This window comes from Rhamphochromis longiceps, linkage group LG11 (genome assembly GCF_057381845.1).
Source record: "Rhamphochromis longiceps isolate RC_006_pf linkage group LG11, R_longiceps_female_GT1.1, whole genome shotgun sequence".
NCBI classification, from domain to species: Eukaryota; Metazoa; Chordata; class Actinopteri; order Cichliformes; family Cichlidae; genus Rhamphochromis; species Rhamphochromis longiceps.
Genome location: NC_140567.1, coordinates 1,418,158 through 1,490,246, shown reverse-complemented (window position 1 = coordinate 1,490,246; position 72,089 = coordinate 1,418,158).

The window sequence follows — 72,089 nt, the reverse complement described above, 5'->3', positions numbered from 1 at the left end:
TAAGCAGAGTGTTTGATCGAAGCTTAAAGTGTACTTGACGTGTAGAGGAAGTATATAATAATCAGGCTGGCTGCTGCTGCTTCAGACCTGAGCTGTGTGCTCAGTCTCCATTTCCGGAAATGTAAAATAAAGATCATTTTTAGTTAGACCACTTTGAGCCTTGAGTTTTTCTTCGCCGCCAAAAGAATGCAAAGAACTGAATTTAATAAAGTCAATCACACGTCTGTGAAATCCAACTGTTCACTTAGGAAGCAACACTGATTGACAATCAGTTTCACATGCTGTTATGCAAATAGACAACAGGTGGAAATTATAGGCAATCAGCAAGACATCCCCAATAAAGGAGCAGTTCTGTGGTGGTGACCACAGACTGCTTCTCAGTACCTATGCTTTCTGGCTGATGTTTTGGTCACTTTTGAATGTTGGTGGTGATTGCACTCTAGTGTAGCATGAGACGGAGTCTACAACCCACGCAAGTGGCTCAGGGAGTGCAGCTCATCCAGGATGGCACATCAATGCGAACTTTGGCAAGAACGTTTGCTGTGTCTGTCAGTGTAGTGTCCAGAGCATGGAGGCGCTACCAAGAGAGAGGCCAGTACTTCAGGAGATGTGGAGGAGGCCGTAGGAGGGCAACAACCCAGCAGCAGGACCGCTACCTCCTCCTTTGTGCAAGAAGGAACAGGAGGAGCCAGAGCCCTGCAAAATGACCTCCAGCAGGCCACAAATGTGCATGTGTCTGCTCAAACGGTCAGAAACAGACTCCATGAGGGCTCGACATCCACAAGTGGGGGTTGTGCTTACAGCCCAACACCGTGCAGGACATTTGGCAATTGCCAGAGAACACCAAGATTGGCAACTTCACCACTGGCGCCCTGTGCTCTTCACAGATGAAAGCAGGTTCACACTGAGCACATGTGACAGACGTGACAGAGTGTGGAGACGCCGTGTAGAACGTACTGCTGCCTGCAACGTCCTCCAGCATGACCGGTTTGGCAGTGTGTCATTAATGGTGTGGGGTGGCATTTCTTTGGGGGGCTGCACAGCCCTCCATGTGCTCGCCAGAGGTATCCTGACTGCCATTGGGTACCGAGATGAAATCCTCAGACCCCTTGTGAGATGTCTGCTGGTGTGGGTGGCCCTGGGTTTCCCCTAATGCAAGACAATGCTAGACCTCATGTAGCTGGAGTGTGTCAGCAAGACGAAAGCATTGATGCAGCAGGTGTTCAGAAAAAATGTGTCTCAGCTGTTCCGATACTCCTGACATACTCCTGGTTTTCCTTTAAGCAGCAGTTGTCTTTCTCTCCTGGATTGGCTGGAGCTTTCTTTAGGTGCCTTCCCAGCATTGACAAATGTCCAGCTGGTATAACCACATTTACTCAGAGCCTTCCTGATGTGATGTTCTTCTGCTTCCCTGGCCGCTGTGTCAGTGGGGATGGTGTTCGGAGGCCATTTACGTGAAAAGGGAAAGTCAATCTCTGAATCGTGGAGGGCACCTCAGGGTACATCTGTCCCCATCTTACAATCCTGTGATTGCAGCCATTCCCCAACTCAATGTGACTCATAGACATTGATCAGTGGTCGTTGATCATTGTTCATGAGAAATTGCATATTAATGATCAAGGAACTGACCTTGGAACTGGAACTGGCAAATGTTCGACCATTCAGACTGCTTGTGGTGAGGCTAGGGGCACAATGGATGATATTACATTGTTGAGCAAAAATATCATCCATTAAACTTTGTTCTCAACCTGAATGAATTAAAGCTTGAAGAGCTCACTCATCTTGGTCAAAACAGATGGCGGCAGGCAGTAGCATACAGGACAATCAAGATAAGCGGTTACACAAGGTTATATAGCGTTTTTAGTAGATAAACGTGAATAGCTTAAACATGAATTGAGCTGCACTTTGGGGAAGCCCTCAATGGGGACTGCAGCGACTCCCGCTAATTAGAAGCGAAAGAACTGAAAAAGGGGAGGGAGGGAGGGGCACGAGAACGAACAGCTTGTAAAACTGGGGTGTCATATATAAGAAGTGGAAGGGGCATCTTTGGAGGTGTGGTCCCGCTCCTGAAATTCAGATAATTTATCTCCAAATGTTAGAAGGTTTCTTCAAGGAGCTATTTCTAGATTTCAGAGCCTGTACTTTGTTACTTTTACTTGAGGGAACGGATACCTCTTTGCCTTGTTGCAGAAAAAACAGATTTAAATTCTCATTTGTTTAACATTTGTTCAAAATTCAACGTTTGTTGACAAGACAGATTATGTATGGGACATGCAGGTTTATACTGGGAAACCGGCAGACAATGATCCTGAAGCGAACCAAGTGAAGTTCGTGGTTCTGGAGATTGAGTGGAGGTTTCAAGACACTTTGGATGATAATTTCTTCATCTGCTATGCTCTTGGTGAGGAGCTGTCAGAAGCAAGTGTCATTTTGGCATCACTTCCTCCGTACACAAATAAAACATGCCCAGTCACTTTTGACAGGTGTTACTTTATGTGACTGTATGAAAATTTTAAATGGTTAAAAAAAACAAATGTTCTTGGTAACGTTGAGCCAAGTATTCATATTGTGATAAATAATATACTATGTTTAACCAGATTATTTGTTATAGTCAAATATGAAGATGATGTTTTTAGAACTCGAATTCAAGGTGTATAAGCTTGGATCAATGAGACATACAGCCCACAAATAACAATAAGAAGTTCAGAAACTCAAGTTGATAAATAGATCTAACACAACAAGTGCTGATAATATATCAATTATTACAATTTTTATGATGACTGGGAACACAAAATCCTACTAAACATTGGATGTCGGATAGACGTGCAGATCATCTATTTTGAATGATGGCTATTTTGAGTCAGTGACCAATTCTGGACATCTATCTGGACGTCCAATGATGACCCAACTTGGACATCAATATGACATCCAACATTCGAATTACTGGACTGGGTAATTTTTTTGGAGTGGAGGTCATGGCAGACCAATCCCCAGCTACCAAGACTGGCAACTGGGGCATTGAATGTCACCTCTCTGGTGGGGAAGGAGCCTGAGTTAATGTGTGAGGTTGAGAGGTATAGTCGGGATCACCTCAACGCATGGCTTGGGCTCTGGAACCAGTCTCCTGGAGAGGGGACAGTCTCAGTCTGGAGTTGCCCCTGGTTAGAGGCGACGGGCTGGGGTGGGTATTCTAATATCCTCTCGGCTTGCTGCTGGGGATGTTGGGGTTTCTCCCAGTGGACGAGTGGGTTTGTTCCCTTCGCCTTCGGATCAGGGAACGGGTCCTGACTGTTGAGTGTTCTTATGTGCTGAGTGGCTGTGCTGGGAACGCCTAGCAGATGCCTTTGTCCGCGAGATCTTCAACTCACACCTTCGGCAGAGCTTCAACAGCATTCCGAGGGAGACTGGGGGCACTGAGTCCAAATAGACCATGTTCAGCACCTCCATTGCCGAAGCTGCTGCACTGAGCTGCAGTTGCAAGGTACCGTATTTTCACGACCATAAGGCGCACTTAAAAGTCTTAGATTTTCTTCAAAAAGTACGGCGCGCCCTATAGTGCAGTGCGCCCTGTGTGTTGTAAGGAGGACGTAGTAGAGAACACCATGAGAACGCTAAAGGGTGAAGTGTGGGGGCAACCCTGAAAATGGCAAAGAGACACGCTTATGAAGCACAGTTTAAACTGAAGGCCATCAGCTACGCGGAGGAACATGGAAATCGAGCAGCGGCGAGAGAATTTAAGATTAACGAATCGATGGTTCGCAAATGGAGGAAGCTGGAAAACAAGCTCCGGCAGGTCAAGAAAACGCAGCTGAGTTTCCGCGGACATAAGGCGAGGTGGCCCGAGTTGGAGGAAAGACTCGAGCGGTGGATCATCGAGCAAAGAACGAGCGGGAGAAGCGTTTCGACGGTCACCATTCGGCTAAAAGCAGTTTCACTTTCACTTTTTATGAAACTGTGCCATTTTTCCATCCGGACCAGGACTACGGTAGCGCAGCAACTTCCAGCGGATTATAAGGAAAAGCTGGCCATCTTCTGCTCCTACTGCAGCAAACACATCGGCGACAAAAACATCCAGCCCAGCCACATCACAAACATGGACGAGGTCCCGCTCACTTTTGACATCCCGGTGAGTCACACTGTGGAGAAGAAGGGGACCAGCACGGTAGCGATACGCACAACGGGGCACGAAAAGTCTTCTTTTACTGTTGTGCTTGGCTGCCATGCTAATGGACAGAAACTGCCGCCTATGGTGATTTTTAAGCGAAAGACTTTGCCTAAAGAGAAGTTTCCAGCAGAAATCATCATTAAGGCAAATGAGAAGGGCTGGATGGATGAGGAAATGATGAAAGACTGGCTGAGGGAGGTGTATGTAAGGAGACCAGGTGGTTTTTTCCACGCAGTTTCACTAAGAGTGGAAGGCAGCGCCGGGCGAGTTACGCCACAATTTGCCAATGGATTGTAGATGCTTGGGCTAACATGTCTGCTGGCACTGTTGTTCGAGCTTTCGCAAAAGCCGGCATCATTTCCGAGGAGCCGCACGGCACGGAAAGTGACTCTGACAGTGAAGAAAGTGAACCTGGCATGTTTGATGGAGATTTAGCGCAGCTGTTCAATTCAGACACAGAGGATGAGGACTTCGATGGGTTTGATTGATGATAAAAATGTGAGTACCAAACTTTGTTTTGCTCCTGCTTTATTTTTAAATACGCACACTTGTATGCTTGTGTGTTGTTGATGATGACGATTACCGGCAATAGAAATGTGAGTAAGGTACCGAATTCAGGTTTGCTCCCGCTTTATTTTTAAATACGCATACGGTACTTGTATGCGCCCTATGATCCAGTGCGCCTTATGTGTGTGTTAAATACAGTAATGGCACACATAACTGAGACTGCGCCTTTTAGTACAGTGCGTCTTATGGTCGTGAAAATACGGTAGTTGGTGCCTGTCAAGGTGGTAATCCCCAAACCAAATAGTGGACATCAGAGGTGAGGGGAGCCACTAAGCTGAAGGAGTCCTACCGGGCATGGTTAGCTTGTGGGACTCCCGAGGCAGCTGATAGGAAGCGACAGGCCAAGCAGAAGGCGGCGTGAGCGGTGGCTGAAGCAAAGACTAGGGTGTGGGAGGAGTTCAGAGAGGCCATGGAAAAAGACTTTCGGACTGCCTCAAAAAGATTCTGGCAAACGGTCAGGCGACTCAGGAGGGGAAAGCGTTTTACCTACACTTTGTATAGTGTGGGTGGAGTGCTACTGACTTCGACTGAGAAAATTGTCAGGCGGTGGAAGGAATACTTTGAGGACCTCCTCAATCCCACTGGCACGTCTTCCATGGCGGAAGCAGAGTCTGGGGACGAAGGAGATGACCCGCCAATCTCTAGGGGCGAGGTCACTGAGGCAGTTAAACAACTCCTTGGTGGCAGACCCCCTGGTGTGGACAGTCCTACAACATCCTGAAGGCTCTGGATGTTGTAGGACTGTCTTGGTTGACACGTCTCTACAATGTTGCGTGGAGATCAGGGGCAGTACCCCAGACCGGGAGTGGTGGTCCCCATCTTTAAGAAAGGGGACCGGAGGGTGTGTTCTAACTACAGGGAAATCACACTCCTCAGCCTCCCTGGGAAAGTCTATGCCAGGGTGCTGGAAAGGAGAGTTAGTCGAACCTCGGATACAGGAGGAACAATGCGGTTTTTGTCCTGGTCGTGGAACACTGGACCAGCTCTTTATCCTCTCAAGGATACTTGAGAGTGCATGGGAGTTTGCCCAACCAGTCTACATGTGTTTTGTGGACTTGGAGAAGGCATTCGTCTGTGTCCCTGTGGGAGGTGCTGCGGGAGTATGGGGTGTCTGGCCCATTGCTACGGGCCATTCACTCCTCATACAACCGTTGCAAGAGCTTGGTCCACATAGTCAGCAATAATTCGGACTCGTTCCTGGTGGGTGATGGTCTCCACCAGGGCTGCCCTTTGTCACCGATTCTGTTCATAATTTTTATGGGCAGAATTTCTAGGCGCAGCCAAGTGGCAGAAGGCTTCCACTTGGGTGGTCTCAGGATATCATCTCTGCTTTTTGCAGATGACGTGGTTCTGTTGGCTTCTTCAGGTGATGGCCTCAAGCTCGCCTTGGATGTCCCACCAGGAGGAGGCCCCGGAACAGACAAAGGACATGCTGGAGAGATTATGTCTCTCGGCTGGCCTGGAAACACCTTGGTGTTCCCCCCGACAAGCTGGAGGAGGTAGCTGGGGAGAGGGAGGTCTGGGCTTCTCTGCTTGGGCTGCTGCCCCTACGACCCGGCCCCGGATAAGCGGAAGAAAATGGACGAATGGATTGATGGATGGATGAATGTGTGGATGGATGGAGGGTATTCTCTTTTATTTTGAAAAGGTTTGTAAGAGGAAGTAAATGTGGTTATGAGATTTAAAAAAAACAAAAACTATGTTTTTCAACTCCACCCACATTATTTCTTTATTACTCATGGATGCTATTTTATTTTTAAATTTGTAATTATTTAAAAAATGTATCTCTCACTTGTTTCATCATTTCTTTGCTTCAATGAAGTCGACTCTTCTGGTCTCAGATTAGCCAGAATCCTCCAAACTTCTTTTCCTAATCTGGTAATATGATGCATGTGCCGCTGCTGTCAAAATTCAAATCAGTCCACCATGAACAAAACACGCTGCTCCAAGCAGCATCTGCTTCAGCAGACAGCAGCAGCATGTCTGACCAAGATTTCTCCTCCATATAAGGCTCATTATTCATTTTCAGAAACTTCCAAAAATGAAACAGTTTTAGAATGATATTGCTTTTGCTGTCCCCATCAATCAGTGCTTATCAAAATAGTTTCTCCGCCTCACACCTCAAATATTGTTTAATCACTGAAACATCACAGAGCTGAAAGATTCGGGCTGCACGGAGCTGAAGATGAAACAGGTTAGTATTTGCATTGTACTGCTTGGGGTGCAATATGATTTATGGAATATGGCCTGTGCATGGCAGTGATGCAAATGGCTCTTCTCATTTAAAAGCAAACCTCAAAAACAAACAGTATGTGATTGCCACTTACTTCCATTTGTGGGCCTGAAAACAGATTTTCATTGGGAATGGGTTTCTCATTAGCATAGAAATGAATATGATGACAGATAATGAATATATGCCTCCTGATGCTTCACTGCCATCCCAGAATAATCAAGTGTAGAGACACGAGATAAAAAAAAAAGAAAGATTGCAATTTCTTCTTTTTCTTTCTCTTTTTTTCATCATGTGTGGATATTAGACTACTGAAAAAGGAGAGAGGGAGGGTTGTTCTTTTGAAGAGTAGAGCAGTGGTAGACAAAGTCAAGGTCAGCCTTAGATAGAGACACGCTTTGCAACTCTATAGCCAATCCTAATCTTTGTGCCTTTCTCCCTCTCTCTCTCTCTCTCTCTCTCTCTCACACACACACACACACACACACACACACACACACACACACACACACACACACACACTCTTTCTGTCACACATGCCTGGCTTTGTGGCCGTGGAATGTGTTGTCACATTTGGTTGCTCAGGGTAAGATAAGCTTATTATTAGTTTACAGCGTGCAGTTAAACTGGCAGAAACAGATTCCCGAATATCCAGTTGATTCTGTAAAATCAACAGTCTACAACTATTGTTACTGTTTGACATTAATTTATGACTTTTTACAAAAATAGAATGATTCCTTTAATGAAAGGAGGAAGCTAAATTGTAAGTCGTTTACCTGGTTCAGAATTAAAGTGCACTGCCAGAGCTCAATGCTTCGTGTTTGTGATAAGGATACTGATGGGCTCGGTGAAATATCCGAACAGGGCCTTCACATTTTGTTCACTCGCCTCCTAAGATGCTTTTTTCTTTAATATTTTTAAAAGTCCAGTATTTCCATTCCTGTGTAAATGCTGCAAACTAGGGCTGGGCCATATCATACCGTTCACGGTAACACCGGTGTAATGTTGGGTAATGATAAGAAAATGAAATATTGCGATAGAATATGGGTAAAACGTGCATGCGCAGTGCCTTTGTTTATATACGCACATGGCGTTTTTGTGATTTGTTTCTGATTTCCTGTTTTACTTTGAAAGTTCTTGTCTCATGTCAGCGTGTTCAGTTTTACCGCTCCCCTGTCTCGTTAGCCTAATTTCTCCCAGCTGTGTCTCCCTCCTGTTGCCCATTCCCTGATTACTCCCCTGTGTATTTAAGTTTTCCTGTGTTCTCTGTTGTGTTGTACTTTCTCCATGCTGTGTGTTTGTCATGTTCCAGGTTTCCAGCACCTCTGTTTGTGAGTTTTGTCCTGTTTTTGTGAGTCTTATCTTGAGGAGTTTTTCCAGCAATAAAGCTGCGTTTTCTGTTTCTGACAGTCCTGCGTTATGGGTCCTTTCTCCTGCCTGCCTGCCACACAGCCCACCATGACATGTTTACTGTAATGTTTATCATTAAATGGTATTTGTTTGCCTTTTTTTTTTTTTTACGCACTGTTCCTTTAATACATGGTAATTGTGCACAGGGGGAGCGGTCGGGATCAGCTCTGTGGAGTAATGGCGGCTTTAACTAGCTGTGGAGTCAAACAGTTTTCTTACCGTGTTGGGCAGTGTACAGGGACTGTGAATTCAAGACTGTCGAAATAAATGTCTACATGTTTGTTTTCAACTACATCGGACTTTGTGGATTATTTTCAAATGCACAAGGACACGTGTACGGCCTGACTATCAGCTAACGCTTCCACTGTAGTAACCACCTCTAGTGAGGAAGGCCCCCTAGCAAGCCCATGAGTTTGAGAGATACCAGCTAGATATAACTGGGTTCATGTCACTGCATGGCTTGAGCTCTGGGACCAGTCTTCTGGAGAGACGCAGTTCTGGTCTGGAGTTGCCCTCGGGTTATTGCCAGTGGACTAGGCAGTTTCTTACCCATGCCCTATGAATGAGTCCTGACTGTTGTTTTCCCCTAGGCACTGAAGGACTGTTCAGAGTCCCTAGACATCGTGGAGTCCCTGGGTGGGGTGCTTGAAGGTGTTCCATTTGGTGACTCTGTCATCCTACTGGGAGACTTAAACACTAACCTGAGATCTGGAGGGGCTGGAATGCTGGACCAGCTCTTTATCATCTTGAAAGAATTTTGAGGGTGAATGAGAGTTTCCCCATGCAGTCTACATGTGTTGGGAGTATGGGTATCCAGCCCATTGACCTATAAAGAATGTAAACATAAAAAAGTCACATAACTAAATGGATGTGAGTCGATTTATAATTTTTATGGAATGTCTTTTTGTTTGTTTTGTATGTTTTTCTGGATTTGTGATTTATATCTGTCTCTTGCTCTCTCCATATATATAAATAGCGAGAGAGAGAGAGAGACATAGATATACCTTTATATATCTACCTTTTCTCTCCATTAAAATGAAACTACCACAATAATTAAAAGACTATTCATTTCTTTGTAAGTGAGCAAAAGTAAAAATTCAGCAGATAAATATTTTTCACACTGCATGTGATATAAAATTGATTTTGGAAAAACTTTTTACAGTCTCTATAGAAAGGAGAAAAGTAAATCATAGTGAACCAACACTGTATGCCAAAAGGTTGATTCTGTTCATCTGGACGATTTCAGTGGGGGAAACGTAATGTCTTATGAACTACTTCCAACCCTTCCGTGACGGGAACACAAGTGAAAAGAGATGTAACATCGTTCGAAACCTTTGTTTCATCTGCCTCCATAATGACACATCTCACTTTCTCAACAAAATCCAGGGTGTTCTGGATGTGGTGTTCAGAGCTGCCCACCAGCGGGTTGAGGATCGAAGCCAGAAACTTGGAGATGTTATAGGTGACCGAGTACAGACAACTGGTCTTAATCTTTGGTAAACCATACAGACTTGGTGTAGCTTCCCCTGGGTACAGCCTGTGGTATCAGGTCCGGTCAATAGCATTGTCTTGTTCTAACTGCTTCAGGCAATCTATCAGCCTCTTCCTGTAACCACTTCCTGGGTCTTGTTTCAGGGGCTCATGAGTATTTTTGTCACTGATTAGTGACAAAATTTTCTTATGATAGTCTTTCTGGTTTAGCAAAACTGTGCACCTACCCTCGTCTGCCAGAAAGACGATAATGTTGTTATTCCGAAGGATTTGAAACTTTGGTCTGTAGTTGCTCTGCTTCCACGTCTGCAATGTTCAATTTCAATTCTATTTCTATAGCGCCAAATCACAACAACAGTCTCCTCAAGGCGCTTTATATTTTAAGGTAGACTCTACGAGAAAAACCCAACAATCATATGACCCCCTATGAGCAAGCACTTTGGCGACAGTGGGAAGGAAAAACTCCCTTTTAACAGGAAGAAACCTCCGGCAGAACCAGGCTCAGGGAGGGGCGGGGCCATCTGTTGTGATTGGTTGGGGTGAGAGAAAGAAGACAGGATAAAGACATGCTGTGGAAGAGAGACAGAGGTTAATAACAGATATGATTCAATGCAGAGAGGTCTGTTAACACATAGTGAGTGAGAAAGGTGACTGAAGAAGAAATACTATCCGGTCGTTCAGTCTGACGTCACTAGCCGTGTCTGGGCCTAAACTCCGCTGCAGGTCCATATATCAAACATCACTGTGGCATTACTGAGAGTTGAAAAACTGTCTAAAGTCTTTCATCTTTAATAAAATGATCAGCGTTCTGCTCTACCAGGTGTAACAATTGAGTTTAACATCCAGGCATCCATGAAAACGGAATTTATGACATTTAACGTTAGAAGTTAGCAGGAAGTTAGCTCGCTAGCTTCTATCTAAATACAATGTAGCATGTCCTGACTGCGGGGCTTTGAAACAAATTCAAACGTACAGCTCTGTTATCACTTCCAGCATAAATGAAGACAGAAAACTAAACAGCAGTGACGCTTGTAGGGCTACTGAAGTTGGGCTAGCTGGTATATAATGATGTGCTACGTGACCGCTAGCGACACAGCTATGTTAGCAGAATATAAACAAGCTAACTTTTTTTCCACTCGATAAAAGTTAACGTGAGTGTTCTCGGTGGTCAGAAACAAATGTAATCGCATGGCAGGATGCTGTAAAAGGACCAAACTTCAGCCAGGAGAACAACTGAGATAATCCATCCACAATACGAGGTTAGTCATTCATATACTGTTGCATGGGCTGGGCTGTAGTTACATCCTAAGGTTTTAAAAACTGAGCTTAAATAAATGATTAGTGGTAATAAAAGCCGAGGGAGGTCAACAGTGATCACTGACTGTTTTAGGAGCTTTTTGAGATCAAATAGAAGAAAATACATAACATTAAACATCTTAACAACACAAAAGCCATATTAAACGCAGACTACTTTAGACCCGGAAGTAGGATTCGTCGCGTCTTCACTGAACAACCGGATTAAGTACTTAGTAGTTAATATAACACCCATGTTCTTGTATGCATGCCTGACAACATTGGGTCATGCTCCTAATGAGACGACAGCTGGTCTCTTGGGGGGATCTCCCTCCAGATCGGGGGCAAGACATCACTAAGCACCTGTACAGTCAGAGCTGCAAACTGGTGGCATCAGATAAACTGAAACATAATGTGTTCTATTGGATTTAGGTCAAGTAAGAGTGGGGGCTAGTCCAGTTGTATCAAGTCCTTCATCCTTCGGGAACTGCACTGACTTTTGTCAGTGGATCCAAAGATTTCATCCTAATACCTAATAGTCAGGATGCCATTGTCTAGCCTGTCACTGTGTTCCTCGATGGATATGTCTCTCCAGACCATGAGTGATCCAGCGCAAAACCGACCATGCTGAACATTGTTACAGGCAGCATAATGTTCTCTGCTGCTTCTTCAGACCTTTTCACATGTGTCACATGTGTACTGGGGGAATTTGCTCTCATCTCCACCAGCTGCATGTGAAAATCACATGCAGCTGGTGGTGTTTCTGCCACTTCTGTTATTCTATGGCAAATGCTACCCAGGATCCACAATGCTGGGCAGTGAGAACCTCAGGCCACCTTCATGAAGTCTATTTCTGATTGTTTGGTCAGAGACATTCATACTAGTGGCCTACTGGAGGTCATTGTGGTCCCTGGCTCAGCTCATTACTGAGGAAGGCCAGCAGCGGCCTCCATTCCAGGTTATTTTTCATCAGGATAATGCAAAAGTGCAGCTGCTTCTGGGCCTTCTTGACCAGGGCATTGGTATTGTGGGTCCAGGTGAGATCAGAGATGTGGGTTACCAGAAACCTTAAGGGCGAGACAGATTCCACCCGTTAGTTTCTGAGCAACAACAGGACAAGTTCTCTACCTCCACCCTGTAAGCTGTCTCACCACGACTAGAGATAAGCCCAACCACAGTGGTCTCCTTGGGATGGTTGGCGATGACGTTGGTTGGTTGGGTTGATGTTGTTGCATTCAGTGCATACAGTGCTAAGCTGGGAACGTAGTCCTGTGGGGATCCGGAGCTGAGTGATAGTGGGGAGGGGGGTGCGGGAGTGTGACTGATAGAGGTTGGTTTGTGAGGAAATCTTTGATCCAGTAGCAGGTGGCAGGGGGGATCTGAAGGCGCTCTAGTTTAGTGGTATTATGGTGTTGAACGCTGGGGTGTAGTCCACATAGAGCCCTATGTACCTCTTGTTGTTCTCCAGATGGCTCAGCACTCTGTGAATGGTGATAGTGATGCCATCCTCTGTGGAGCGAGGAGGGTAGACAGTCTCTGCTGAGACACTATCCGCTCAAACACTTCATGACTACAGATGTGAAAGCTATTGAACTGTAGTCATTGAGTCTGTCTATACAAGTCTTTTTGGAGATGGGAATGATACTGGAGGCCTTCAGACAGATGGGAATGGTGCCATAAGTCAGAGATAGGTTGAACAGCCTGGTGAGGATCCCTGCCAGTTGGCAGGCTTTAACCACAGCCCCTGGGATGCCGTCTGGATCGGCAGCTCTCCTGGAGTTCACTGTTCTCCGTCTCCTCCTGACTCCTGTGATTAGCTGTGTCACCCACTGCCGACCTGTCCAGGGTGTACCCTACCTGTCGACCCATGGTAGTTGAATAGGCTTCAGCCCCACCATGACCCTGATATAGATAAACGGAAGAGAATGGATGGATGGGTCATGTTTACCAAAGTGTAGCGCCCTGTCTTCTTTTGACAACAGCCGGTAAACATCCAGGAAATGAGGAGACTAGTTGCTACACTTAATCACACAAGATTGGGAAAATATTCCTCTCTTAAGGACTCAGCTGCTAAATAATCCCGGATCTTCTTTGTTGCAGTTTTTTCTTTCATGACATGCCAAATGTTTTCAGTTTGCTACAGTTGTGTAGCACAGATCAATGCTTTCATATAGATTTTTTGATTTATTCATCAAAAATAACGATAAAAATGCAAATATTTCATTATGAACTCTAATCCTATTAGCAGAATTACATGAATATAAAAATAAATTAACTAATAAATTGTGGTGTGATTTAACTGCAGTGAATTCACTTCAGCTTTTATGTACACTCTAATGACTCAACAATTATTTAGATGTGGAAATATAAATTAATGCAGAACAACTTAGCACACCTATCACACAGCAGCTACAAGCATGGTGTGTAATATAGTTACGAGAGCCTTTAGATTTGCACAGCATGATCGCAACACTGTTTATCAGATACCAGTTCAGACTAATGAGCTACTTATCAAAGAGAGCCTGTCACATCCTCCTCACCTGCCCACTCCACAGTCTGTTCAGAGAACCTGAAATATTATTTGGATGAACTATTACAGTGGAGCCTGAACCGACAGAGAGTGGAGCTCTGCAGCCAGATGTGTACAGCTGTTCACTGAGTGAAGCACACTCACTGGCAGCAACATAAACACATTTTATATTTGGTCAAATAATAAGTTCATTCAATAGACTTGAACTGATGTGTGCTTCTCAGTATGAGTTTTATTTTTTAAATCACAGAAACTATGTAATACTGTACAACAGATTAACAGGGCAGCAGTGCAGAGGCTTCAGAACCTTAATCCTCTGGTTTAAAATATTTCTTCCAGTGACAGTTGTCAGTATTTCCACTGCTGCACAGCAAACAATAACTGTTAATGATTAATTCGGCAAACTTTATTTTGAAATTGGAAACAAATACAGTTTAATACAGTCACTACCACAGTGTAACTCAGCAACGCAGTGACCTGAACGGTTCATCAAAGTCACCAATCGCATTAGGACCCCGCCCTCATTTGGGCCCCGCCTCCAAACTGTCAATAGTAAATTTGCTTGTGAGGATTTCAGAGAGCTTGCTGCGAGAGTCTAAAACTGTAGCAGATCGTGTAAAGGAGACAGTCGCGCGTGCACGAGTGCTTCTTTGTGCAGTTTTGTTAGTTTCCTCAGTTTAGGTTTCTCTTAGTTTCTCTATATGCCCTTCTCCATTCCTCCTGTATCCTGTTCACTTCACAAAACAAATCGCATCTATGTCAGTGCCTGGTTTAGGCCCTTACCTCCACACGGCCTGCGTCGCCAGCCGTGACAGCTTTTGTGTTTACGTGTAGACTAGGAAAATGGAGATTTACTCACGCAACGTCAAAGGCGTGCGCCGTTTTTGATGTCACGCTGTGCGCCACGTTATTGTTTACATGAGATGAATTTCTACAATGGCAGATACAAAATACTGTCACTTGAAATCTCACTATCTGCAGTTTTTACACGCTTACATATACACACAGTTAATGTCCCTCCATTTAGAAAGACCGAGGATCAGAGTGAACACAGATGCTCTCACAACCCTAATGATAGTTATATAAGAGCAGATGCTGCTGGTGCAGTAAGCTGTACGTTGTACGTCCAATGGATGATGATCTGATTAGTCGACTATCAAAATAATCGTTTGTGGCAGCCCTACACCAGAGTAAGACAAACACTCTAACACGTTTCACTTGTGGACAATATAGTTTAGTTCATTTCTGGATTCCTCTGCCGGTCTAACTCCCCTTTCTTCTCTCATGGATCTTGCCTGGTTTCTTGCTTTCTGCTCCCCTTTCCCAGCAAGCTCAGTCTCTCACCCAAGTTGATGTATTTCTCCTGATTGAATAGCTTTCTAACTGATTTTGTGCCTCGCTGTCCTGTCCGGATCTAGCACTTGAGTCCACTTGTTCTTAGCTCAGTAAATCATAAGTCTTCCGTTCTACTTATTCAGACATCAGGATTTTTTTCTTAAGTATTTTTATTCATCTTTTCATGCCTAAAGATGAATAAAAATACTTAATAAAAAAATCCTGACTGAGGTCACAATGTGTGTTACGGTTAAGTAGCATTTTCAGGTATCTGTACTTCAGTTATTTTGCTACTGTTCTGGTGGATACAGCATCGTCTGTGCAGAAATTAATCTAGTATACCGGACCATCAATGTTCTCTCCGTGGTCATCACAAAGCACCTCCCACGTGGTTTTTACTGCTTCTCTGTATACTAAAAGTTTATACACTGGGAGAAAGCACATCTGATCTTCCCAGGGACAGAAGGGGAGACAAGCTGTGTGCATGATGTATAAGTCCAGTGTTTCTGCCGGGGTATGTAACATACTGGGTAAGTGAGGGTAAAGTGGAGTCCACAGATGTGTGATCAAAGTCAGTTGCATTCAATTTATATCCAGTAAAATTTAAAATAGTCAGTTGGCACAAGTTATGTATTTTAATTTACTGAATATATGGGTCTGAGTGTTGCTCACTCAGAAATATCACATTATTCTCAGTAGTATGCATTCACAAGTAACAAGTTATCCTAACTCAGCTATTTTAGTAAACTGTATTTATGGTTTTTGAGGCAATGAGTACACATTTATAAGTACTGGCAAATCAATGAGATGTTTTTAGTGCACAGTAAACAGTTCCAAAGTAACACATAACTGTAATCACATTACATTCAGCAGTAACATGTTGTTGTAGTAAATTCAGTATGTTACAGTTACAGTGATGTTTCTTCCATTATCTGCACACCAGGTTGCCAGAAAGGGAAACAAAGAGGCACTTAATGAAAGTGGTTAGCTTTTCAGGAATGGCAATAAGGACGTTACTCTTCTTTTTATTGAACAAAAGAACAAGAACACAATGGTAAAGTGCACACCTGCAGTAATGACAGCATTGTGCTGTCATTACTGCATTATGCACAAACTCACATCTACGTCGGCATTTTGTTGCCTGTCCTGTTGATGGATGTAAAAACAGTACATGCAGAAGACCATCCTCTCTGAATGTATAATCTTTATAGAAATGATGAAAATTAATTTGTTGACTTTTGTTCTGACAGACATGATTGTGAGATGTATGGATGTAGAAATAAATAGATTTCTTATGTGGGCAAATTATTTTTTTAAAAACTAATTTGTGCCTTTTTTCATTGAGCACTTGAGCCCAAAATCTTTTGTAAAATTAACAAGCTTATATCAAAACTACTGCAGTAACAACAAGACATTGGTCTGGGCTAAGGATTAATGTCCTGCTAATTGGCTGTAATGAAAGAAAATCCCTTCAGCCAGCTACTAAACTGTTCTGGGGAAAAACTATTCTGTAGAATGTTTAGCAACAGCATAATGTGCATAGTTTTAGTGACGCGTTTTGCTCACGTGTTTCTTTGCATGAAAATGTTGTAATATTGTTGCAGTATGTGTCACGGACCCGGCTCTGGGGACTCGTAACAATCAGCCATTACAACTTATCCCTGCTGGGATAAGTTGTAATGGCTGCCTTTATTGTTTTCCCCTCAGGAGGAGTGTGGGACGAGAAGGAGCAGTGAGCACGGGGAGTGCAGGGACACTGGGGCAGAGAGCACCACATGGGGACTTTTGGGAAGAAGACACTACACGGGAGTCTGGGAAACTGGGGGTTTATTGTTGTTTACTTCACCACCTTGTAAATAAACACTGTTGCACTGAAGAGTCCGGCGTTTGGGTCCTATTTCCCCATCTCCCCACGGTCTGCCAGCCAGATTGTGACATTATGTTCCATATTGTTGTAGCATGTTGTGTATTTGAAGATACAAGCAGGTCTTCGGAAGCTCCCCAGCACTGTATATCTGCAGTGAGAGATAAAAACTGAAGGACTCATGGGAGCTCATTTAGAGAAGAGCAGTCTTGCCTCTCTGTCATTCAGATTGGAGAATTGGCTGCACACTCACAGTGTTACACACTACAACAGCACACACATTCTTCTCACTTCTACTTATTAGTTTGCATTTAAGTTTGTTCTTACATTAGGCTACTCGCCTGTTAGCGCAGGCAAGTCAATGAGAAGTGTCCCATTATCTGTTTATCCTCAGGCATGCCCACAGCAATTCCAACTGCTCTAGAGCCAGAGAAGCTCCGGGGAAATACATTAGCATCTATATAATGTCAAGGGTGCTGAGTGACGAGAAATAATCTTGAGGTCTGGTGAAAGAATGCATCAGTATTTAATAAGTGTAATAAGAGGAACTAGATGCCAGAAACTGTCATCAAAGCCAGTATTAATGGAAAGCAGGCCTAAACACTTACAATGATTACTCATGGTAAGTGGTAGCGGGGGAGGGGTGGAGGTGGATGTGGGTGTACACTAACGGTCAAAAGGTTTAGAACACCTCCAGTTATTTATTGCAAGTCGTTCGAGTGCAATGAACAGCTTTAAATGGTACAAAGGTAAGTGGTGAACTGCCAGAGGTTAAAAAAAAGGTAAGGTTACCTAAAAACAAATAATATACAGGTGTTCCAGCTGTTCTGGATTAATTACAACCCCCTCTGTCTGCATAAAAGCAGTGCTGGAGCACACTGTGGTACCAGACCTTCATGAGTGTGACCAAGTGGTCGGCGGGGTTATAAACAAAATAATAAACTTGACAATGCCACCTAGGGGAATTGCACCCCCAGGAAATATATTTAAGAAAAATAGATAAAAGGAATAAAAGGAGTCCGCACAGATTCAAGGATGCACACTGAGGCAGGTTGGCTTCCAATATCAAAACAGTTTTATTTATAGAAAAATAAATAAAATATTAAAAATCAAGATGTAGCGTCATTGTTGACAGCGTCCTACAGTAAAAATAAAACAATCATGGAACTTGGACTTACCAGCAGCCGTGGAACCAAAAGAAAAGCACACAAAAAGAATCACTGCAACCCACCCAGTGCTGTACAAAAGAAAGTGTGAAAACGACCCACCACCTGAGGTCCCAGGGCCACTGGCTCGTCCTCCATTCACTGAAATAAAACACAGAAAAATATGTTAAAAGGATAAAAAGGACACTGAGCGTCAGGCTCGCTACAGATCATAAAAAAAACTAAAACACACTTTAATAACTTTAATAAAAGAAATCACACACACACACGCACACACAGGAAAGGCTTATACCCCACGGGTCAAACTACCACTCGTGCTGGTAATAATTATTCTCAGGCGTAGGCTGGTCTGGCTCCCCACCGGCTGAGACCGGCAACCCAAGCGATTTGGAGTCCCAGCACGACACTTGGGCAGAGAATCACTTCAGCCCGATCACAGAAGCGTGGGTACGAGCAACAGTCCAAAATAAAATAGAACACCAGGCGAACCAAAAAAAAGGTAAGCCTACTTAATAAAAACAAGATAAGACAAGACAAGACAGCAGACTCCACCAAGGAGGAGTTCACAACAGCGGCTGAGAAGGCAGTTCACTCTTCCAATTTAGGTTGGGCGATTTGCCATGGAGAGGTGAGTACAGCAGTGAAACCCTGAAACAACAGATAAATGTAACCTTAAACTCTTATAGCTATGAATGCTAATAAAAGTAGTTCTAACGGCTTACCCCAGGACCGGAGGCACTATATTCTCATTGGTGGGGATAACACGAACACCTCTCTCCGCAATGGCAGAATAAAACAGACTGCTGCGCTACAACAGGCCGGAAAAAGTATATTAACACAAATTCCAGTATTCGGAGGGAATCGGAGGTTAAGCGAGAGCATACCTGTAGCTGTCATTTAATCGGCTCTTGCTGATCAGTCCGTCGCAGTACGCCAGCATTTACTGCTGTTTTGCGCTAAATGCACGGGAGGAAATAATCCAACAAAACATCGGCTTAGCTTTATACGGGCTAGCGCCACCCTGCAATCAATGTGCAGGTGGGTTCCCAATTAACCGAGTTGTGCGGCGAAAAGAACGAGCGCAGGAGAGAGAGAGAGTGAGAGAGAGAGAAGAAAAAAACGGAAGGCGAGTAGCCCATCTGGCTACATGAGCATCAGTTGAACATTATTGTACTGCAGAAAGTAGTGTGTTGGTACAGAAATGATGACAACAAGACAATTAACAATGGAAGAGAGACAGACCATAAACATAAATGTAGGTGTGTCCTACAGAGAAACTGCAAAGAAAGTCAAGGTGTCAGTGAGTCCAGTTTCCTTCATCATCCAAAGGCTCAGAAACAAACTGTGACAGGAGGAGGTCTGCAGACCCAAAGACACGACTGAATCAGTTACAGTGTGATGGCGGCTCACAGGACAACAGCTACAAGCAGCTTAATCGTGGTCGTAGTGAGAAGTCTCAGTTTCATCTGTGAAGAGAAGACTTCCTGCTGCAGGTTTGACAGGACGAGCTGCAGCAAGAAAGCCAGACGTCAGTATAAGACAAAGAGGCTTGGCTGGGCCATTACACTGTTGGACTACTGCAGACTGGAAGAAGGTCTTGTGGACTGATGGATCAAAAATTGATAAAACCATAAAAACGGTAAACCAGTTTAAAACAAAACAATAAAGCAGTCTAAGGGAGTCACTTTTGAACTAACTCTGACTTTGAAAATGAATTGTATGTAACACCCCCCAATAAGTGGTTATTATTAGATTATTCTGTTATTATATGTTACCTTATATATGTAATCAAAGTAGTTGAATTAGAATACTGCTGTAGATCACATTATACCCTTTAATATAGAGTGTGTGAGCTGTATGTAGTTTAGTTCTCATTATACTTTTGAGTTAACAGAACATATTCACATATTAGTTCATTAGATAAATGTGCATCACTCTGTATCCTTGATCTGCTGGGAATGTGTTACACTGTTTTCTTGACATGCTTAATTGTTGAATCATGAAGAGAAGGTTGTAAGCAGGAGACTCTGTGTCTAAAGACAGGGGAGATAGACAGACCACATTCCACACCCCCACCTTACAGAAAGCAGAGAAACAACTGCCGAGGTCATAACTTAGGCGCTGTAACAGAGAAAAAATGTGATGTTTTGGCTTTTACGACTAGCTGGGGGCCACTAGAGACTATAAAAAGCTGAGCAACCGGTCACCATTTTGAGACATGTGCCTGACCCTCTGGTAGCATCTCTCCCGTCCGGACGTTGTAATGCTCTGACTGTTGAATTGTATGGAAATAAATGATTGTTGATTGAGCATTGATACACCGAGTATTGTCCTTCCTTCAGCCCAAAGATTCAAAGAATTGGAAAAATTCAACATTATTCACTGTTGGCTAGTTGAGCTGAAATGTGAAAACCCACCTGTTAGCCATCATGTTAGGGGTTGCAGTGGATTTTGTAAATGAGGACTGTGTGAAGATGAGCTTGTTTGAGTTAGGTACACGGTGGTTCCCTGAACTCACAGGCTGGAGTCCAACATTGATTTTTTTTCCTTGTCTGGTCCACTGTACCAACCGGAGCAATCAGCTGATGTCCAAAAGATGTGCTCAGCACTAGGGATGGGTATCGAAACCCGGTTCTTGTTGAGAACCGGTTCCCACTGTTTCATTTCCTTGGAATTGTTTGCCATTTTTGCAAACGATTCCCTTATCGATTCCAGTCGCCCCGAATGATGTCACCACGTTACGGAGCGTCATTTACCTGGCAGGAAACATGGCGGCTCAAACGCTCAAAACTTTGGTTATACTTTACGAGAACGGATGACAACAGGACAACTTGCAATACTTGCAAAGTAGATATTTCATTTAAGGGAGGAAACACTACGAATATGCAAAAGCATTTGCTCACAAAACACACGATGACCTTAAATGAATGTCGTGTTTTTAATTCCGCTCCGGACTCGTGAATCTCAACCCAGCAGCAGCGGTAACGTTTGTACGTCCTCTCCCGTTAATGCGGCAGGTAAATAATCAACTAACAGTGCATATTATGTTAGCGCGATCTGCCTTATTACAAACCTGCCATTACTGTGCATTTAGTGACCATGATGAGACAGACAGAGTCTGGCTCAGATGCTGGCAGTTCTCACTGCAGTCTACCGGTAGCGTCTCCTTTCAGGCCAGGATAGACGAACGTCACCGAGCAGTGACTCAGTTTGTGGTCAAAGGCTTTCTGCCTTGTTCAAAGAGAAGATATAAAACAAAGTTCTAAGCTAATCGAACTTGTGTTCTCCTTTTTTAAAAAGAATCGATAAAGAATCGAATCGTTAAACAGAATCGAAAATGGAATCGGAATCGTGGAAATCTTATCAATACCCATCCCTACTCAGCACTATTTTATGCAATAATATGGTCTCTTTCTTCCAAGCACATTCAAACTGTTTACATGCACACCACATCACAAACATAACTAAACAGAAACAAAACAAAAAGATAAAACCTCAGAGTTCAGATATAGCACACTTTTTGGAGACTTTTTCCCCTTGCTTTATTTCAGAAATTTTTATCCCACATTATCTCGCTGAATTACTGCATATTAGGAGTTAGGAATAACGAAACCCAATAGAATGACAGAATGAAGAGAAAGACAGACAGAGAGAGAGCCCTTCCTCTTTTTAATTGAGTGGGGGTCCCCTGACCCCTCTTCATCTGTGAAGTACAACCCAAGAGTTACATAACTTTGAGATTATTCCCAGATCTCCCTTACTGTCCTTTTGTCAGGTTTATGGCTGAGGGAGACTCAGAAATACTGGCTTTTAGGCCAGTCTTAAAGTGGTGTGTAATACATTTAGTTGACAACCACATCTCACCAATTAGGGATTCTTCCAACTTTGGACAGTTTGCGCTGTCAAAAAGAGCCATAATCCATAATAATCACTAGGTGCACACCTATTGCATTTTACAAATCATGAGCCACAAAGCTGTGAAAATGGAACGTAACACTGGGACACATGGTGTGAAAAATCTGGCCAGACAGATACATTCTGTCATGGTCTGGGTGGGTACCTGCAGGTCTCCAACAGCAGCCCCTCCTCCTTAGGCGGAGTTTGGTTGCTCCTCCCTGGCTGACCACCTGTGAGCAATTATTCCGGCAGTATATCAGACCGGCGCTCTCAACCATTCATCGCCTGAGTATCTGCTATCCCCATGTTAGTCAAGTGGAGCATCATAACTCTGTCCAGAATCCGTGTGATGACTTACTTGTTCTTCTTGTTGCACCTGGAGTGGAGGTCTTGTCTCCCTCACTCCCGCCTTCCTGGACCTGGGCCGCTTGCTGCTGATACGACGTGGCCTGCCGGCCCACCACTCACTTGCCTGCCTCCCCACATCTCGACCGCTTCCGGGCCTTCCGCCCCACCTGTCCCCCCCACCTGAAACCATGTAAGGCAACTCAATTCAACTGTGGAGGATCGTTGATTGTCTGCTGGATCCCACTGACCGTGATCTCCTCTTATTCCAGTGCCCCGGCCCCTAACTAGTCCTGTTTCCACCTCCCCGCTGCCTCTGCTGTTCAGCCGTCTCCTAGAGGTGTCTAGGTCACCCTCCATTATCTTAGGTTATCCTACGCGCCACTAGTGTGGTGGCGTCGTTTTGTTTTTTTGCTTGTGTTTGCCTGTGGGCGGAAATAAATCCTTTGTTCCCTTATCGTCTCGCTTCCGGGTTGGTTTCTGCACCTGTGTCCATCTCTGTTCCCTCGTGCCGCTGGGCAGTGACACATTCAGTACGTGTTTATAAAAGATAAAAAAATATCTGTAGCAGCACCACTGTTTAACAAATAAGTGTCTAGTAGATGATTAAGTACAATGTTTAAGTCAGGAAGCCCAGCTATTTCACATCCGTCTGCACTGAAAGAGGAATGTTTTGCTGCAAGATGGCTGAAAGCTGTAATGATTGTGTCTGTGAGTGATATAGTTTTGCGTGGTGTAAGCTCTTATAGTGCACTTTATAGTCAATCCCTTTTACAGGCAGATCAGTCTATACGTTTAGTTTATATATTTAGCTTGATGATTTTATACAACAGTCACAGGTTCCTGACTCCAGTTCTGCCACTTGCTCGAATAATGCCATTATTAGATTTTACATTTTAAACAGTTTGCTTGATCTTGATATGTTGATCTAAAAAGTATTTGGATACTCACAGGTCAGAGGCTACTACTGACAGTAGCTCTCCATCATTTAGAGACCATGCAGAATGTCACTCATCATTATTTATAATGTTAACATTATAACATATGTTACGACCCGGCCTAGGGGTAACCGGGACCCAACATGCAGGTGCGACTGAATCAGCCAATCAGAGACACCCCCCTCACCCAGCCTGGAGGGAGGAGAAAATATAAACACCCACACTCACACCAGTGAAAGGAGCCACACATCAAAAAAAGCTGCATGTGATCACAAACCAGAACACTGAATCATAACAGCTAACTTTATAAATAACACCAATATACCCACACCATAAACATGTTGAAAACATCTCTAAATGAACAGTATTTATGTTTTACAAGCTTCTTGCATATAGCTGCAGTCTGCCAGAATATATGACTTCAGTTAAAGGAAAGGGAAAGGTACAGCTCAACATGATCTTTCGGATCAAAGTGGTGCCTCTAAAATTAGGTAAGCTAAAGGTTTTGCTTCCATGTCACTTGCAGAAATTCTAGGAATCACTAGTAAGCCCTGACAAAAATGAAATCATAAATTTAACAGGGAGCCAGTGAAAAGAAGCTAAGATGGGAATGCAATATCATCAAGAGTAAGGTGGTTTCCAATGAGCTGTCTCAAACTTTAAACATTTTCTGTTTGTGCTCCTGTTTAAATTGGCATCTCATCTCAGATATCAAGTAATCCAGAACTAATTACATTTTAAAATCAACCTTGCCAACACTTAGAATCTCCATAATGCACTAATCCATACTGCTGCTGGGTGTCAAAAACACAAACAAAATGTATCAATGGATTGCTGAAATTTCCAAGTTACCATGTAAGAATAGCACAAGCACACTCCCACACCTCCTAAAGGAAAGAACAGAACTCACCTGCCTGCCCTCCAGCCCTCTGCCTACCGATCCCCAAAGAGCTTTTGCCTTCCCTCCATTGCTGCACTCACCCACAAACCAAGTAAGACGTATCGCTGTTATTTTCTCACACACTCTATCAAAAAGCTCAGTTCTCCCACTAACTTTGCTGTCCTCTGTTGCTGAAGAACTTCCTGTGAAACCATCCCAGTATCTAGTTTTTCCCATTCTTTCAATAAATCACTTAATAACTTTGAAACCCTTACGTGTTGTGACTCCTTTTGGGTCCATCCCTGCATCATTTTTGAAATACATAAGGTATGGTCATGTACAACGACTGAACTGAAAACGAATAAAAACACAGCCAATGTCCACAGAAAAAAGAAAGCATAGAGAAGCTACAGGAGTCTTGGGACTCTTGGGACATCCACCTCTTTGATGGAAAAGGTGCCTGAGTGCATGAGGTTGAAAGATACTTGCTAGATCAGGGGTAGGCAACTCCAGGCCTCGGGGGCCGGTGTCCTGCAGGTTTTAGATGTGTCCTTGATCCAGCACAGCTGATTCAATCGGCTAAATTACCTCCCCAACATGTCTTGAAGTTCTCCAGAGGCCTGGTAATGAACTAATCATTGTTGAAACAGGGTGACATCTAAAACCTGCAGGACAACGGCACTCGAGGCCTGGAGTTGCCTAGCCCTGCACTAGATGTAGACAGTGTGTTTGACGAGCAGCAGTCACTCAGCAGCATGGTACAGTAGAAGAAAATATAATAAAATAAAATAATAAAAATAAATAAATAGAAAAATAGTAAAGAGCAAAATATTAGAGAGACGTGGTAAAAGAGAAAAGATGACTAAATATATATGTATCTATAAATATAAATATATGTACACTAGTGATTAAATAAGAAAATCTTGAGAAGAAATATGACGGAGGGCAGATGGGATATTGCACAGGAATGAGCAGCAGAAAATGACAGTATTGCACTTTTTAAATATAAATATCAATGACAATAAAGTGAAGTGACCAGTGCAGATTAAACAGAGTACTTGTGAAGCTGCAGGTAGCTTCTGAGTGCTGTGCTGTGTGTGTTTAAGTGTTGTGGTTGAGGTGTCGTACGGCTTGGTGGTAAAAACTGTTTTTGAGTCTTGTAGTCCGAGCAGACAGGCTCCTGTAACGTCTGCCAGACGGTAACAAGGAGAACAGCTGATGTGCTGGGTGGCTGTGGTCCTTGATGATGCTGTGTGCTTTACGGAGGCATCGCTGGAGATAAATGTCCTGAATGGCAGGAAGCCTCATGCCAGTGATGTGCTCACCCAAATATCCACCGGGTGGGTGAGTCACACCACAGTAGCCTGTTCGTGGCTGGACCCCAGAACAGCTTGTGGCTGGCCAAAAGACTGACGTAGATATAGGCCCAGTTTAGGGATGGATGTAAAAGGGGGGAGGTTGGCCAGCCTGTGCTGATATAGCAGCATGCAGCCCCGCCACCAACGTCTACTGGGAGCAGTGGAAAAGATGTATCTAAAAGATGGAGTGCTGTTGAGGAAGTTCCACTATACAGAAAGCAATGTATTTTACCCCCAGATCCTTCTGCTTTACGCCTATCGTTACTCAGTACGGGTGAGGGCCTCCAGCTCGCACTGGAGCGGTTCGCAGCCGAGTGTGAAGCAGCGGGAATGAGGATCAGCACCTCCAAATCTGAGGCCATGGTTCTCAGCCGGAAAAGGGTGGAGTGCCCACTCCGGGTCGGGGATGAGTTCCTGCCCCAAGTGGAGGAGTTCAAGTATCTCGGGGTCTTGTTCGCGAGTGATGGGAGAAGGGAGCCGGAGATCGACAGACGGATTGGGGCTGCAGCTGCAGTAATGCGGACGCTGCACCGGTCCGTCGTGGTGAAGAGGGAGCTGAGTGTAAAAGCGAAGCTCTCAATTTACCGGTCGATCTACGTCCCTACCCTCACCTATGGCCACGAGCTGTGGGTAGTGACCGAAAAAACGAGATCGCGGATACAAGCGGAGGAAATGAGCTTCCTCTGAAGGGTGGCTGGCCTCTCCCTTAGAGATAGGGTGAGAAGTTCGGCCATCCAGGAGGGGCTCAGAGTAGAGCAGCTGCTGCTCCACATCGAAAGGAGCCAGCTGAGGTGGTTCGGGCATCTGACAAGGATGCCCCCTGGGCGCCTACTGGGTGAGGTGTTCCAGGCATGTCCCACCAGGAGGAGGCCCCGGGGCAGACCCAGGACACGCTGGAGAGATTATATCTCTCGGCTGGCCTGGGAACGCCTTGGTATTCCCCCGGATAAGCTGGAGGAGGTGGCTGGGGAGAGGGAGGTCTGGGCCTCTTTGCTTAGGCTGCTGCCCCCGCGACCCGGCCCCGGACAAAGCGGATGAAAATGGATGGATGGATGGATGGATGGTTACTCAGTACTGCAGCAGATACAGGACGGCCCAGTGTGCGGACAGAAAGGACTCTGGCACACCTGAAGAACAGGTACTACTGGTATAACATGAAAGCCACAACAACCTGGTGCTGAATGCCCAGAAGACAGTGGAGATTATTGTGGAAGCACACAGCCCCACTCCCCCCCATCATCCTGACTGACACCCCCATCACCTCTGTGGACTCATTCCGCTTCCTGGGTACCACCATCACCCAGGACCTGAAGTGGGAGCCCACCATCACCTCCGTCATTAAGAAAGCCCAGCAGAGGACGTACCTCCTGAGGCAGCTGAAGAAATTCAACCTGCCAGCACGGACGATGATGCAATTCTACACTGCAATCATCGAGTCCATCCTCACCTCCTCCATCACCGTGTGGTACGCTGGAGCCACTATCAGGGACAAACAGAGACTGCAGCGTGTTGTGCGCTCTGCTGAGAAGGTGATTGGCTGCAGACTCCCATCTCTGCAGGACCTGTACACCTCCAGGACACTGCGGCGTGCAGCTCAGTCACAGCTGACCCTTCTCACCCTGGACACAGTCTGTTTGACCTGCTCCCCTCAGGCAGGAGGCTCCGGTCCATTCGCACCAGAACCTCTCGCCATAAGAACAGTTTCTTCCCCTCTGCTGTTGGACACATGAACAATAACCTTATGACTGTTCTCACCACTAACACATGACCCTACGCTGTGTTCACTGCATCATTCCATGTTTTGGCACTGATCACCACCTGCACTCATGTATATATCTATCTACTTAGCACTTTTAATTCTTATTCTTATTTTAGTGTCTACTTTACCGTAATTTATGACAGTATGTTTGCACTGAAGCACCGCAGCAATTTCCTAATGTTGTAAACCTGCTCAACATTTGGCAATAAAACCCTTTCTGATTCTGATTCTGATTCTGAACCTGTGGCGCCGCACTTGCACCAGTTGTGCTGAAAGGGTGCGGCCCCTGAAAATCCCCCAGGCAGCAATGGATACAGTACGTGTTGGTGCCCCCATGGAAAGAATTGCAGTCGATCTGATGGGGCCGTTGAACAAAACAGAGGCGTAACCACTTCATACTGGTGGTACAAGACTATTTCAGCAAGTAGGTGGAGGCTTATCCAGTCCCCAATGAACAAGCACAGTGGCAGAAAAGGTTGTCTTAGAGTGGGCGTGGAGCTCCAGTTTCTGCATAATCACCAGGGCACCAACAAGGGATGAGTGAACTGTTGAGCAGTGTTGGTCAAGTTACTTGAAAAAAGTAATCAGTAACTAATTACTGATTACTTCCCCCAAAAAGTAATCCCGTTACTTTACTGATTACTTATTTTCAAAAGTAATTAATTACTTAGCTACTTAGTTACTTAGTTACTTTTTAAAAACACGATTTACAACCTGAAGAGGTGATAAAGTGATAGATCTTTCAGCCCAATTCTACTTTTTCTGCATAATCCATCATACAAAATGTAATCAAATGGAAAAGTCTCTTTTTAAAACTTGTTTTATTAGTTTTAATCTTTTAACTTTATGGATCAAGTAAAAATTTAATTATATGCAACATTCTCTGACTTGAATAAATTAGTTTAACATTTAAACCTATTTTCTGCACATTCCAGCACATAAAATAAAATAGTTTTTGTGCTTACACTCACTCTTTCAAATAGATGCAAGTAAAACACAGCAGAAAATAAATAAAGTCAAAGACTCAGCGGTCCTGTTGCTCTATTTTCACCTGTAAAGCAGGAGTGGGGTAGGCGGAGGTTTACCCTGGTGCAGGTGTGCCGCGGTCAGTGGAAGAATCCGCGAGTTTCTCTGTGAGTTTCCCATTACGTCGTAGCTACTCGGTTCTTGTTGGAAGTTTAGGGGTTTTTCGCTGTAAAAAGAAGTTTTCTTCCCACGCACAGCAGACACTAATGTTTTTGTCACTTTTTATGGAATCAAACTCAAAGTAAGGTCAGTACTTCCACGATTTAAACGCTGCACGCTCATACTCTCTCCCACAATCGATATGTGATCCATTGTTGATCTGCACACAGCTGTTGTCACGAACGTCGCACTCGCTTACGTCACTGTCATGAGACATTCTCGCAAAAAAATCACGGTTTTAGTAACGCAGTAACGCAGCGTTCCTACGGGAAAGTAACAGTAATCTAATTACCGTTTTTGCAATAGTAAAGTAAGGACTTTACTCGTTACTTGAAAAAAGTAATCAGATTACAGTAACGCGTAACGCGTTACTGCCCATCTCTGCTGTTGAGAATCAAAAAGACACGCACCACACCGTTTTGCCCACAGTCTGATGGCCAGGGCCCTATTTCAGGAAGCCGGTTTAGTGCAAACTCTGAGTAAGTATACCCTGAGTTAACGAAAACTCTGGGTTTTCGGTTTCACAAAGCGAGTTTAGATTAATTCTGAGTGAGTTACTATGACGACACACTCCGTGAAGCTAACCTGCCCCCTAGCAGGTTTACTTCAACTAACCCTGACGTTCTCCGCCTCTTTGTCGGAAACCTGACTGTAGGAAGTGTCAGACATGGCGTGTCCCTTCCTTGAAGAGCCAGTAGATGTTGAAGCCCAAATTCTCCGCAGAGCTCTCCGCCGGGAGAGAGTGATTAGAGCGCGTTTGGACATTTTATCATTTCCTGATGATTTTCTGTGTGAACGTTACCGTTTTTCAGCACAATCTATAATTTATTTGAATAACATCCTCAGGCCTAATATTGCTCATGTGACACATCACGGACATGCTCTCAGTTCTGTACATATTATTTGTATTGCACTTCGGTTTTTTGCAAACGGGAGCTTTCTGTATAATATTGGTGACGCTGAGCACGTTTCCAAGGCTACCGTCTGTCTGGCAGTCAGGAATGTTACAGTTGCACTGAAACGTCTCCTGTACTCATTTGTAGTGTTCCCCGGTCATAGACCCACAAGATTTATCAAAGAGGGATGCCACAAAATTGCAGGTAGCAGGATGAACAAAACTTAATTCATGATGTGGTGATATTTGAACTACTACTTAAATTTTACATTTATTCTCACGGTTCCCAGGCGTGATTGGCTGTATAGATGGCACTCACATTCCAATCATTGCTCCTTCAGTAAATGAAGGAGACTATGTGAACAGGAAGTCTTTCCACAGCATTAATGTGCAGGTACATAGTTCCCTGTAGCATTTCAAACTAACAAATTATTTCATTATAGTAATGGATGCTAATTTGTGTTCTCTGCACTGTGAAGATCATATGTGATGCTGCCAACATTATCACAAATGTGGAAGCCAACTGCTCAGCCTCTGTGAGTGGTGGTGGAGGACCCCCACCTGTTTTTCGGGCCTCCGCTTTTTTTCTGTTGGCTATAACGGGTCACATTTGAGCATACAGAGTAAGCAAATATGTACTTGTAATGTGCTCAGATAATTTCAATAAGTGCTTACAGAGGGGAAATTAATGTAGCCTCTAACTGCAATTGATTTACATCGGACAAACAGACCAAGCACTATGGCTCATAATACAATTACACCTCACCTGTTTGGACTATATTTTTATATTTCATTTTTACTTGCTGCCAGGAACGTTTGGGGCCTGTTGGGTTGCACCTGCGCTCACATCACGTCACAAAATAAAATGTATGAAATAAAAAATAAAATAAAATATAATATAATAAAATAACGTGTTAAATGGGTGGAAATCCCTAGATCAATGTTTAAATTAACACTCACGCATTGACTCTGTCGGCTATGTTTTGCCATGCATGCTCCCTTTCTTTTGCAGCTGAGGCTGTGTTACTTTTTTTCCGCAAAATTTGCATGTTATCGCCCACCCCCGTGACATCACGCTCCAAAGCCCTATACTGCCATCAGAATTTCGGCCTCAAGCGCTGTAAAATACATTGACCGCGCCTTCTTTCCCTCCGTCTCCATGGTGACTCGCTTAATCTGTGCTCCACTAATCAGGGCTTTATGTATCCTCGTGCGCGCGCTTAACTTGGGGTTAAAGCAACTCCACGTTGATTGAACTAATTGTTATCAGCCTTTCTGAAACCGAATATTCCGAGTTGGACAGTTCGGGGTTACTCAACCCTGAGTATCGTTTTTCACTCTGAGTTTTCTAAACCGGCTTCCTGAAATAGGGCCCAGGTCGAACATTTTAATGGTACTCTTCATAAGGCCTTGGCTGCCACTGCAGAGCGCCGCCACTAGGACTGGGATATAACGATCCCATATGCTGTCATGGCTTATTGGGCAACCAAACACAGCTCCACATGACTCGCTCTAAACATGATGCTTCTGGGGCGAGAGATAACTGAGCTTATTGACTTGGGGGTGTCGTCGGCTGGCAGACCTGTGACCATCAGCACTGCACCACAGTATGTGGTCAAGCGTGCTAAGAGACGGTACGACAAGAACATCTGCCAAGTTCAGCATCAAGTTGTCGCTGTAGTGTGGCATCTGATAGAAGGGACCAAGTGAGTGAGGCACAAGGTTCGCAAGTCTGTGTCTTCGCTTGGCCCAGACAGTGAGCTAGTTACTGTACAGGCTCTTGGTAAATGCATTGAGGAAATCAATGACTGGTTGTGCCACAATTTTCTCCAGCTAAACAAAAACAAAACTGAGGTAATAGTCTTTGGCGCCAAAGAAAAACGATTACAGGTCACCAGAGAACTTCAATCTATACATCTAAAAACCACAAACCAGGCGAGAAATTTGGGTGTAGTGATGGATGCAGACCTAAACTTAGAAAAACACATTAAGACAATAACAAAGTCAGCTTACTATCACCTCAAGAATATTTCAAGGATAAAAGATCTGATGTCTCAACAGGACCTGGAAAAACTAGTCCATGCATTCATTTTTAGTAGGCTTGATTACTGTAACAGCATCTTTACAGGTCTACCTAAAAAATCAGTCAGACAACTACAGCTCATTCAGAACTCTGCTGCTCGAGTCCTCACTAAGACCAAAAAAGTGGACCACATCAGTCCAGCTCTGAGGTTCTTACACTGGCTGCCTGTCCGTCAGAGGATAGACTTTAAAGTTCTGATGCTGGTCTATAAAGCTCTGAATGGTTTAGGACCAAAATACATCAATGACCTCCTGACCCAGTATGAACCTTCCAGATCCCTCAGGTCATCTGGATCCGGTCTTTTATCAGTTCCCAGAGTCAGAACCAGACACGGAGAAGCTGCATTCAGCTTTTATGCTCCTTACAGTGGGGCAAAAAAGTATTTAGTCAGCCACCGATTGTGCAAGTTCCCCCACCTAAAATGATGACAGAGGTCAGTAATTTGCACCAGAGGTACACTTCAACTGTGAGAGACAGATTGTGAAAAAAAAATCCATGAATCCACATGGTAGGATTTGTAAAGAATTTATTCGTAAATCAGGGTGGAAAATAAGTATTTGGTCACCTCAAACAAGGAAAATCTCTGGCTCTCACAGACCTGTAACGTCTTCTGTAAGAAGCTTTTCTGTCCCCCACTCGTTACCTGTATGAATGGCACCTGTTTGAACTCATCATCTGTATAAAAGACACCTGTCCACAGCCTCAAACAGTCAGACTCCAAACTCCGCCATGGCCAAGACCAAAGAGCTTTCGAAGGACACCAGGAAAAGTATTGTAGACCTGCACCAGACTGGGAAGAGTGAATCTACAATAGGCAAGCAGCTTGGTGTGAAAAAATCAACTGTGGGAGCAATCATCAGAAAATGGAAGACATACAAGACCACTGATAATCTCCCTCGATCTGGGGCTCCACGCAAGATCTCATCCCGTGGGGTCAAAATGATCATGAGAACGGTGAGCAAAGATCCCAGAACCACACGGGGGGACCTGGTGAATGACCTGCAGAGAGCTGGGACCAAAGTAACAAAGGTCACCATCAGTAACACACTACAACGGCAGGGAATCAAATCCCGCAGTGCCAGACGTGTTCCGCTGCTGAAGCCAGTGCATGTCCAGGCCCGTCTGAAGTTTGCCAGAGAGCACATGGATGATACAGCAGAGGATTGGGAGAATGTCATGTGGTCAGATGAAACCAAAGTAGAACTTTTTGGTATAAACTCAACTCGTCGTGTTTGGAGGACGAAGAATATTGAGTTGCATCCCAAGAACACCATACCTACTGTGAAGCATGGGGGTGGAAACATCATGCTATGGGGCTGTTTTTCTGCCAAGGGGACAGGACGACTGATCCGTGTTAAGGACAGAATGAATGGGGCCATGTATTGTGAGATTTTGAGCCAAAACCTCCTTCCATCAGTGAGAACTTTGAAGATGAAACGAGGCTGGGTCTTCCAACATGACAATGATCCAAAACACACCGCCCGGGCAACAAAGGAGTGGCTCCGTAAGAAGCATTTGAAAGTCCTGGAGTGGCCTAGCCAGTCTCCAGACCTCAACCCCATAGAAAATCTGTGGCGGGAGTTGAAAGTCCGTGTTGCTCGGCAACAGCCCCAAAACATCACTGCTCTCGAGAAGATCTGCATGGAGGAATGGGCCAAAATACCAGCTACTGTGTGTGCAAACCTGGTAAAGACCTATAGTAAACGTTTGACCTCTGTTATTGCCAACAAAGGTTATGTTACAAAGTATTGAGTTGTATTTTTGTTATTGACCAAATACTTATTTTCCACCCTGATTTACGAATAAATTCTTTACAAATCCTACCATGTGGATTCATGGATTTTTTTTCACATTCTGTCTCTCACAGTTGAAGTGTAGCTCTGGTGCAAATTACTGACCTCTGTCATCATTTTAGGTGGGGGAACTTGCACAATCGGTGGCTGACTAAATACTTTTTTGCCCCATTGTATACCTGGAACAAACTCCCAGAAAGCCTCAGATCAGCTGAAACACTCAGTTTATTTAAATCCAGGTTGAAGACTCACCTGTTCTCAGCTGCATTTGAATAAAGCACCAAATCCACACTTTTAAGCTTAAATTTCAAAACTTACATTTAACTACTGATTTTATCTACTGTTCTGATTTTATCTGTTTTGATTTTATATACTGTTTTGTTTGTTTGTTTGTTTGTTTGTTTGTTAATTAGTTAGTTAGTTTTTTTTGCTTGTTTTAATCAATTTTAAATCATGCTTTTTATTTGTTCTTGTTTCTAATGTCTCTGTAAAGCACTTTGAATCACCTTGTTGTTGAATTGTGCTATACAAATAAACTTGCCTTGCCTTGCCTTACCATCAAATTTTAAATGTATTTTTACAGTATTTTGTATTAAAAACTCAGTTTAAAAAATCATGGTAATTCATAAAAGTTTCCATATTATTTCATGGTAAACATGTTAACTCAGTCTATATTTTTGTTTTCACTTTTTTTGCAGCTACTGATGACACAAGTAACAGGATGAAAGAGCAAAAGTGTGCTCAAATTCTCTCTTCCTGTGTAGTTAATGCAACACTTTTGTTAAACCCCTAAATGAAGCTAGAAATCTGCAATTTTTATTCTGTACAACCTTTTTCACACTGAGCTTACTGTTCTTTAAAGGTTTCTGAGGTTCTGTTTGAGGTTCTGAGCACCAAATAAGGCATTTAAAGATATTACATCCAAAGGGGAAACTCAGTTTCATACTAGAGTGTGGACACAAAACAGGTCAGATTACTAATTTAGTTGCTGTTAGAGTGATATTGAAAAAATGGCAAAATGCAATGAGGTAAAAAAGAACCAGTGAAGATTAATGCCCTGTCAGAACAAGTGGAAACTAATAACATGGATCAGTGAAATCAGAAATTAGTGGCTTGTGTTTCAGTATGGGATAAATATGTTTGCTAAAGTAGATCCAAGTATCTGGAAATGGTGTGATGTAGGTTTAAAGGCCCAAATTAAAAATAGATAAAATCAGTAATCCACCAGTGGCTGGTGTATTGCACAATAGAAAGTAAAGCAACCAGAAGTAAAGATGAAGATATTTACTAACTTAGACTAGACTTAGAATATATGTAGTACATCTCTTGCTTTAAAATGACCTCATGGCTTGTTTTGCAAGTGAATTGTAAAATCCCGAATTAACTTCTTAAGACCTTAAGAAGTTGTGTAAAAGTCATTAAAGGAAATGCTCTAATACACTTATTTAAAATCTGATGAATATGAAGGGAGACTATATCCTCACTAATGTCTTTGGAACATTCTAAATGGCTGATATCTGTGAATGTGAGTGCAAGTGGATGTCTGTCTCTGTTTTACTCCTGTGTTAGACTGGGGAGCTATCCAGACGGTACCCTCCTTTTGCCAAAGGGTACCCAAGGGCAGCACAGCTGATGCAAATGCTCGGCAGCAGCTTGGGTGCCGGATGGCTCAGGCTTGGTCCTTGCCATCTATCTATACACTACATATATATTGAAAACTGACAATGAAAATGATTTTGTCAATCAGATGGCATTGCATGGTGGACAAAAATATGATGATACTTTTCTAGCTTCATCAATACATCAGTTTTTACGAGATTTCCAACACTGACGACTGAATTGCAGCCTCAAAGCATGACAAAGCCAGACTTATAAAGATTTAAAGAGCTCCACTTCATCCTCTGGAAATCCAGAGCCTTTTGTAGCCTAGAGAGGCTTCAAAAAGCCTAGAGAGGCTTCAAAGGGGAAAGACCAGCTGTAGATGAGGTGAGGGAATTATCCGCATACTTAACCCACGGAAGATGTGACGACCAGGTTGCGGATTATGTGTGGTGACATAGCAGAGGGTAGATTATAGCTTGGCTTATATTCAGAGGTGAACATAAGTGGTCCGCAGGTGTGCATGCACTTTCAAAATAAAAGACGCGCACCAGATAAGAAGTTGCAACGTGCGTTTGCGTACATAAGATTGTCCACTAAATCCCACTCTAGACACTCTGCCTTTTAAATAATATAAAAGGCACTTTTTTTGTCCGCTGGAGTGGGATTTTCACGGCATATTCTGCACCACATCTCTGTGCGTTCATCATTTGTTTGAAGCCAACTCACTTCTTGCAACCACTTTTCCGAGAATACGTGCTTCTTTTGCGGTTCAGACTTCTTCTGGCATTTCTTTGGAGGTGGAGGAACACCAAAGTAATTGCTTAAAGGAGCTTCTTCGACATCTTTAAGAGTTCTAAACAAATGTCTGTCCTCCTCCAGAAAATCTTCTGTACGCAAACGTGCGTTGCAACTTCTTATCTGGTGCGCGTCTTTTATTTTGAAAGCACATGCGCACCTGCAGACCACTTATGTGCAGCCCTGCTTATATTGTCTTGGAGCAGAAGGTCCTCCAGACATCCAAGATTCACCTGAGTGGGCAGCTCAGGGGATGTAGCGACAGTTGGGGTGCCCATGTGAGAATCCAACTTGTTCAGAAGAGCCTGGCGGATGGTTTCCTCAGTGTCCTAGGAGATGAAGCTGATCTTACAGTTGTTAGGAAGAATGGTTGTGGCCTTTCGGGGGATCATAGTTTCACTCTGTTTTTCTCTCATAGTTTTCGCTCTGTGGGAGTTGGCGATGCGGGAAAAGGCACAAGGTTGAAGCTTGGGGCACCTAATGTTTGGAGAGCACTGCTCCCACCCTAGAGTCATAGGTGTTGTCTGCTTGGTGTGGGGAAGAATCAGGACTGGCAGAGGTAAACAGATGTTTAAATTAGTGAATGTGGTGAATACTCAGCTTCTGGTGTCCAGATGAAGGTGAGGTGAGTGAGTGGTGCAGCTACCTGAATTGAGTTTCTGATGAAGTGGCAGTAAATGACAAGGAATAAAACTCACATTTTTCTGTTTTGACATGCAGCCGGTTTTACAGAAGTCCTTGCAGTGTGACACAGTAATTTGAAAAATATCAAGACATCACCTAGATACACACTACCAGTCAAAAGTTTTAGAACACCCCAGATTTTCCAATTCAAGTCATTGAAGTGCAATGGATAGCTTGAAATCTAGCAAACAAGTGGTGAAGTGCAAGTTTTTTTTAAGGTAAAATTATCCAAAACTGAAAAATAATGTACATTTCAGAATTATACAAAAAGGCCATTTTCAGGAAACACAGCATGGGTTAACAATTTAAAGCTTTTCTGCAGCAATGGAGGTTGATCAAGACTTGAAAATTGATGCTACTAATTTCTGCAGGTCCAACCCCCTCTGTCTGCATAAAAGCGGTGCTGGAGCACACTGTGGTACCAGACCTTCATGAGCATCAGTTGAACATGCTCAGTAGAGCAGAGCAGCTATCTGAACGCTACCCCAACAGAGGTCGATTATCTTGTTAATATGTTCACCTCCTCACTACGTACGACTCTGGATACTGTAGCTCCTGTGAAAACTAAGGTCTCTAATCAGAAGTACCTGACTCCGTGGTATAATTCTCAAACACGTACCCTAAAGCAGATGACTCGTAATCTGGAGAGGAAATGGCGTGTCACAAATTTAGAGGATCATCATTTAGCCTGGAGAAATAGTTTGCTGCTTTATAAGAAAGCCCTCCGCAAAGCCAGAACATCTTACTATTCATCACTGATTGAAGAAAATAAGAACAACCCCAGGTTTCTCTTCAGCTCTGTAGCCAGGCTGACAAACAGTCAGAGATCTTTTGAGCCAACCATCCCTTTAACGTTAACTAGTAATGACTTCATGAACTTCTTCACAAATAACGTTTTATCATTAGAGAAAAAATGACCAGTAATCATCCCACAGATGTAATATTATCTACAGCTACTCGTAGTACCATTGATGTTAAGTTAGACTCTTTTTCTCCAATTGATCTTTCTGAGTTAACTTCAATAATTACTTCCTCCAAACCATCAACGTGTCTTTTAGACCCCATTCCTACAAAACTGCTCAAAGAAGTCCTGCCATTAATTAATTCTTCGATCTTAAATATGATCAACCTATCTCTAATGATCGGCTATGTACCACAGGCCTTCAAGCTGGCTGTAGTTAAACCTTTACTCAAAAAGCATCTCTAGACCCAGCAGTCTTAGCTAATTATAGGCCAATCTCCAACCTTCCTTTATATCAAATATCCTTGAAAGAGTAGTTGTCAAACAGCTAACAGATCATCTGCAGAGGTTTATTTGAAGAGTTTCAGTCAGGTTTCAGAGCTCATCACAGCACAGAAACAGCTTTAGTGAAGGTTACAAATGATCTTCTTATGGCCTCTGACAGTGGACTCATCTCTGTGCTTGTCCTGCTAGACCTCAGTGCAGCGTTCGATACTGTCGACCATAATATCCTATTAGAGCGATTAGAACATGCTGTAGGTATTACAGGTACTGTGCTGCAGTGGTTTGTATCATATCTATCTAATAGACTCCAGTTTGTGCATGTAAATGGAGAGTCCTCTTCACACACTGAGGTTAATTATGGAGTTCCACAGGGTTCAGTGCTAGGACCAATTCTGTTTACATTATACATGCTTCCCTTAGGCAGCATCATTAGAAGACATAGCATACATTTACACTGCTATGCAGATGACACCCAGCTCTATCTGTCCATGAAGCCAGATAACACACACCAATGAGTTAAACTGCAGGAATGTCTTAAAGACATAAAGACCTGGATGGCCGCTAACTTTCTGCTTCTTAATTCAGATCAAACTGAGGTTATTGTACTCGGCCCTGAAAAGCCTAGAAATATGGTATCTAAGCAGATTCTTACTCTGGATGGCATTACCTTGGCCTCCAGTAACGCTGTGAGGAACCTTGGAGTCATTTTGACCAGGACATGTCCTTCAACGCACATATTAAACAAATATGTAAGACTGCTTTCTTCCATTTGTGCAACATCTCTAAAGTTAGAAATATCCTGTCTCAGAGTGACGCTGAAAAACTAGTTCATGCATTTATTACTTCCAGGCTGGACGACTGTAATTCATTATTATCAGGATGTCCAAAAAACTCCCTGAAAAGCCTTCAGCTAATCCAAAATGCTGCAGCAAGAGTCCTGACAGTGACTAGAAAGAGAGCAGATTTCTCCTGTTTTGGCTTCCTGTTAAATCTAGAATTGAATTCAAAATCCTGCTCCTCACATACAAGGTCTTAAATAATCAGGCCCCATCTTATCTTAATGACCTTGTAGTACCATATCACCCTATTAGAGCACTTCGCTCTCGCTCTGCAGGCCTACTTGTTGTTCCTAGAGTATTTAAAAGTAGAATGGGAGGCAGAGCCTTCAGTTTTCAGGCCCCTCTTCTGTGGAACCAGCTTCCAGTTTGGATTCAGGAGACAGACACTATCTCTACTTTTAAGATTAGGCTTCAAACTTTCCTTTTTGCTAAAGCATATAGTTAGGGCTGGACCAGGTGACCCTGAATCCTCCCTTAGTTATGCTGCAATAGACGTAGGCTGCCGGGGGATTCCCATGATGCATTGAGTTTTTCCTTTCCAGTCACCTTCTTCACTCACTATGTATTAACAGACCTCTCTGCATTGAATCATATCTGTTATTAACCTCTGTCTCTCTTCCACAGCATGTCTTTATCCTGTCTTCCTTCTCTCACCCCAACCAATCACAGCAGATGGCCCCGCCCCTCCCTGAGCCTGGTTCTGCCGGAGGTTTCTTCCTGTTAAAAGGGAGTTTTTCCTTCCCACTGTCGCCAAAGTGCTTGCTCATAGGGGGTCATATGATTGTTGGGTTTTCTCTGTATCTATGAAGCGCCTTGAGGCGACTTATGTTGTGATTTGGCGCTATATAAATAAAATTGAATTGAATTGAACATTATTGTACTGCAGGAAGTAGTGTGTTGGTACAGAAATGATGACAACAAGACAATTAACAATGGAAGAGAGACAGACCATAAACATAAATGTAGGTGTGTCCTACAGAGAAACTGCAAAGAAAGTCAAGGTGTCAGTGAGTCCAGTTTCCTTCATCATCCAAAGGCTCAGAAACAAACTGTGACAGGAGGAGGTCTGCAGACCCAAAGACACGACTGAATCAGTTACAGTGTGATGGCGGCTCACAGGACAACACCTTCAAGCAGCTTAATCGTGGTCATAGTGAGAAGTCTCAGTTTCATCTGTGAAGAGAAGACTTCCTGCTGCAGGTTTGACAGGACGAGCTGCAGCAACATCACAATAAGACAAAGAGGCTTGGCTGGGCCATAAACTCCACCACTGGACTACTGCAGACTGGAAGGTCTTATGGACTGATGGATCAGAATTTGGAATCTTTGGTTCATCACACAGGTTCACCACACAACATGGAGGAGGACGTGTGATGGTCTGGGGCTGTCTGCTGGATCCAGGGTCGGTGACTTGTACAGAGTGAGAGACACCCTGAACCAAAGCAGCTACCACAGCATTCTAGAGTGCAATGCATTACTCTCTGATATGCATCTAGCTGTCAGGGGTTCATTCTATAGCAAGATGATGACCCAAAACATGAGTCCAAACTCTGCCAGAACTACCTCAGGAACAAAGAACAAGATGGTGAGCTTGAAAACATGGAGTGTCCAGCACAGTCTCCAGACTCAAACCCCATCGATCTGGTTTGAGACAGGAGAGAGTGAGAGCAAGGCAACCTGCAAGGTCCACATTACGGACCTTGTACGGGAAGAACTGAATGAAGAATATTTGATTTTTATTGTAGAAAGAATGCCACGGGTGTGTTCAGCTGATATATCTGCCAAAGGTGCTACTTTTACTACTACTACTCTTTCATTTCAGAGTGTAATAAAAGCATTAAGCTGCATAATTTACAGTAAAAAACTGGACAAATTGAGGTGTTCTAAAACTTTAGTGTACAAACACAAAAATTTTCAGGAAATCTCTCAGAACATCATTGACTAATGCTTGGGAAGCAGCAGGGGTGTTAGTGAGACGAAAAGGCAAAAGCAAATATTTGAAGTGACCAACGAGGGTATTGAATGTGATCTTCTCTGATGCGCACCAGATGACAGGCATTTTAAAGATCCCACTTAGTGAACACAGTGGCACCATGTGGGGCAGGGGTCCCCAATCCCAGTCCACGAGGGCCGGTGTCCCTGCAGGTTTTAGATGTGTCCTTGATCCATCACAGCTGATTTAAATGGATAAATCACCTCAACATGTCTTGAAGTTCTCCAGAGGCCTGGTGATGAACTCATCATGTGATTCAGGTGTGCTGACCCAGGGTGAGATCTAAAACCTGCAGGGACACCGGCCCTCGTGGACTGGGATTGGGGACCCCTGATGTAGGGTGGTACCGACCGGAAACCCGATCGGTTCCCCGCATGTGCGAAAGGCCACTACTTCTGCTCGAAGCATTTTATGATTGTTACGTGTCAGAGTATCTGTTAAGATGTTAACAATAATCAACATCTCTTAAAATGTTTGCAGTAATGAAATATTTCAATATAATGTAGATAGTTACGGATCAGGACTCCCCGATCCTTACTGCACATGTGCAAAGTTTGACCGATCGTATTTGATTTGACAGATCAGGTCTACCCGATCCGTACCACACGTGTGCAGATGTTTTCTTCTTCTTCTGTTTCGTTTAATGTCAGTGTACTCCCCAGTGTGCGAGGATACCGTCACTTGTTGACCGAGCGAATGAACCCTATTATAAACTGAACGTGTGTCATTACAAATCATGTTTGTGTATGCGTTCAATTTGATTTAGTGGTAGTCGAGTGTGTTTATGCTTGTCTGTGTGGAGAGGATTGATTGGAGTAGTGATGATGTCCGCTATCACTGTCAATTGTCAGTAAACACTTCATCTGGCTGATGAATCTTCATGTGACATATTACAAGCTTTTATTTTTATAGGTGACATTTAGATTTAAAAGCTGAAAATGTATCATCGTAATACAGCAAATATCCTCAATTTCCACTACATATCCTTGGAATGTTTTTCTAAAATATAATATATCCTTGCTCAAAAGCCAATGTGGCTCATCACCTAAAATCGGTTTACTTTCTATATTTGTGTTAGATTTCTTGGTTTGCCACTTTGTCTTGAATTACCTTTGAATTCTTTGTAACCCCCTAGTGTTCATTTTCACAATGTTGCAAAATTCATTTTTAAAAATATTTTGAAAAGGGTATTCTTAGGTTAACTATTTGTTAAATCTAGATTTAACCACACATATGTATATGTCCATATAAAATTACACAGGACCACTTTATAAATTTCACAGGTTTACTGTAACAATACTGAACACAAACAACAGATTTCAAGAGCATGAACAACAGATACAGGCATAGAGGATGTGTTACAACCCAGATTGTGAGAAAAAGGAGACACAACACAAGATGTTGATGGAAATAAAAAGCTTTTTGTTTTTTATAGAAATGAAATTTATGGAACTTTGATTTAGGCAACTTTGAGCTAATCAAACTAATGTCAGCTCCTTGATGATTAAACAAAACAAAGCTCATCACAACTTCTTGGCTGGTACATGGAACTCCACAGGAGCCACAATAAAATGAAAAAGGTCACAGCGGTCACGACCAAACCGAAAACACCAATTACCAAAGACTCTCACAAAGAAAAACAGGTATCAAAACACAAACTAAGATGTGGGGGAACCACTGATGGGGAACCTGGTCACTAAAACAAGTGTGTGTGTGTGTGTGTGTGTGTGTGTGTGTGTGTGTGTGTGTGTGTGTGTGTGTGTGTGTGTGTGTGTGTGTGTGTGAGATGAGAGGTGAAACGTCTTTAAGCCACTTAAAGAAGTCCAGACGCTTTTCTTTGCAAGCTCCTTTGACTACAGGCTGGTAAGAACAGTGGGATAAATAACTGTGGGAAAGCACTGGACACTGATTTTCAGATTTGCCATGCTTGAAGTAATCCTGAAAGAAAAGACTGAAAAGATCAAGAGAGAAGCAATGGAGAGAAGAAACAGCTGATTTGGGCCTGTGTTGATCTGCGAGGCCCCACAGGAAACTGTGAGAACAGTAAGAGGTGAACCTGGACGTGATATAGTGAATGCAAATGGGAAAATTGGATTGAAGGTTGAAACTGAACTCATGGAGGTTTAGCAATGTTCACCACATCACAACAAAGAGGTGAGAAAAATGTTGAAAATAAATATTAAAAGAAAAAGAGAGAAAGAGAGAAATTAACCAACAAGTACCTGAATGAATAGAAAACACACATACAAATTGTTACATGTGAAATTATTTTTGGAGAGAAGCAGCAGTGAGACAGTTTGAATCCACAGCTCAGTGCAAAGAGGCATGAATTAAACCTGATTATAAAAATACACATGCAATGAAGAAGCAGCTTACACTCATGAATGTGAATACATGACATAAATGTTAGATTTAACATACTTAAAAAGCTTGAAGTTGAGGAATAACTCAGGAAAGTTTCATGACAAAATCAAATCAAATCACTTTTATTGTCGCATCACATGTGCAGGTACATTGGTACAGCACATGTGAGTGAAATTCTTGTGTGCGAGCTTCACAAGCAACAGAGTTGTGCAAAATACAATAATGTAAACAAGCAAAATACAAGAATGGCTACATCTGAAACTAATAAATATATGTACAATATATAATAGTATATGCATTTCTGGATGTGTATACTAAATATTTTTCTACGTGTGTGTGTGTGTGTGTGTGTGTACACATATTTTACAAATTAAATAGAGTAAACAATAAATAAAATATATAAAAAATATACAGAGTTGAGACATGTGCAAAACAGTGGCATTACTGTACAGTGTGGAGTGCATAATGTTAAAGTTCCAGTAGTGAAGCTGAGGTGTCTATGACGTGTTCAGCAGTCTGATGGCCTGATGGAAAAAGCTGTCTCTCAGTCTGCTGGTTCGGGACCGGATGCTGCAGAACCTCCTTCCTGATGGAAGCAGTCTGAACAGTTTATGGCTGGGGTGACTGGAGTCCTTGATGATCCTCCCCGCTTTCCTCAGGCACCGCTTCCTGTAGATGTCTTGGAGGGAGGGAAGCTCACCTCCAATTATCCGTTCAGAGCACCGCACTACTCGCTGGAGAGCTTTGCAGTTGTAGGCGGTGCTGTTGCCGTACCAGGTGGTAATGCATCCAGTGAGGATGCTCTCAATGGCACAGTGATAGAAGGTCCTGAGGATGCGGGGGCTCATGCCGAATCTTTTCAGTCTCCTGAGAAAGAAGAGGCGCTGCTGCGCCTTCTTCACTGTTTTGTTTGTGTGTACTGACCACGTAAGATCCTCAGCCAGATGTACTCCAAGGAAGCGGAAGCTGCTCACTCTCTCCACAGCAGCGCCGTTGATGGTGATGGGGGTGTGTACTTCTCTGCACCTCCGGAAGTCCACTATCAACTCCTTTGTCTTTGCGACGTTGAGGGTGAGATGGTTGTCTTGACACCAGTGGGTCAGAGCGCTGACCTCCTCCCTGTAAGCTGTCTCATCACTGTTGGTGATAAGACCCACCACTGTAGTGTCGTCCGCAAACTTCACAATGATGTTGGAGCTGTTAGTGGCCGTGCAGTCGTAGGTGTAGAGTGAGTACAGGAGAGGGCTCAGTACACACCCCTGTGGAGCACCAGTGTTCAGTGTGATGGGGGATGAGGTGATGCTGCCCAGTCTGACCACCTGGCGTCTGTCAGACAGGAAGCTAAGGATCCAGCTGCAGAGGGAGCTGCTCAGTCCTAGATCCTGCAGTTTCCTGTCCAGCTTCGAGGGAACGATGGTATTGAATGCTGAGCTGTAATCTACAAACAGCATCCTCACATACGTGTCTCTCTTCTCCAGGTGTGACAGGGCAGTGTGTAGTGTCAGGGCTATGGCATCATCAGTGGACCTGTTGTGGCGGTATGAGAACTGTAGAGGGTCCAGTGAGTCGGGTAGTGCAGAGCAGATGAAGTCCCTGACCAGCTTCTCGAAGCATTTGCTTACGATGGGGGTCAGGGCTACAGGTCGCCAGTCGTTCAATGAGGAGATGGTGGAGGATTTGGGTACAGGGACGATGGTGGCCATTTTGAAGCAGGCTGGGACTACAGACAGAGAGAGGGAAAGGTTGAAGATGTGCGTGAACACTCCAGCCAGCTGAGCCGCGCATGACTTGAGGACGCGGCCGGGAATCCCGTCCGGACCAGTAGCTTTGCGTGCGTTCACCTTCCTGAAGCACTTCCGCACATCCTCCTCAGACACAGTGTGCGCACTGACGTCATCCGCGGTGCGCACACTGTCCGGTCTCATGGTGTTCGCTGTGTCGAATCTAGCGTAGAATACGTTTAGATCCTCACACAGAGAGGCCGTGGTCTGCGGTGTGCTGGTTTTCCCTCTAAAGTCTGTTATCGTGTTTAGTCCCTGCCACATACTCCGAGGGTTGTATGTTGACAATAGAGTGACTTTGGTGAAAAAGTGATTAAAGGCTTAAAGTAGTTTTAAAACAGTGAATTGGAAGTGCTCTTGTGTCGATTGAGCAAAACAAGTGATTACTCTAGGAAGAAAAGAAAATAATTTAATAATATGGTAAGATTTAAATATGTTTTTCTCTTGTCATGGCAACTTCCTGAGATAGGACTCAGTATGCAAATTAGCTGAAATGAGTGGTGAGAAAGAAGCTTCCTGTGTGTCTGAGGCTTTGAATGGAGGAAACAGCAGTGACTGAGGAGGATTAGTTGGTGAGAGATATAATGGTGAAGCAACAGGATGATTAAATAAGGTGGTCAGGTCTGTTTAGAAGTGCAGATTTGGACAAGAAATGTATAATTAACATATGTATAAATGTATAAATAACACACCTGGATGGGGGAAAAGGCACGGTCAGGTTCCTGTTTCTTGACTTTTCCAGTGCCTTTAATACCATCCGGCCCTGTATGCTTCAGGAAAAACTGAACAGGATGGAGGTGGACCCCTGCCTGGTGGCTTGGATCTCCGACTACCTCACCGACAGACCACAGTACGTCAGGCTGAAGGACATCACGTCTGACACTGTGGTCAGCAGCACAGGAGCACCACAGGGAACTGTGCTGTCCCCTCTTCTCTTCACCCTGTACACCTCTGACTTCTGCTACAACTCTGAATTATGCCACATTCAGAAGTTTGCGGACGACACAGCCATCATGGGGTGTATCTGGGATGATCAGGAAGAGGAGTACAGAAGTCTGGTGAGGAACTTTGTCGCATGGAGTCACACAAACCACCTGCAACTCAACACCTCAAAGACTAAGGAACTGGTTGTGGACTTCGGGAGGTCCAGAGAAGGTCCACTACCGGTTCAGATAGAGGGGGAGGAGGTGGAGGTGGTCAACAAGTACAAGTACCTCGGGCTGTGGGTGGACAATAAACTGGACTGGTCATGCAACACAGAGCACCTGTATAAAAAAGCCCAAAGCCGACTGTACTTCCTCAGGAGGCTGAGGTCTTTTAACATCTGCAGGAAGCTCCTGAGGATGTTTTACCAGTCGGTGGTTGCTGGAGTACTTTTCTATGCTGTGGTGTGCTGGGGGAGCAGCACAGCAAAGAGGGACTCATCCAGGCTGGAGAAACTGATCAGGAGGGCTAGCTCTGTGGTCGGCATGAAGCTGGACACTCTTGTGACAGTGGCAGAGAAAAGGACATTAAAGAAACTGATGGACATTATGAACAATGCCAGGCATCCTCTGCACACGGCCATTAACAACCAGAAGAGTCTGTTCAGTGACAGGTTGCTTCTCCCAAAGACAAGAACTAACAGACTTAAAAACTCCTTTGTCCCACACGCCATCAGACTGTTTAACTCCTCTCTGGAGGGGAGAGGGAGGGGAAACAGGAGGACAAAGGAGGGGGGAACAACTAAGCTGTAGTGCCTCTTCACCTCACTGTACAATACCTTGTGCAATACTTTTGTAAATAGTCAACAGTGCAATAGACTCAATACTTGAAATGTGCAATTCACTTGTATTTTTATTTTTTATTCCTATTTATTCTATTTATCCCCTTTGTATATTTTATTTATATTTGTCTCTGTATTTATATATATATATGTGTGTGTGTGTGTGTGTATACATACATATATATATATATATATATATACAGTATATATATATATATATATATATAATATTCTGTAACTCTGTAACTTCTGTCGGTGCTGTGCTTTTTTGGAAATCGAATTTCCCAGAGGAACCCACCCGAGGGATTAATAAAGTTCTGTCTTATCTTATCTTATCTTAATTTAGTGAGGACACATTGTTATAACGGGTTTATATCTTATGCTAAATCTAAGTATGTTAAAGTGCTTAAAGGGGAACATTACTGTGTGCAAACTGTGGCTTTTAACAAGATTTTCTATGTATTTAGCAGGTGAAATTATATCAGCTGACATCGGACTCTCAGGACGCTGTGGAGTCTCAGGCCAACCACTGAGACAGTGACAGTGAAGAAGGCACAACAGCCTGTCTTGGAGGGAGCTTCCCTCCCTCCAAGACATCTACAGGAAGCGGTGCCTGAGGAAAGCGGGGAGGATCATCAAGGACTCCAGTCACCCCAGCCATAAACTGTTCAGACTGCTTCCATCAGGAAGGAGGTTCTGCAGCATCCGGTCCCGTACCAGCAGACTGAGAGACAGCTTCTTCCACCAGGCCATCAGACTGCTGAACACGTCATAGACACCTCAGCTTCACTACTGGAACTTCAACATTATGCACTCCATACTGTACAGTAATGCCACTGTTTTGCACATGTCTCACTCTGTATATTTTTATATATTTTATTTTATATTATATTTTATTTTATTGTTTACTCTATTTAATTTGTAAAATATGTGTATACACACACACACACACACACACACACACACACACACACACGTAGAAAAACATTTAGTATACACATCCAGAAATGCATATACTATTATATATTGTACATATATTTATTAGTTTCACATGTAGCCATTCTTGTATTTTGCTTGTTTACATTATTGTATTTTGCACAACTCTGTTGCTTGTGAAGCTCGCACACAAGAATTTCACTCACATGTGCTGTACCAATGTACCTGCACATGTGATGTGACAATAAAAGTGATTTGATTTGATTTGATTTGAGATATGATGTGGGGAGAATGAACAGAGTGATTTTAAGGCTGATTTCAGACTATGTGAGTATTAGTTAAACCGAGAGTAGGGCAAAACCTTTGTGGCCCTGAAGTTCTAATCTCCATAACATATCGATAGATTAATAAGCGAAACTTTCTGTGATTAAGATCTTTGGGGTTGTTGTTTGAGTGATGGGTTGATTGTGTCAGTGAGGTTTGGGTTGTTTTCTTATTTCAATAGAGGGAGTTTTACTAAACATGGACACGTGTATAATGGGCCCATTATTTTTGTAACAGTGCACTTAGAGAAAACCTGTCAGGTGATGATGTTTTGTATTTTGATGAGCTAATAATCAGCTCTCTTTTTCTCATTTTTGTTCTAAGCAGGCCTGCAAGAGTGAATTAACAGCGCTGTAAAAAATTTTAAGAGAGCAAATATAAGGTGAGCTTTTCCAGATTACAACTGGCTGAGGAGAAGCCACCTGTGGGAACCTGGTTCCTGTTTAAAATGATGGCACCGAGTCAATCCAGTCAAAGATTATAAAGAACTTTTTTCTAAAAATAAAACAAATGAATGAACTCATGTTGCTGAGGGTGGAGAATCTGATTATTTGTGTGGGAATTTCCATCATCAGCAATATCTGGTGTGAATGCGTGAGAGCGAATGTGGGTGACTGGACTGCGATGGACTGACGACTGGACCAAGGTTAGGATGAATAAAGGCTGACAAACAATTAAAACAGTAAATTATTAAAAGAGCTGCTACTGGAGGGAGCAAAGTAAGGAAAGCATATATATTTTGGTTAAGTCTGATAAAGTAAAATTAAAATGTACCATTACATTAAGAGGAGGAAATGAAATCAAAATAGGGAAATTCTGCATGAAGAACATGACTGATAACTGTTCTGTCTTAAGTTTTGTTATAACACAGATTGTGTTACAAGGGGGAAAATTGAGTTTACAATAGGTTTTGTTTCTAGGCAGCTCTGAAGGGAGTCAGGAGTTTAAAAGATTTAACCTGATGATTAAACTGATTTTATTCCTGAACACAGGTTTGGAGGTCCAGAGGACGTGTACTTAGAGAGGAGAGATGCTGAGGGGTTTTAGATTATTTTGGGGGTAATTTGAAAAAAGGGGCTTTATGGTCATTTTATGACTCTTGGGGTGTTTGATAATTTAGATACGTTAAAACTGAGGCAGAAATTGTTATTTTCATGTTCAAGCTAAAGGATTAAAATGAACTGAACCCTGTTCATAATAAGTTGAATACCAAACTTAAAGGGAAACTGTGGGACAGCTTGAATAAAACATATGCTTTGGTGAAAGGAGGGAAGATTAAAGAGTAAAATGTTTGATTTCTTTTTGATTTGTAGAATAAGCGGTTATAATGATTTTCTAACACATACTGGAAAAGTGCTCATGGAGAGATGATCTATTGTGAAAGGTGACAGAGTGCAGTAAAAGGTCAATGAAAATGCTTGCAGAGGCAGATAACATGTACTGTGACTTGTAGGTCAGAGTTAAGACACATTTTGCTTGGAAACTTTGGCACTTGTATAGCAACAGTTTTTTTTTAATGCACGCTTACAGACGCAGACATGACGTAGAGTAAAGGTGGTAAAGGTAAAGGTAGGGTAGAGGTGAAAAACAGTTTGTTCTGTCTTTGCTTAGCAAGAAGTAATGCAGAAGGTGGGAAAATAGGCCTGGACTGAAGAGGTCGACAGGCATCTGGAGACTGAGACAACCATATAGGGCAAATGTGGTAGAGCTTGTAAATGTATGTGTGACTGAAAACAGGAAGTAAGTTGAGTACAGGACGTGCTTGAGATGATCAGATAAGAGAAGAAGAGAGTTATTTTTTTTAAAAAAGGGTGTCAAAGGTTGTCCTTACTCTCCGGCTTGAGTGAACGCTGGCGCGTCTGGCTGCCGCTACTCACCGGTTCATTTTTGGATTTATTTGGATTAATTGGATTATTTGGATTCAGATTTGAATGAACAGGGACATCCACACTCAGGACCAGATCGATCTCTGCCTGGGATTGAATTGCAACGCCTGTCCTCAACTTCTGTTATTTCAGCTGAATGTGTTCTCACGTCTTCTTCTCAGTGAGTGGCACTAGCTTAACTGTTTGAGCTATTTTAGCCTACCTGTTCGTTGCCCCGGCCGGCTCGGCTCCTTTTCCTCCACACAATCGAAGATGCGGACCAAGATGTTCCTGAGCTGGTCGGCACTATGTTGGATTCTCCTGACTCTCGTCTACCATCCTACGGCTGGACTGCTCTGCTATACAGCCGCTGAGCTCCTGCGCCTTCGCGGGCAGCTATCGCTCCCGTCGCCGGCGGAGCTTCACTACCACCCGGGCATCACTTTCCAGCCTCGCCAGAGATACATCCATCGCGGGTCCCGCAGGATTTTCCATAACTCCAATGGAACTAAATCGTTCTGGTCTGCTACTCGCCGCCCTCGCAGGAACCCTGATCGGGCTGTCAACCATCGATCTCTAGCCCACCTGCCCAGGGCGCCCACCGCGATTAGCAAAAAAGAAGATACTCCACTCAACTTCGGTCTTCTAAACATTCGTTCATTGACAAGTAAGGGACCTCTCATCCAAGACCTCCTATCTGACCGTAAGTTTGACTTTTTCTGCTTAACTGAAACCTGGCAACAACCTGATGACTTTTCTCAGCTAAACGAATCTGCTCCTCTGGGGTTTGTTTACTTTTCTAAACCCCGCTGCTCAGGTCGTGGGGGTGGTCTCGCGATCCTTTTTCGCCAGCACTTGAAAGTCCTGCCGGTTAATGTTGATACCTTTAGTTCTCTAGAGGTCCTTGCATGTGAGCTGACTGGACCCATTCCCACTATCATAGCTACTGTATACCGCCCCCCCAAACCTAACCCTGTCTTTCTCAGTGACTTTGCTAATCTACTAACCCATCTTTCATCTCTCTCCCCAAATGTGATCTTGGAGATTTCAACATTCACATGGACAATAATGACCTTCTGCTCACCAGAGACTTTTCCTCCTGTCTCGAAGGCTCTGAATTTAAACAATTTATCGATTTCCCCACTCACTCTAAAGGACACACCCTGGACTTGGTCTGCTGTTCTGGTCTTACTCCCTCGAATCTTTCTGCTACTAAAATCCCCATAACTGACCACTTCCTCCTTTCATTTAACCTTACTCTCTGCTGCTCTTCTACCAAGCCAACCCGTCTCATCTCGTTCCGCAACATGAAGCACATTGATATGGACATTCTCACTACCAGTTTGGACAATGTTCAGATTCCGGACTTCTATTCTACTCCTGATGATTTGTTGTTATATTATAATAATTGTCTACGCACTGTCCTTGATTCTCTGGCTCCTGTAAAAACCCACTCTGTTTCCTTCACTCGCTCTGCTCCCTGGTTTACCTCTGACCTCCGAGCTCTGAAGGCCAAAGCTCGGCAGCTAGAGCATAAATATAAGAAATCTGGTTTAACTGTTGATTCAGAAATCTATAAATACCACGTACTTCAGTATAAAGACTCCATTAACAAGGCCAAACAAAGCTTCTACTCTGGTATTATCAGTTCTTATGAGGGTAATGCTAGGACTCTGTTTTCAGTTTTCAACAAACTAATTCAACCCCCCAACGCTTTACCACCGCACTTCTATTCCTCTATAACATGCAACTCCTTGATGCTGTTCTGGACTACGAAAATCGATAACATCCACCAGCAACTCAGATCGAATGTTGTGTCTACGCCCTCTCCAGAACCTTTTCTCCTTTTTGAGCCGTTTTCCACTTTTCATCTTCCTGATTTATCTGATATTTCCGAGTTCATATGTAAATCAAAGCCTGCCACATGTCATCTTGACCCCATGCCCACGGGGCTTGTGAAATCCTGCCTCTCTTCTTTACTCCCACTCATCTGTGCTATCATTCACTCTTCTCTCACCACCGGTATCGTTCCCTCCTTATTGAAGACTGCTCTAGTCACTCCTATACTGAAAAAACCTTCTTTAGATCCTAACAACTTTAACAACCTCTGTCCGATTTCCAATCTACCCTTCATTTCTAAGATACTCGAAAAAGTGGTTGCAGCTCAACTTCATTTACACCTGGTTAATAATAACATCTATGAGAGATTTCAATCTGGTTTTCGCTCATGTCACAGTACCGAAACTGCTCCACTTAAAGTCACTAACGATCTCTTAATCGGAGCTGACTCTGGTCTTCTCACCATTCTCGTCTTTTTAGATCTGAGCTCAGCCTTTGACACCATTTCCCACTCTGTCCTTCTAAGCAGACTTTCCTCTCTCGGCATCTCTGACACACCCCTCGCCTGGTTTCAATCATATCTCCTCGACCGTTCCCAGTTTATTCAACTAAGATCATTCCGCTCTCGCCTATTCCCCGTCACCTCTGGTGTACCCCAAGGCTCAGTTTTAGGCCCTCTTCTCTTTATAATATACCTCCTCCCTCTAGGTACCATCTTCCGCAAATTTGATCTTCAGTTTCACTGTTTTGCTGATGACACCCAGTTATATCTCTCTTGCAAACCTGATTCCTCCCTCCCACCTTCTTCCCTTACAGAATGTCTATCCGAGTTAAAATCCTGGTTTACCTCTAATTTTCTAAAGCTCAATGAGGATAAAACTGAGATCCTCCTTATTGGCACCAAATCCAACCTTTTAAAGGCAAACCATTTCTCACTCACCATCGATAACTCCACAGTTTTCCCTTCTCCTCAGGTTAAGAGCCTTGGTGTCATCCTAGACAGTTCACTTTCTTATAAATCACACATCAATAACCTCACCCGTTCTGCCTACTTCCATCTACGTAACATTAACAGATTCCTTCCTTCTCTTTCCGCCCAGTCTACATCCATTCTTGTACATAGTCTTGTTACCTCCCGTATTGACTACTGCAATTCTCTTCTGCATGGTCTCCCCCAAAAATCCCTCCATAAGCTTCAACTGGTTCAGAACTCTGCTGCTCGCATTATCACCAGAACCCCCTCCTACCAGCACATCACCTGTTCTTCAGGAACTTCACTGGCTCCCTGTGAAATTCCGGATAATTTTCAAACTTCTTCTGCTCACCTTCAAGGCCATTCATAACCTCGCTCCTTCTTACCTTTCTGACCTGTTAACCACCACTTGTTCTGCCCGTTCACTTCGTTCTTCTTCTTCTGTCCAGCTTACTGTACCTTCCTTCCGCCTCACCACCATGGGAAGCAGAGCTTTCAGCTGCTCTGCTCCCAGGCTGTGGAACTCTCTGCCCCCTGAAATAAGAAATATTGGTTCTCTCCCCCAGTTTAAATCCCAACTCAAAACTCATCTGTTCAAATCTGCATATTCACTGTGAATCCACTGTTTGTTCATTTTATCTTGTGCTTTATTTTATTGTTCTTATTCTGCCATTGTTTTACTAAGTGTTTTATCCTATTGTAAAGTGTCCTTGGGTGACTTGAAAGGCGCTCATAAATAAAATGTATTATTATTATTATTATTAATAGTGTAGCTTACCCAAATGAATAAAATTGAAGATTATATATGTATAAATGATAGACCCTAGAACATGATACGTTGAACCAAGTTTGAATAATTAAGAGAACAATTGATGAACATAATAGGTTATGGAGGCATAGCGGAGAGAGGCGTTTTCCTTTTCTGTCCATTACAGGAGAAGGAGCAGGTTGGCGAGAATCCTGGAAGCGCCGGACCGAACGGAACCACGAAAGAAGCACAGAGAATCGCACAGTTCAAGAAAATTTGTTGTTTAGGATACCAAAAGCTTGTTAAGGTTAAATGTGGCCATAAAAGTAATAAAGAGTAATCACAGGGACTTTAGTAATGTTTGCAGGGTTTCTGTTATGTAAATTGCCCAAAAAATAGTGTTAAGACAGGATTTATGTTACCTGCAGAGGGGGTGAAAAAGCAGAGGCTGTTTCCAAAGAGTAATATGGGACCTTTATGGTACAAAGTTAATTATATATGATTGGATTTAATAGTTAATCGAGAGCTCTCGTGTCGTCTGTGTTTACCTCCTGCTGTGGAAAATTTAACAATAACCTGCAACACACCCAGTGAGCTTGATTTGAAGTGGGTTTAATAAACACATTGCAATGTGGAGAGAGCATCCCAGTGAAACACCAGGACCATCTCTGTGGCACGGCCCTTACATCTTATATACAGACACACAGACAAAGAACAGCCACAGACTCTCACATGTTGCCCCTCTCAGGGGGGCTATACCTCCTCCCTCACAGAGAGAATTATGACCTTGTTTCCTGCTTGGCTGTCACCTAAAGAGTTACATCCCTGATAAGCAGAAGGAGTCCCACTATCTGTTTAACGTCATTACAACGGCCTCACTGTGTTAACTTTCCACATGCATGTAAACTAGTGACAGGAGTGCTCTTACTATGGTAAAGTGAGAAAGTGATATTACTATAACTAATGTGATATGATTAAATATGTGATTAATATATGAGAAAGGAAATCTGCCACCACACTCCACAATACCACACAGGCTGCACGTCACCTACCTCTCCGGCATTATATGAATTGGACATGTGCAGTTACCCTGGTGGTGCTGGTTCTTCTTCTGCAAGTATGGCAGAAATGTTAGTTGCCATTGTACTCTCTTATTTATGTCTCACTCTGGTTGTTCAAATTCTCGGAGCACTGTTAATTTCTTTTGTCTTATTGTTAAATTTATCCTATCTGTATTTCATTACAACGTCTCGAGGGTTCCTGCAGATTTCTCTCTGTGTAAAACGAGTGGATGGAGGAGCTTTGTGGTTTTCTTCATGTCACAGTTTGCTGATCAGGTGCTTTGATGAACGACTCCCACTAGTTTTTTCTCAACCTGAGCTCACCGTATCAGTAACGGCTACGTCTTTTTACTCTTCATCAACAGACTCCATGTTAAACTGTGCCAGCATCATCATCACTGCTGCTGTTGTGTTATCAGTCTTTCTGCTTCAAACTTGAGGCTGTGGACTTAATGTTGTCAACTTTTTATTCACGCGTTTGTATTGCTGGTCTGTTTTTACTTGCAAATGTGTTTGGACACAACACAGTCCACAGGACGCACTCAGAAGCTACCTGCAGCTTCACAAGTTGCACTGGTCACTCCACTTTATTGTTATTGATATTTATATTTAAAAGTGCAATACTGCAATTTTCTGCTGCTCATTCCTGTGCAATATCCCATCTGCCCTCCTGTCATATTTCTTATTTAATCACTAGTGTACATATATTTATATTTATAGATAGGAATATATTTTCTCTTTTACCATGTCTCTCTAATATTTTGCTCCTTACTATTTTTCTATTTATTTATTTTTATTATTGTTATTATATTTCTTCTACTGTATCATGCTGCTGAGTGACTGCAGCTCGTCAAACACATTTCATTGCAATGTTGACCCTGTGCTTGCATATGACAAATAAAACTGAAACTGAAAGGCTATCGTTCGCATTTTCATGGTAACAATGGCACGTTACAGTGCCGTGCCTTAAAGCACTGAAGCAAAGAGAACTTTTTATAATCGAATCATTCAAAATACTTGATGAATTGTTGCAGCACTAACATAAATTTTCAGAAATGTTTGTTTGATGTTTGCAAGCAGTGAAAACAATCTGAAAAAAGCATATTGGGTGAATATATGTTAACAAATGTAACGTAGACACACAGAGAGAATCACTTAAATCACCTAGAGGCCTGCGCTGCAGCAGCCACAGCAGATGCTGCAGTCATTGGGAGTAGCCAGACATGCCTTGTGACATGGAGTTGATATTGCACATTTGTGTGTTCCAACATGTTGCTCGTGAGCACAAGCTTTGGGAGGGAGCTTTGTTCTATATATAAGTTAAGAGCTTAATTGATTTATCATTTGTTTCAGCAGCATGCTGGCTTAAATGAGGGAGAACGCCTCCCAAAGGAAACTACTTCTCATTGAGTCAACTGCTGAGAGGAACTCACCAAGATATGCATAATTATCTGCTAACTTCATCAGCGGATAATTACCACTTTTTCTTTTTATTCTTTATTAGCTTGGTGATCTTGTGCTTCCATTGAAGTGACAGATTAAAGAATAACGCTGAAGTCCGTTCCTCCTTCTGCTTGAAATGGTCGACTTTGGCCACAATAGGATGAGGTCTTCTAGCCTCAGTCCTCCTAGTTCCCTCTCCCTAGTTGTCCTTTGAAAGCTTCAGGTCGGGCTTGATGAAGATTTTATGTCTTTCTAAGCAGATTACCTCTCATATTATGGGCCTGGAGACTGATGGCAGTCTCTTTTATTTTTTATAAATTTTCCCCATTAAGCAGGGTCACATTCTCAGTGAGCGACTTGACAGAGTCAGAGTTGACAGAGATTTTGAGGAATTGTGCACACAAGTCTACTAATACCTAATCAAGAGCAGGTCACCTACGAATGACGAATCTACAATTACTAATGAAAAGGTTGGTAGTTCGATACCTGGTTGCTGCAGTTTGCATGGCAAATGTGCTTGGGCAAGATACTAACCCTGAGTTCCTCTCTGATACATCTGTAGGAGTGTGTTAGATCGAAGGAAAAGCCACAGAAAACTCCTCAAAAAATGTAGAAAAAAAGTGCTGATATGAATGGATGTGAATAAATGATGCAGTTTGTGTAAAGTGCTTTGAGCTACATCAAGTGTAGCACAGATGAATTTGAATTAAGGCTGATGATGCTTAGATTTATTCACTGAATTTCACCTTCATTGTGTCACACTGACAGTGTTCGAGTGAATTGTTAAATGTTGCCATTGTTGTACTTAAATTTGTAAACCGTGTCATAAACTGCATGTTTAGATATTTTTCTGTTTCCACAGGGAAACTGTGTGTCACAGAATAAAAGGCTGCAGGGGAGACTGGTTCTTTGGAGTTGTCTGAGGTCGAGGGCAGAGGTGCTGCTCTGAGATCAACCAGGCTTCCCTTCCTAGCAAGTTAAAACCAGTTAAGCTGTTTGTCTTGCTTTCTCGTCTGTGGGCCTGCTAGCATAGGCCCAACATTTATTTGGTCCTTCTGAGCCGGAACCCAACAAATGGCTTTCCACGAGGAAGGAGGAGGACACACCGAAGTCTGTCGACAGCCACGGCACCTGGGGCGCGTGAAGAAAGCCCTAGAACGTGAATTCGTGGCCAGGCCGGTGAGATAGCGTCTGAACTCCCCTCGGTTGGATGGCGATTGACGGGATCCTGAGACTCTCCCCATGAACGAGAAGCAACACAACAGTAATTAAAGAGAGCTGGACTATATAGTCGTACGAGTGAAAGTTCTTTTATAAATTTTTTTCTCTGCCAAAGGGAGGGTTTTTTCTCCACCGCTAAGGGCGTTGAGTGTCTGTTTTCTCCACCATTTGAGGAGGATAGAGCTCGTTGGTGTCCTCGCTGTAAGGGAGATCATAGGCCTGAAAGGAGTGTGAATGAGCGTGCGTGTGAGTGAATGTGGCGCTGATTATTGTCTTGTAATGGGGAATAAAATGAGTAAGACTGCCTCGGAAGAGGATGGAATACATGGAAAAGTATTCACCGGGCAGCACGTAGTGTGCAAATTAATTGAAGGAAAGAAAATAAGTGGAATTGTGCACAAAGTAAATGAAAAAGTGAGTGTGAATGTGCCTGACATCACTGTGTGTGCTCCAGAGGAGTGTGGAAGTGTGTGTGAAGCAGTCTCCAGCTGGGGCAGAGGGTGGTGCTGCAGGTCACCAGCTACCCTAGGGTGGACACAAAAAAAGAAACAAAATTTATGTTGTTAATCAAAGAAAAGCAATAATAATTTGAAGAGAGTTTGGTGTCTCTCAGCCTAAAACAACTACCATCTCACTTTCTGGGTTTTTAAGAAAAAACCAGAGAGAGGAGATGTGTTGTTTAAGCAGTGATGAGAATTATGAAATCTCTCAGTGTGTAAGTTGCAGGTGATGAGCAGACCTGGATCAATTTTCCACATGTGGCAGTCGGGAAGAAGATTATAGGTTAACATCATTAGAAACACTTAGACCGAGTTTTTGGCTGAATTGTTTGCAGCTTCACTTCCATGTGTTCCTCATCCTGAAAAGCAAGCTCCAAGGATGCTAACTTCTCCCTGAAAACAAGAAATGGCAACATGGCAGTCCAAGAGACAACAGTGTCCTGAGCAGAGAGGCCCAGCAACAGCAGTATGTGTAACACGGCATCAGAGAGAAAGAAAAGCACCACAAAATGAGAAAGATACAGAAAATCTCACACACACAAACAGCAGTAACCATACTAACCCTACACACACATACTATGAAGGTCATGAGAACCAGACAGCATATTAAGCATGTGTTTCTGTTTGTCATCGTGTCCAGTTCACTTAGTGAGATGAAAAGTCATACATAGACTAGTGGACTAGTATTATAGCAGGAAAGATGATTGGGTTATAGTAGGGGCAAAACAGAATGCTGGAGAGAAAGTTGAATGAGTGGAGACTAATAGGTTGTTGAGTTTCTGGTTTCCGAAACCTTCAGCGGCGTTGGAACGGCAACTGAAGGATGAAGGGAGCGTGCCAAGCTCCAACTGACGGCACAGAAGTTTTAAACCTTGTGATCCACAAAATGTAACAGTAAAAGAAGAAAATTTGTAACAATAATGTTGTTAACAAACTAGATTAACAATCGAAATGGACAAAAAAGAGACAAAAAGCTGCAAAACATTATCAGGCAGCTGCTGTTCATAGCAAGCCTCACCAGACAGTTTCAGACCATATCAGATTCACAACATGGAGTTGAGGCTCTACAAGGACATCCAATTTCTAAGTTTGCAATGATTGGAATGATGTATTTTAGTGCATTGATTCATTCTAGACAAAGAAAAATGTCTAGGCTGACTGTAACGCAGTCTGGGCTCCTGCCCAGACTGTAACGCAGTCTGGGCAGGAGCAGCGGTTTCGCTCATGCGCGATTTATTTGCAGTTTGGAAGTGTAGGGTTGAATATCTCCTGCTCTGACAGCAGCTGGGGGCGACTGCTGTGTGCGGACTATCCGTCACCTGTGAACGCTTTGGCCCACGGCAGCACCCGCTGCTTGTTGAGAGTAAGAGCGATACACGCGTTCACATCAAAAAGTTCTCATAAGTCTCCAATAACACCAGAAAAAGTCGCCAGATTTGTTGCTAGTTGCTTTTTAGAAAAAAAAAGTCGCTAATGGGGTCTCAAAACTTGCTAAATATAGTGACAAAGTCGCTACGTTGGCAACACTGACTTTCACACGCAGCTGGTTACACATAAGGCCGCTGACTGACATTTTTACATCCCTATTTCCTTTCACACCCTGGGAATGTTTGGACTATACCCTTAGCTTATTATTCACAGTCCCAATAAAACTCGTCTGTTGTTTAGAGCAGCGGTCCCCAACCTTTCTTGCGCCACGGACCGGTTTATGCCCGACAATATTTTCACGGACCGGCCTTTAAGGTGTCGTGTGTGAGGGGCTACTAGCCCGGCTATGTAGGGGTAGAGGGGCGCACAGGCTGCCTTGAACGACTAGCGGGTGGTGGGATCTAAGTCCGTAACTCCCTCTAGCACAATTGACCCGGACACTTACTTCAGTAAGAATGGGGTTAGTTACCTGGCAACAGTAGGCACAAAAGGAAGACTCCAGGCCCGGACCTGCAATGATAGCAGCGCCTGCACACGGAATACTAGCACAGTCCCACTTAACTCCGTGGGAAGCGGCCGCTAGCCTTAGCTCTCGATTAGCCCCTCTGCTAGCGCTATCTCCGCCGACACTTCGCCCCGGCGCTGCACCCGTAAGGCCGCTGTAGCCGGAGTCAGAGTTCATACACGGACGGAAACCCAGCCTAGACTCGCTGCGGTACCGTACACTGTCTCGCTAACCTCCCGTTTATACTTTGTTCGGGTCTTTCCCTGACCGCGGCCCTTTCCTAGCGTCTTCTCTCGTCCGGACACGTGTGCTTTTTTTTGCTCCGCTCGTCTTCTCTCTCACTGCGCATGCCCGTCCTCTTCACGCTACGTCACTTCCTCTTGGCTGCTTCAGGCTGTAAACAACCCCGTGACCGTTTTCTAAGGGTCATAAATATGTGCCCTCACACGTGGATAAATACAACAAAATAAAACTAGTAGTATTTAGTATTTATTTATTTATTGTCATTGTCAAGAACAATGAAATTGCGTTTGGGGCTTCCATACAACCCAAAAAAAAAGAAGAAAAATAATAAATACCCCTTAAAACCCAAGTGTACATATTTAACCCAGTGTGACTCCAATGCAATAAGACAATCCTTAGCAATAATGTTCGTAGAAATTCAGACAAAGACCTGAGAAACATGACAAAATACAACAATGCAACCCATTCAATATTATTGTACTGTGAGATATGATATCAGATATGATAGTTATCTATTTAAGAAAGAGGGGGGGGGGGGGGGGCAGGAGGGTACCGGTACCGAAAAAAAGGTTTATTCATAACACACGTGAAAAGACCCAGGAAAACCGAGTAAACGATAAAACGATAACAAAATAACGCTGAAAACCGATAAAAACCCTGAAAACCAGACATTTCACACCTGAGCCTCAACTCTCGCGGCCCGGTACCAAACGACTCACGGACCGGTACCGGTCCGAGGCCCGGGGGTTGGGGAGCGCTGGTTTAGAACATTCTCCACATGTGAAAGGCGTATGAGATCTTCATTTGAATGGACATTGAATTAGGGCAATCTATTTCCTATAACAGTTAACGAGTCAGGTTACCAGGGTGCAACCAACATTAAGAACCAAAAGCTAACACTTGGCCAAGTCATTACATTAGTAATTTTATGTGGTTTTACTTCATTTTTTTTTAAATTTTCTTTTCCACAGTTTTGTAAAATGCCTTAGACTTTTGGCTGTCAAACTTATGGTTTGGTTCACTAAAGGTTCTTTGTAGTTGCGCTTCTTTCTGTGACTCATTTAAATACATCCCTTTGCGCCTATAGTCGAACCTTTCGGCCCATTAATATAATCTTTTTACGAATTCCCCTTACTTTTTTACAGACATCAATTGCTTACATCTTGTTGAATTCAGTTGTGTAAATCCACAAAGAGAAGTAAACTTTAGAGCAGCGGGATGGCAGTCCCCCAGCAGCCTACGTCTATTGCAGCATAACTAAGGGAGGATTCAGGGTCACCTGGTCCAGCCCTAACTATATGCTTTAGCAAAAAGGAAAGTTTGAAGCCTAATCTTGAAAGTAGAGATAGTGTCTGTCTCCTGAATCCAAACTGGAAGCTGGTTCCACAGAAGAGGGGCCTGAAAACTGAAGGCTCTGCCTCCCATTCTACTTTTAAATACTCTAGGAACAACAAGTAGGCCTGCAGAGCGAGAGCGAAGTGCTCTAATAGGGTGATATGGTACTACAAGGTCATTAAGATAAGATGGGGCCTGATTATTTAAGACCTTGTATGTGAGGAGCAGGATTTTGAATTCAATTCTGGATTTAACAGGAAGCCAAAACAGGAGAAATCTGCTCTCTCTTTCTAGTCCCTGTCAGGACTCTTGCTGCAGCATTTTGGATCAGCTGAAGGCTTTTCAGGGAGTTTTTAGGACTTCCTGATAATAATGAATTGCAGTCGTCCAGCCTGGAAGTAATAAATGCATGAACTAGTTTTTCAGCGTCACTCTGAGACAGGATATTTCTAACTTTAGAGATGTTGCACAAATGGAAGAACGCTGTCTTACATATTTGTTTAATATGTGCGTTGAAGGACATGTCCTGGTCAAAATGACTCCAAGGTTCCTCACAGCGTTACTGGAGGCCAAGGTAATGCCATCCAGAGTAAGAATCTGCTTAGATACCATATTTCTTAGCTTTTCAGGGCCGAGTACAATAACCTCAGTTTGATCTGAATTAAGAAGCAGAAAGTTAGCGGCCATCCAGGTCTTTAAGACATTCCTGCAGTTTAACTAATTGGTGTGTGTTATCTGGCTTCATGGACAGATAGAGCTGGGTGTCATCTGCATAGCAGTGTAAATGTATGCTATGTCTTCTAATGATGCTGCCTAAGGGAAGCATGTATAATGTAAACAGAATTGGTCCTAGCACTGAACCCTGTGGAACTCCATAATTAACCTCAGTGTGTGAAGAGGACTCTCCATTTACATGCACAAACTGGAGTCTATTAGATAGATATGATACAAACCACTGCAGCACAGTACCTGTAATACCTACAGCATGTTCTAATCGCTCTAATAGGATATTATGGTCGACAGTATCGAACGCTGCACTGAGGTCTAGCAGGACAAGCACAGAGATGAGTCCACTGTCAGAGGCCATAAGAAGATCATTTGTAACCTTCACTAAAGCTGTTTCTGTGCTGTGATGAGCTCTGAAACCTGACTGAAACTCTTCAAATAAGCCTCTGCAGATGATCTGTTAGCTGTTTGACAACTACTCTTTCAAGGATGTTTGATATAAAGGAAGGTTGGAGATTGGCCTATAATGAGCTAAAACTGCTGGGTCTAGAGATGCTTTTTAAGTAAAGGTTTAACATTAGCTATACACACTCAACTTTGGGGACACTAAATTCTGTCACATGGAATGTAAATAGAGCTGGCTCCAGAGAAAAGAGGTTAAAGATATTTAACCAGCTTAAAAAACTACAGGCAGATGTTGTTTTATTACAAGAGACACACAGCTATAGATAAATGAGTTTCCTAATGTTTTCTTAGCCTCCCATAACTCTAGGCAAAGGGGGGCAACAATTTTAATACATAAAAATATTAATTTCACACAGTTATAGATCCAGAGGGTAGATTCTCTATCATTAAATTATCTATACTTAACAAAAAGCTGTTATGTAAGTATATACGGTCCAAATGTTGATGACCCCTCATTCTTCTAAGTTTTTTTGTAGTGCCCTCTCTGAACAGCTAGATTGCTCACTTGTTCTTGGGGGTGACCTCAACTTTAGACTAAATGAAGAAATGCACAGACTCAGTGGAACAGGAACTCAGCATAATTGACAGTCAACAAATAATTGTGCTAATAACTGTGTGATCAATTGAAAAGGCAACAAAAGGGCACTTGTTAGCCTGGCTCTTTTTGGAAAACATCTTGCAGACTAGTAGTAGTAGTAGAAGAGTCTAGGTGCTGAACTGACCTTCCTACAATGTGCACCAGTTGAAAACCTTTGAGACATCATGAAACAAAAAATCCAGCAAGGAAAATCCAGGACTGTTGAGCAGCTGGAATCTTATAACAATGAGAGTGGCCCAACATTCCTCTCCACAAAGTCCAGCAAAGTTTCCTCATTTTAGACATTGACAGACTGTTGGTAAAAGATGAGGATGTTACACAGTGGGAAAAGTCGCCCTGTCCCAATTATTTGTAGATGTGTTACTGCCATCAATTTTAAAATGAGATATTTTTCTTATAATTGGACAACTTCTCGATTTAAATATTTGATGTGTTTTCGACATTCTATTGTGAATAAATTAGAGATAAAGTTTGAGATTTGCAAATCACTGTGCTCTGTTTTTAGTTCGACTTTACACAGCATCTCAGCTTTTCTGTAATCATGTAGCCAAACAAAAAAACTGAAAATCTGCATGTTACTGATTCTGAGACTGGACTCAGCCAACCACACAAGGACATGTGCTGACTTACCAGGATAATAATTGCCAGATGTATATGTTTTCCTTTCCATATTGAGGTAGAAATGTTGAGGATTGCTATATTCCCTGGAATGCAGAAACCTACAACAGGATATGAAAATAACAGTTAAGAACCATCTCTCCATCAAAACTGCTATGTTGCCTGTGTAACACTGCTTTTCAGTGCTGACACCAAAACAGAACAATTGATTTCCTCTTTTATCCGATACATTTAAACTAAAAGAGTGATATTTTACAGCCATTTGCATTCACAAAGCAGTTACTCAGGATACCTCATTTTTTTATTTCAAGTTTAACACACTTTTAAAAAGTTTAATTCAGAATTGTTATTGAGACTGAAATAAAATGCTACACATGGTTTTGTGTCTCATTCAGGGGAATGAAATGTGACAAATAATCACCATTTCATGGTTCAGATGGGGTGAAGTGTAACGGAGTGCATCATAAACTTCGATTCCAGCAATTCCTCACTGACAATGCGTTACTCAGTCAGTGCCAACCTCCTGCAGAGGGAGTGCATGGGTAATGATCACCCAGGGGTAACTGTTAATTCATAGCAGATTGCAGCCATGTCGAGTGAAGCTGAGAGATCTGAGTTTAATTATCCTTCATATTCACTTCTGTCACATTTACCAACTTACATTTATCACTTCTCAGATTTTCAGTTAAAATTGGTTTTAACTTTGAAATTAAGCAGTTATGCCAAACAGCAACAAGAAGAAAATGAAAACATAACTGTTATACTCTCATCTCTTTTTGGGGCAGGGATAGCTCAGTAGGTAAAGTGGTCGCCCCATGATCGGAAGGTCGGCGGTTCGAATCCAGTTAACGGCTACCCTGAGGTACCCCTGAGCAAGGTACCGTCCCTACACACTGCTCCCCGGGCGCCTGCTTAGTGGGCTGCCCACTGCTTCACAGAGTGAATGGGTCAAATGCAGAGAAAAACAAGTAATTTCCCCATGGGGATCAATAAAGTATCCATTATTATTATTATTATTTTCCAACGCATTCTTCGTAGTCCAAATTATGCACTACTTACTATGCACAAAAACCGAGCATTATCTTATCTTAGATGAGAATTTATATTTGAGTTGATTTACCAAAGACTGGTGTTAGGGTTAGGAGTAGCATCTTTACTTTACATGCTTACATTTAAACTTTTTGCATATTTGTGTTTAAATTAATTAATCACACACGTTTAAATCAGGTGAATTCACATTTACCTCAATTTAAAACCTTCTATCTTAATCACACAGTCTGAATAAGCACGTTTGGGATTGTGTCTCTGGTTGAGTTGCATTGTAGGTTAGTGTAAAGCTGTCTCCAGCCTGCATAATTATTTTGCTGGTTCTGCACATTTTGTGAGTTTTAGTTGCACAGAACTGCGCATGTATCACTTGATGGTCAATTAAAGTGTGTTTAAGGGTATTTTTTCATCCATGAAAGAGCCTCCACCACGTTTTAAAAATGCCTGTTGAAACTGCTGTACCTCTCTCCTGACCTCATCCAAACATATTTTAATTTGATATTTATTTAGATCCACGATGGTGCCGAGCAATGTTCCCTCTAATGTTTCATGTGTCTGAACACACAAACTCCCTGAGCGTCCCTTGGACCACTGTGAGCAACAGCAGACGTGTGCGCTGTGGTCACGCCAGCATCGAATCCATCCAAGTTACATGTTTATTAAAATAATCAAATTACAGCATTTATGTTAGACGACTTTTAATTAACTGTTTTAGCCCAATTACAATAAAAATTTTTTTTAAAAATCTTGTTCATTACCTGTGCAGTATGTTAACACTGTTGGAAGTAAAAATAACTTGAACTCCAATTTTGAAAACAGAACTTTTTTTTTAAATAAAGCTCTGACTTGAGTCTGAGGTCTGGGAGAGAGTCTGTAACTCTGTCTGCAAAATACAGTAAATAATGACCAATGTTGGGCAATTAATTATATAGTTACTTTTTCAAAAAAGTAACCGAGTTATGCAAACAAAGTTTTTGCATAACCTGGCCGATCAACACAATTTAAAAACTGGTATAAAGTCCACACTTTTCCCGTCAGTTGTTCCGTCTGTCCTGCTCACGTCTCCAATGGTTGTATACATTGTCATTAACGTGGCTTCACTCCACATCAGCCGCTTTGCTCACTAAAACACTGGTGTCGGCACATAAGGAAGCTGTCACAGCCTGTCAACGACGCTGATTAGCTGCGTATATTCCTGAATGTGAATCGCGTCATTGGCTGGACTAGGGGATAAGGTGGCATCGTTCTAATCCCATACTGGAGTATGGCAGCCTCGTCGCGTCACACTTTTTTTTTTTTTTTTTGGAATCCATACCAGCAATGGTAAGAGAACAGACATTACAGAGCACACTAAAAACCATCATTGAGTATACTGTGACCAGACCAACTGTTTGTAGAGAAATTTAAATCTATGAATATTTTTGCATTGTTTCAATTGTAAACTCAGACTGTTCCAGATTTTCACATTTTTTTCACCTTTCCTTTATTTTTTCACGAGTAGCACATGTCTCTTTGTGTACGACCGACAAACCTTACTGGACATAAAAGACGGTCTTTCTTATAACTTTCCGGAGTTCAAGTTTTGCAACACGGACGCTCCGTTTGCAGACCCCCCATTCAATCTCACCTGAGACGCCTTTGTTCTCTGGCCCTGGAGGCTGCAAACGCCGACGCAGAGGGAGAAGATCTGGCGTTCTGGTTCGACTGAGACGGCGCACTAACAGACCACCGTTACCCAGTTTATTACTGGCTAATGTGCAGTCTCTGGAGAACAAGCTGTGCAAGCTTCGGGCACAGATCTCATTCCAGCGAGAGATGCAGGACTGCTGCGTGATCTGCCTCACAGAAACCTGGCTATCGGACAAGGTACCGGACTCCGCAATACAACTGCCGGGGTTCTCCGTGCACCGCGCGGACAGGTCACAGGATCTTACTGGGAAAAGCAGAGGCGGTGGTGTGTGTTTCATGATCAACAACAGCTGGTGTGATTATGCAAACGTGCACCCGGTCAAATCCTTCTGCTCACCGGACCTGGAGTACCCGATGATTGAGTGCCGGCCATTCTGGCTACCGAGGGAATTTACAGCAGTGATTATTATGGCTGTTTACATTCCCCCACAAGCCGACACTGACCGAGCACTCAGGGAACTGTACAGCGCGATCAGCAGCGAGGAAACCGCACACCCAGAGGCAGCGTTTATCACAGCCGGAGACTTTAATAAGGGAAACCTGAAGAAAGTCTCACCCAAACTCCACCAACACATCCATTTTAACACTCGTGGAGACCGGCTACTCGACCACTGGTACACCTCCTTCCAGGATGCGTACAAAGCCCTCCCCAGCGCCCCATTCGGCCAATCAGATCACCACTCCATCCTGCTCCTGCCCGCCTACAGGCACAAGCTGAAACAGGAAGCTCCAACCCTGCGGGCGGTGCACAGTTGGTCAGATCAATTGGAGTCCACACTGCAGGACTGATCACGCGGACTGGGAAATGTTTCACGTGGCTGCTAGGGACATTGATGAATACACAGACTCAGTCTGTGGATTTATCAGAAAATGCGTGGAAGATGTCGTCCCATCCAGAACAGTTAAATCCTTCCCAAATCAAAAACCCTGGATTTACGGAGATGTTCGCGCGGCACGGAGCACCACTTTTGCCTCCGCGAACACATCGGACTACAAACATGCACATTACCAACTCCGGTAGAAGATCAAAGCAGCCAAACGTGAGTACAGGGACAGGGTGGAGCAACAGTTTGACAACCCTCGGAGTATGTGGCAGGGACTAAACACGATCACAGACTTTAGAGGGAAAACCAGCACACCGCAGACCACGGCCTCTCTGTGTGAGGATCTAAACGTATTCTACGCTAGATTCGACACAGCGAACACCATGAGACCGGACAGTGTGCGCACCGCGGATGACGTCAGTGCGCACACTGTGTCTGAGGAGGATGTGCGGAGGTGCTTCATGAAAGTGAACGCATGCAAAGCTACAGGTCCGGACGGGATTCCCGGCCGCGTCCTCAAGTCATGCGCGGCTCAGCTGGCTGGAGTGTTCACGCACATCTTCAACCTTTCCCTCTCTCTGTCTGTAGTCCCAGCCTGCTTCAAAGTGGCCACCGTCGTCCCTGTACCCAAATCCTCCACCATCTCCTCATTGAACGACTGGCGACCTGTAGCCCTGACCCCCATTGTAAGCAAATGCTTCGAGAAGCTGGTCAGGGACTTCATCTGCTCTGCACTACCCGACTTACTGGACCCTCTACAGTTCGCATACCGCCACAACAGGTCCACTGATGATGCCATAGCCCTGACACTACACACTGCCCTGTCACACCTGGAGAAGAGAGACACGTATGTGAGAATGCTGTTTGTAGATTACAGCTCAGCATTCAATACCATCGTTCCCTCGAAGCTGGACAGGAAACTGCAGGATCTAGGACTGAGCAGCTCCCTCTGCAGCTGGATCCTTAGCTTCCTGTCTGACAGACGCCAGGTGGTCAGACTGGGCAGCATCACCTCATCCCCCATCACACTGAACACTGGTGCTCCACAGGGGTGTGTACTGAGCCCTCTGCTGTACTCACTCTACACCTACGACTGCACAGCCACTAACAGCTCCAACATCATTGTGAAGTTTGCGGAGGTGCAGAGAAGTACACACCCCCGTCACCATCAACGGCGCTGCTGTGGAGAGAGTGAGCAGCTTCCGGTTCCTTGGTGTACATCTGGCTGAGGATCTTACGTGGTCAGTACACACAAACAAAACAGTGAAGAAGGCGCAGCAGCGCCTCTTCTTTCTCAGGAGACTGAAAAGATTCGGCATGAGCCCCCGCATCCTCAGGACCTTCTATCACTGTGCCATTGAGAGCATCCTTACTGGATGCATCACCACCTGGTATGGCAACAGCACCGCTTACAACCGCAAAGCTCTCCAGCGAGTAGTGCGGTGCTCTGAACGGATAATTGGAGGTGAGCTTCCCTCCCTCCAAGACATCTACAGGAAGCGCTGCCTGAGGAAAGCGGGGAGGATCATCAAGGACTCCAGTCACCCCAGCCATAAACTGTTCAGACTGCTTCCATCAGGAAGGAGGTTCTGCAGCATCCGGTCCCGAACCAGCAGACTGAGAGACAGCTTCTTCCACCAGGCCATCAGACTGCTGAACACGTCATAGACACCTCACCTTCACTACTGGAACTTTAACATTATGCACTCCATACTGTACAGTAATGCCACTTGTTTTGCACATGTCCAACTGCCAACCTCTGTATATTTTATTTATTGTTTATTCTATTTAATTTTTAAAATATGTACACACACACACACACACACGTAGACATACATATTTAGTATACACATTCAGTAATGCGCATGCACTCTTATATTGTACAAATATTTATTCATATAACTCTCAGATTTACCCATTCTTATATTTTGCTTGTTCTTATGTTATTGTACTTTGCACACCTCTGTTGCTTGTGAAGCTCACACACAAGAATTTCACTCGCATGTACTGTACCAGTGTATCTGCACATGTGATGTGACAATAAAAGTGATTTGATTTATTTATTCAAACATGGCATATTACACAGACTGTGCAAAAATAATTAACATAAGATCCAAACCTAAATTACAAATAGTGACTGAACAGGCTCTGCTTGAAACAACACACATAACACAACAGTTTTTTTGTTTTTTAATATAGCTTTTTCATTCGATTTTATCCCAGGGGATGAGCCAGTGTTGTGTCTACACATAACAGACAACTTATCAAAAAACCAGTTTTTAACTGTACATGTAGGTACTTTGTTACTGGCAGCCTGTTACAAAAACAAAACATTTGTTCAGCTGATCCATCTGCTCTTCACTAAAACTTCATGAGAAATGGTCTGAAGGGAAGGATGGCTGCCAAGTAGCCATTCTTAAGGATCAACAAGGATCCCAAAAACACTGCCAATGTAGTAAAAACATACCAGAATAGCACAACTCACAGTGAAACATTATCAGTCATTTATTGGCCTCTCCAGAGTGTGGAACTGCAAGCAGTGTGGGATGATCCTGACAGAGAACAAATGAAAGTAGTAAAAAGACATATTCAAAGAAGAGCTCTGAATGTCCTTCAAAAACTAGTTCATGCATTTATTACTTCCAGGCTGGACGACTGTGATTCATTATTATCAGGATGTCCTAAAAACTCCCTGAAAAGCCTTCAGCTAATCCAAAATGCCGCAGCAAGAGTGCTGACAGGGACTAGAAAGAGAGAGCAGATTTCTCCTGTATTGGCTTCCCTTCATTGGCTTCCTGTTAAATCCAGAATTCAAAAGGTCTTAAATAATCAGGCACATGGCACATCGCTGCAGGATGCTGTGGTAGCCATGCTGGTTCAGTGTGCCTTCAATTTTGAATAATTCCCCAACAGTGTCACAACCAAAGCATCCCCCACATCATCACACACCCTTCTAATGCTTCATCCATCACCTTTTCTGCGTCGCACAGACACAGCGGGTGGAACCAAGGATCTCAAATTTGGACTCACCAGACCAAATCACAGATTTCCACTGGTCTAATGTCCATTTCTTGTGCTTCTGGGCCCAAAGAAATCTCTTCTGCTTGTTGCTTTTCCTTAGTCGTGGTTTCTTAGCAGTTATTTGACCATAATTAGAGATTAATTATCTTTCTGGAGCAGGACCTCCAAGCAGGCCCCTTCCAGTTCTACAAGCTGTTTGTGCTCATTTTTGTGTGAAGAACTTTCGAGAAGGTCTTTAACACAGCTTATCTTATAAGAGTAACATAATCTTATTCACCCTACCATTTGCTTACAATTACCCTAAGATGAAGAACTACACAGCTCTGCTTCATCAGTTTCCCTCTGGGCAATCCAGGAAACCCAAACACTCTGAACGTCATGTTGGTGCTTCAGAGAGACTGAATACCACCAGCTGTCTCTGGAAACTTTCTAGCAGAAGCCCAGAAGCCACGCCCTTCCCACACAGCAACGAGAAACCAGCAGACATGGTGAAACAGGCAGAAGAAACACAGAGAGGGGGAATGACACGCAGACGGACTGACAAGGAACCGAGGGAAACACACACTATATATACAGACAAAGGGTAATGAGGGAATGGAAAACACAGCTGAGAGTAATCAGACATGACGAGATAGAGGAAGCAAAGCAGAAAACACTGACATAGGTCAAGGACTATCAAAATAAAGCAGGAAACCCAGGAAGGGCACAGAGACTTTACCAAGGAGACACAGCTGACGGGGAAGAGGGATGACTAAACATAGAGACAGAACAAAACCTACACACTATACATCGAAGGCAAGGGAACAAAACCTAAGAACCAGGAATCACAGAGACAAGACACAGACTTGACACTGACTGAGGAGGGAAAATGGAACACAGGAGGAGCACAGAAACAGAAACCAAGAGACTAGAAATGATAAATAATAACATAAAAGATTATAAATACCAAAAAACACTGAGTCACTGACCCAGGACCACAACAACCCCTCTTTCACAAAATGTAGCTGCAAGCTTTTAGCACCAGGATGCCAGGTTCTCTTCCCCCTATCCATCCATCCATCCATCCATCTTCATCCGCTTTGTCCGGGGCCGGGTCGCGGGGGCAGCAGCCTAAGCAAAGAGGCCCAGACCTCCCTCTCCCCAGCCACCTCCTCCAGCTTGTCTGGGGGAATACCAAGGCGTTCCCAGGCCAGCCGAGAGATATAATCTCTCCAGCGTGTCCTGGGTCTGCCCCGGGGCCTCCTCCCGGTGGGACATGCCTGGAACACCTCACCCAGGAGGCGCCCAGGGGGCATCCTTGTCAGATGCCCGAACCACCTCAGCTGGCTCCTTTCGATGTGGAGCAGCAGCTGCTCTACTCTGAGCCCCTCCCGGATGGCCGAACTTCTCACCCTATCTCTAAGGGAGAGGCCAGCCACCCTTCAGAGGAAGCTCATTTCCTCCGCTTGTATCCGCGATCTCGTTCTTTCGGTCACTACCCACAGCTCGTGGCCATAGGTGAGGGTAGGGACGTAGATCGACCGGTAAATTGAGAGCTTCGCTTTTACACTCAGCTCCCTCTTCACCACGACGGACCGGTGCAGCGTCCGCATTACTGCAGCTGCAGCCCCAATCCGTCTGTCGATCTCCGGCTCCCTTCTCCCATCACTCGCGAACAAGACCCCGAGATACTTGAACTCCTCCACTTGGGGCAGGAACTCATCCCCGACCCGGAGTGGGCACTCCACCCTTTTCCGGCTGAGAACCATGGCCTCAGATTTGGAGGTGCTGATCCTCATTCCCGCTGCTTCACACTCGGCTGCGAACCGTTCCAGTGCGAGCTGGAGGCCTTCACCCGATGAAGCCAACAGAACCACATCATCTGCAAAAATCAGAGATGAGATTCTGAGGCCACCAAAGCGAAAGCCCTCCGCCACTTGGCTGCGCCTAGAAATCCTGTCCATAAAAATTATGAACAGGATTCCCCCTATCCCTTTCCCACAAATGCAGCAGGAAGTTTTTCTACCACTCACATGCTTCTTTTACTGCATCGATCCTCACATGCAAAGTAGCAGTGAACCCTTCCGGCACCAGGATGCCAGATTCCTTCTCTATCCCTCATTTGCAAAATGCCGCCACAAACATCTCTGCATCTATCATTGCAAAAAGCAGCAGGGAAATGAATAATCGGACCAAATTATCCACACGTCTGCCTTACTTTGTGTTCCTAGAATATTTAAAAGTAGAATTGGAAGCAGAACCTTTAGGTTTCAGGTCGCTCTTCTGTGGAATTAGCTCCCAGTTTTGATTTTGGGGGAGAGACACCCTCCCTGCATTGAAGATTAACCTTAAAACTTTTAAAAAGGCCAACTGAAATATATCCATACATATAAATAGCATTTATATAAATAACATGTACATGCTGAATGTATACATACATTCTCAATA